At 42.5% G+C, this 60,948-nt stretch overlaps 1 protein-coding gene across 4 annotated transcripts; it reads left to right on the forward strand.

Annotated features, from left to right (window-relative positions):
- Positions 1 to 3,538: 3,538 nt before the first annotated feature.
- runx1t1 (RUNX1 partner transcriptional co-repressor 1) lies at positions 3,539 to 60,117 on the forward strand. Of its 4 annotated transcripts, none has more exons than XM_085261789.1 (11): positions 3,539 to 4,089; positions 37,544 to 37,681; positions 39,222 to 39,463; positions 42,187 to 42,276; positions 46,411 to 46,592; positions 49,804 to 50,066; positions 50,639 to 50,736; positions 51,016 to 51,211; positions 51,977 to 52,045; positions 54,762 to 54,994; positions 55,815 to 60,117. In XM_085261789.1, the coding sequence occupies exons 1-11, from the start codon at positions 4,062 to 4,064 to the stop codon at positions 56,136 to 56,138; spliced, it is 1,863 nt and encodes a 620-aa protein (XP_085117915.1). In that variant the 5' UTR covers positions 3,539 to 4,061; the 3' UTR covers positions 56,139 to 60,117. The 4 variants fall into 4 exon arrangements, with proteins under 4 accessions (XP_085117915.1, XP_085117917.1, XP_085117916.1 ...); XM_085261791.1 differs by having other exon boundaries at positions 54,804 to 54,994; XM_085261790.1 differs by having other exon boundaries at positions 50,639 to 50,727.
- The last annotated feature ends 831 nt before the right edge of the window (positions 60,118 to 60,948 follow it).

The following is a 60,948-nucleotide window of genomic DNA, read 5'->3' on the forward strand; positions in this document are numbered from 1 at the left end:
TCCATCTAGTACAGGTGCTACACCAATCCATTTGTCATTCTACTGCGCTGTAGTTCTCCCTCCATCAAGAAATAGCCCCAAAATACTTGAACTCCCTCAGTTGGAGCAGCAACTCATTCTCAACCTGCAGCGGGCACAACACCCTTTCCCAATTGAATGTGGCATGTTGTATAGAGCACTTTGAGTACTCCGGGAGAGTAGAGCACGCTACATAAGAATCTGTCCATTTGCCGTTCACCCCACCTGTCAGACTGAGTTCGTCCTGTTATTTAAATGGAAAATGAAGCTGAAAGATAACTGTTTCTGACTCAGTAGAGAATTGTGCAGGGTGCATCATAGAGGCAAAACATGACGCAACAGAATCAAATAAAACAGAGAATGCTGTGGAATAGCAGCTCCACTGGAAACTACCCAGACGTGCATGTGAAGATGCCCTTGATGGGGAGATTGTTGAATTTTAAAGGGCCCCTTTACCAGAGCCTTTGCTTACCTGGACCTGAGTGGATGTTTTGTGTTTTGTGCGTATTATTGATATTTACATATATGTGTGTGTGTGGGGGGGGGGGGGGGGGGTGCTTGCGATTTGTGTGTTTATTAAGCAAAGCCATGTTCTCAGGAGAATTCTTGCTTTTCACATAATTTAAGCACATCCTTAACAAGCAATCCCATTATATAACCTTATGGTATAAAAGGCCCTCACCCTGTTTATCTTAATGATCCAAATAAGTCTAAATAAGTCAGCTACTTTCTTTTAATTTGTTGTCTTCCTTTTATCCTCTTGCCTTTGTCAGCAGCTATGTTAATGATGTTGACGGTGGCCTGCTTGGCTTCAGGCGTTGTTGATCAAATGCCAGTTAATAAATGGGATTTGAATAGCACTTGTTTACTGTCAACTCTCAGCTTATATCTGCTTCATTCTGTCTTTGTCCCCACCTATATGTGTGTGAGTGTGTTTGTTTGTAAGAGTTTGTGGGTGTGTGTGTGACTGTGTTACAGGTGGCCGCCCAGTAGGTGGGAAAATGCAGGAAGTCTGCTTGTCTGTGTCCACATGTATCAGACGCAGCATGTTTTTCCCTTTCAAAGGCGAGGTATCCTGTGTGTGTATGTGTGTGCGTGCATGTGTGTTTATGTATGTCGCCGATCACGTTGGGCGGCTGACTTCCAGGAACCCCTGCAGCAAAAACAGGCACTGTGTGTTTCCTGCTCTCGCACACCATTATCACAGGACACACACACACACGCATACACGGATCATTGCCCTATTCTCTTTTCCCTTGCAGGTTTCCTCAACGCCTATCCTTGTGCCTCCGGCTGTCAAGATGTTTCACTGTGATTGTCATGAGAGAACTTGCTCTCTGGGAGCAAACTAGAGAACACAAATAGGCGAGGAGTGACAGCATCCTCACAGCTCTGCCACTTTTTCTGACCACATTAGGTTGCTCACCTCGAGTGGGCACCTTTCTTCTGCACCTATTCTGACCTTTGGTGTATCTTATTCAGCTATGCGCTCACAACAGAACCTCCTTCCGTCATCGTGACTTACGTCTCATTTTCTTTTCCTGTCTCATTATCATTCAATATCACTTCCTTACCTTTCCATTCCTCACCTTCAGCATATCTATTCGCACATCCTATCACTCGTCTTGGCCCATTGCCTTTGTCAGAAGCTTGCAAAAGGACCTAGATGCAAAAATGTAAGTACAGCACGAGTGCTAGTGACACTATCTGTCGATATTGCCTTTGAGAACACAACCCACTCCTGAGACGGTGCAGATGAGAAGTAAGAGATGAGAGTAAGAAGAGAGAAAAAAGTGAGAAAGAGAAAAACTCAAAGAAAAACTATTGCAAACGATTGCCGTAATGGCATCATTTTTACCACACAGTGATTGCATTGAGGAATTCACAAGCTTCACATTAACAATTCGCTAAATGCTTTACATTCAGCACACAACTGACAAATGTAGTAAGTTATGATGATGCTCCAAAATCCAGATGATCCAAAATGGCCAATGATTTCAACCTAAATCAGAATGTGACACAACACAACATTACACTGTCACGTCATAGCACACTGTCCTCCAATTAAGTGATGCATAGAAGAGGACTACAAGTGTACAAAAATTGCAGAATAAAATAAAACACAATGGAAATGATTACAACAGAATGCTTTATGAGATGTTGTGAACAGGCAATGGTGCATGACTTGTTCAACCGTGCAGTTCAAGTCGCCCGGTTGTTATCACCGAGTTGTAAACGTAGCTTCTGCTCTGTACTTTCGCTGGCTCTGCGGGTGAGATGATTTCCAGATGGTCCCGGGAAAGTGTTTGCCTTAGGTTACTGCAGGCCAGCCAGCTTGTGCCTTTTTCAGCTGAGAGAAAGATGGAGGTGCAGTGTGTGTGTGTGTGTGTGTGTGTGTGTGTGTGTGTGTGAAAGAGAGACAGAGAGAACGAGAGAGAGAGAGTGTACATAAAGTGGAGACATGGCTCACACAGCTCTACTTTTTTTTTTTTTTTTTTTGGCTTCAGACATCCACACAATAGTAAACCAGGTCCTCGAGCACCCAGCTGGCTGGATTCGGTCCATGACACTCAACTGTGTGTGTAAGTGGTTCAGTGGTCAAAGGGCTCCCCAGACTAAAAAACAAAAAACTAGATCATTTATTTAGAAGATAAGAAGAATGAATGCATGTTTCTATCCCCTACTGTTAATTGCATTTTGATACCTCGCTGTGTGCCCTTTCAGCAGAAGAGGGCTCAGTGATGACTCAGTTAAAGGAGCACCTGCCAAACCTCCAACAAGCAAAAACAATGCAGAAAAATATGGTATTTACTTTGTGCATAAATTCATGAGAGCTCTCCTCATTGGTCGAAACATAGCTAGAGTTTTAATGTGGAAGTTTCTGTCACTGTTTAAGTAAAAAATCCTTTTCCCTGTCAGACCTGTGGAACTATATTTAGTAGCATTAGAGAACATTTTCCACGTCAATATAACAAGATTTTTGGTTTTTTTGAGATTCTGACATTTTCACTTGGGTTACATTTTACATGCAAATTGAAAATACAAATTCAAAGTATTTTCAGCATGGTATCCTAACAAAAACTCGGAATTTTAAGCACTTGGATGACGCCTCAGGGATATATTTTTAAAAGAGTAGCCTACACTGGACCGACTTACCCTTTAACTGAACTATGAAAGCTAATCGTGACTGCAATGGCTAATGATGCTGTTGAATATACATGTACTGGCATGTAAATTACGGCAGACTTGGAAAATCACCTACCTATCCAGTAATGACTAAAGGACTTTAGAAAGGAGTTTTAGGGGCTACCTCGCTTCAAGTGAAAATCCTTTAATGCCACAGACACTAAAGAAAACACTTCTGACCGGAAACTGCGTTTTCCAACCTGTTTAGGGCACACAGATGCTGGCTGCTGCCCAGTCGCCCCCACCTCCTCCTCCTCCTGCTCCCCTCCTCAGCAGCGCTTCAGTCCCGCCCATCGCCACCTGGCTCTGCTGCGCACCGCCGACTGGAGGCAGAGTGTCGCTACTCCTCTTCCCCACGCCAACGGAGAAGCAGAACACAAGGAGCCCGAGTCCGAGGGTGTGTGGATGATTTTTTTTCTCACATATAAAAACTGATTTTTTTTCCGGAATCGAAACTGACGCTTAAGGGATTTCGGAGGAAAGTAAGAAGACGGGTTTAAAAAAAGAAGAAGAAGAAGAACTCAGACAGGGTGCCCCTGCGCAGTACAGCATCCTCCCTCTGCATCTGTTTCTCATCTCTCCTCCTTTGCCTCTGCGCTTTTTACAAGATTCCCGATTCTCCCACACTGCATATCCCCAGTGACTGATCACTTATTGCAAGCCGAGAGGTGCCCTTTTTCTTTCTTTTGTCGGAGTTTGAACCACATTTCTGAGCTGCTGGGAGTATACCACCAGAGCCCCTGAAAGCTGGCTGGACTGTAGTTTTCGTCTTCCCGATACAGGCGGATCATCGAGGGGACCTTGCGCGGAGTCAAAAGGACTGGAAATTATTTAGCCCTCTCACATCGACGTGCCGCATGGTGGGAATTTCTGCCTCTTTTCAGTGTAAGTGTTCTCTCTATTAATAATAATGTTAATATTTCCCAATTCACGCCTTATTGGAGTGTTTTGTGACTTCGTATGCACACGTGTGCGCCCGAATTACGAAATATATCACAAAATACTCAACACACCTAACTGAGATTTTGTTTTATTTCTACTTTGATATATATTTATATATTAATGTAAATTAAGCAGACTGCGCTGCAGTCCAAACCCCCCTAAAAATTATAATACAATAAATACATAATCGCCAGGGAGTGCATTTCTTTTTTGTTAGAGAAATGTTTTTATTGCCCGAGATTATGTGCAGATCTGTTTCACATAGAAACGGTGCGTTTGTTTTGTGCATAATCGTGTTTCATTCTAATGGGAGAAAAAGACCGAGCAATCAGCGCTGATGTGTCTCACATTACATTTATCGCTCAAAAAATTAGAGAAAGTGAAAATACTCCGGCTATTGCCTGCTAATTATCTAGAAATGTAATTAATGAAGACAGTTGGCTTTCTAGTTTGTTTAACCAGCATGCTGCTGTCTTAATAAAAAAAAAAAACAGCTCCCAGTTCAAGAGCTTGTGCCCAAGATGCGCAGCTGTTCTGGGGCAACAGGCAACTTAAGTTTACGGACCAAGTCTCGTCATCACCTTCGTTTCAGGTGGAGCAATCTTCACATTAAGTGTTGATCTTCGAAAGACATTACACAACGTCTTGGGAGTTTAAAAAAATAAAAAGTCACAATTTTTATTATTCTCACTGCAGAAACGGAGACAAATATTACAAATATTTCCTGCAAGTAGTCAACAATAATCCTACTACTGACTACTTTATGTTTTTTTGGGGGGAGGGGGGGGGTGTTTGTTTTACTTTTGCGTGAGGATTTTGAACTCAGCCTGAGCCTCTCAGTTCTGTTCAGTGTAGAGCTGCTTCTTCTAATCTTTGCCTGGGAGTCCTAGAAAGCATTTCTAGAGACTTTGCATTTCAGACTTTGAATTTGAAGTACAAAAAAAAAGAAAAAAGAAAAAAAAGGAAACATCATCCGGAGCGCTGACACAACTCTCAAACGCATCTTCTCAAACCCATGTGAAGTTTCCTTCTCCACCCGCTGCGACTTTGTCATCATCACATAACCGAAAATCTCCAAAAACGGAAAACGGATTCCTCCCCCCCCCCCCCCTTTTTTTTTTTTTTTTTTTTTTTTAATGGAGTGGCATAGGGTTGAAATTAAAGGCTTTGGGCTATATTTACTCCAGTGGGAATCTTTTCCCCCGACTGGGAAAAGAACAGACATGGTTAGGGAGGGAGGCTGCTATGGCACAACATGCTGTCGATGCCCGACTGTTCTCACGGCTCAGATTAGAGAGAGAGGAAAATATCTTCTGGAAAACCATAGGGCTTTGGACATTTTTTAGGCATACCAAATGCTCCCCACACAGCATCGTACACATTTGTAGACGTCCAAGAGAGCGCTTGTTAAGTCCTGTCAAAGGCATGAAACAGAGCAGAGGTGGCTTTAGATGAGCTAAATAAGGGCGACCGGGTACAGAATAAGCAAGAGACACTGATATATACTGATCAACAAGAAAACAAAGTATGGCAGCAGTTTAAAAATGCTCCTCTCAAAGAGATATTTTATTGGGATATCATGATGCAGGTGTATCCTGTGTCTGTGAGTCTTTTAAGTCATTGAAATGAAGATTCAGGATTATTTTTCATTCTGTCTTTCTTTCTTTTAAATCCCTGTTTAGTCTAATAATTTACTGCAGTGGCGATGCCAGGTGATGTGGTTGTTCTGGCTGTCATTTATTATGCCATCAGTTGTTTGTTTCCCATCCTTTTAACACTGGGACTTCCATTAAAGTAGTGACTTGACTGAAAAGACCATTACCTGGAGTGTGTGTGTTTACAGAGATAAAGAGGGGGGGGGGGGGGGTAAATGAAAGGTAAACAAAGCTGCTGATGAGGGGAGAGTAAATGATAAGTGCTGTTTGCAGGTTATCTCTGCGTTTGTGTGTGCGCGCACGTGATTGGACATGTGTGAGTGCGTGCTGCATGTGTGTGCACTGTATAAACAGGCTTGTATTAACGATAGCTGCTAAGTCTCTGCGGTCCATGCTCCCCAGCATTGCACTTCCAGGGGCCATCTGCCCAGCCACCAGCCTGCCTCACACCTGTTCTCCCTCCTCCTCCTTCCTTCCTTCCTCCTCCTCCTTCTCCTCCTCCCAGCTCTTGGGCTATAGGGTCAAATGCATCAGACCGCTGCTCACACACATGGACGGCCTTGCAAAAAATGATGGCAGCCATTTTATTCTCGCCTTCACACACAGCCAGAGAATCACACGTAGACGTACCTCTGGTTGGCAGATTGAACAAGTGATGCTGAGAAAGGCTGTGTGTGTCACATGCACACTTTCACAATGTGGCATAGATATCGTACACACACACACACATATGCACACACACTCTTTGGTTTCACTGTTTCCCCTGTTTTTTCATGTTAAGCGCTGGTAATAGCTTCCTAGCAATTTATACTGCATATTTAAATCACAGCAACAAACAATGAAGTACTGCTTTTAGAAAGAGAGAGAGAGATTTTTTTCATGTCTCGCACAGAGTTACACTGAGACTCCAGTGCTGCGATGTAGTTACAAAGCACTTCTTTTAAGTGTGTCACACAGACGTTTGGATGCAGTCCAGGTTTGCTATACGGTGAATAAGTGATGATGACTCAACACAGTTCATATGCTGACTGTCTCAGGTTTAATACAATCCACTTCAAAAGCAGCGCAACCCGGATCACCTGTAATTTTTTCGGCATTCTCAATTGGCTCTATCAGAGCCAGATTCTAGTATACAGAACTTAACACAAGCTCCCTCGTTTGTATACAGCCTACAGTATATGCTCTAAATTATGTATGCTCTCAAAGATTTTTGGTTGTTTGTTTATTGTATAATTCAGTGCTTAGAATAAGTGGGCTTTCCTGGCGCTACTACTACTTGGGATTTTCACATAACTGCTGTGTCAATCTAGAAGGTCTGTTCTTATCTAACTCCACGAACAACATAAAAACTTTACAGTATTCGTCATTCTTTTCACTGGGTTTTGGTGCACATTTACCACAGCTGCCATTACTGCAGAAATGTGTATAAAGATCGAGATGGTGGAGCCTTGGACACAGATTGGAACTGAAGCAATGCAGTCAGGGGGCAACTATCAGCTGCCGAACCAGATACTAAAATCAGTGTTGCATGCACTCCTTTAAGATGTATAGATCTCTTCTGATTATTCAGAGCTGTCTGTTATCAAGTCCCAGAGTGAATTATAGTGTGCGTGCACGTGCATGGGCATGCACATACGCATGAATGCTTTTGGAGATCGATAACCCCATTGATGGTTATAAGTGAGAGGGCAGTTCTCCTCACTGCTTATTGAATTTCATCGCCCATGAAAGAGCAGCGGTGGTATAAAAAGGACTTGCAGGTAGGTGTGTTTGTGTGTGTGTGCGTGTGTGTCCGTTTGCATTGTATACGCGGCGCTTGTGTGTCCACACTCTCTTGTGCTTACAGAAGCAAGAGGTCTTTGTTTTATTGTAGCTGTGAGATGGCCTTTACAGGGTCTGATTTAATGTCAAAGTGAACGGTGAGCGCCACAAACTGATTTTATTGGCCTTGTTCGTGTTTTTACTCTGGATAACATAAGACTTATAGGTCAAGTGAAGAAGAGGCCGACAGGGAAGGGCCTCACAGTTCATAATTTTTCATGGAGGATTTTTACCTTTCTAGCATTTTTTTTTATTATTATTTTAACTTACTTTTTCACTTAGCCAGAACTGATAATAGATTGGTTCCAGAGCAAATCTAAAAGCAGCCGTGTCATGGGAGATGTAGTTTTTTCATATGTTTAGGGTAAATGGTTAGCTGTATCTATTGCACTCAGGTTTCTGGGGCTTAAAGTACACACTCAAAATAGACACATCCAGGACAATATAAACCCACACACTGTCACACATGCAGAGCGCTTCCTCAGTCCTCTGTATACAGATGCGGATTGAGTTGCTAATTAACTCTACTTTCTCTAACTGTATCGCTCACAGACAGACCTCCACACAAACAAATGCACACATATAGAACCTCTCTCTTAGGCTTCTTGTCATGATGTCTGTCCCCTTGCTCTCGCTCCCTCTCCCTTGCTCTCTCTCTCTCTTTCTCTTCCACTGTTTATTTTCCTGCCTCCATCTGGAGTCGGCTGATATTGTAATCGCCCTAATGCACATTGCCTTCCCTTCTCTCTCTCGCTCTCTCTCTCTCAGTCACACACACACACACACACACACACACACACACACACACACACACACACACACACACACTTACTCAACACACATACATACAATGTGCCATCCTGACAAGCCCCTTTTCTTATTTCAAAAGATAAGCAACTGGATGTGATTGTGTGTGTGCGTGTGAGTGAGTGTGTGTGTGCAGGTGTCTATACAGTATGTCCAATGAATACAAAAGGACATACCCACGACTGTGTTTCCCCCTACACTCTGCAAAAGGTAATGATATTGAATAGGCGCTTCTTAGTGATGTGGAGCAGCGATAAAGTGACCAAGTGAAGATGTTACCCTTTATCTCTCACCTTCTCAATATTCACCTGTCGCCCAATTTACATTTAAAGATTAAACAGAGGACCTGGTGGGCTGGGGGTGGTTTATGTCTTCTGTAAAGATTCATCTGAAAAGGAACAGAGTGTACTGTATGTAAGAGAGTCTGAACTGCCATCTCTAAGCTTTTCTTCATGATTCAGCAGAGGTTTGAGATGCTATTCGGTGGGAATGTCTACAAGCACAAACAGACACACACACACACACACACAAACGCTCGCACAAATCCCGAGGACACACAGAGAGGTTTGATTGATGGGAAGTATGAGCTGTGAAGCTGTGCGATTAGGAGCCTTTTTTCTCCCCAGTTCACGAGAGGACAATTGCTGAAGAATGGACCAGTTTGCTTTGCTACCAGTCCATAAAACCTGACCATAAAAGTCGTTTTTTTGTGTATGTGTGCGTGTGTGTGTGTGTGTGTGTGTGTGTGTGTATTAGAGAAAAGAGAGAGAGAGGCGGTGGAGTGGGCCCAGACAGACAGCGCTTAAAACAAACAAACAGGCAGGCAGAAAATCAGACAAATTGACAAAGAGAGACACAAAGAAAGAGGAAGTAGATAACAAAGAGAGTGAGAAACATCATCTCACCCCTGTCATGCTTTAGCGGTTTTTATCACCTAAACTGAGGTTGCTTCCTCTGTAAAAACTTCACATTGTTAACGCTGACCTAAATGAACCCGTGAGAATAATTCTCTCTTTTTTCCTTTTCTTTTTTTGTTTTACGAAAAGGGACTTATGTAATTTACGATCACCACCTCGGCTTATCAGCTTGGATATTTGATTTACAGCTCGGTTCACTCTCATTAATTTTGATGTATGGATTTGGACAGTACATTTTATGAAAAGGGCAGCCGCTAGATTGGAGCCCTGGCTTGGTAAAAAGGAGTGTAATTAAGATCAGCAGACAGGGAGAGAGAGAGAAAGAGAGAAGTGTAGATCAATAGATGCAGACAGTGGACCCTCTGTTTTTTTCCCTCCGAGTATTGACGTGCTCAGTCAATTACATCTAGAGAGTAGAAGAGAGAAGAAGAGATGGGGATGTGGGAGGCTGTGTGTTCAAAAATGCATGTTAGCAGACAGGAGCGTGCGCGTTGTATATTGCGGTGGTCTACTCTGGTATTTGTATACAAGCGGAGGTTCAAACAGCTAGCACCAATCTACACTGTGTTTCTTTAATATTCATAATGAAATAGAATCGGCACTGGCAGAGCAATCACGTGCACGGCTGTTTTTTTGGACGTCCAGTCGCTGCCAGCCTTTTATGTCCCATGGGCAGACACAACTAAATCATTGTTTCCTCCCCTTGCTGGTTAAAATCACACCACTACAGCCAAATAATGAGGCCCTTTTCTTTTGTGCTTGAATTTGACTTGCATGATGGGTATTGTAGGAAGAGAGGGCTTCCAGCTGTTGTCAGTTAGTGTCACAGACAAACAGGGAGATGGGACAATGGGACGACGGCCGGTCGCTCCATCTGATTGTCTTGTTGTCAAACCAACAGCAGGTGCCTCAAATGATAAACGCAGAGTGTCAATTATTTCAAGGGAGGGCCATTTTAGAAATTGGTTCAAAGAGAAAGAGGGAGAGTGGCAGAAGGGACAGTGGGGGTAACATAAAAAAATGGAAGGAGCTGGTCCATTTTCTCCAAATGGGGCCAAGTAAAAAGCCCCATTTTGTTTAACTTCTAGTGCGTCCCGTCCATCCTGTCCATAAAATTTCAGTCCCTATACATGACCGCTCACTGCAGTCTAACCTTAAATGGCCCGAATCATTGCTTCATTGCTAGCTGCCGTGCTTGTTTGAACAGAAACAGAACAAAACCACAGTCGGTTTTATCTTTAAAAAAGAAAAGTATATTTAATGGCAGTTGTGTCCACCCAAAAATTGAGAATTACACTTACAGGCTTCAACCTCACTGCTGTTTCTCTCAAAAGGGATAAAAAGTCTCTGAAAATGGAGAAAGCTCTCGCAGTTCAGTCAGACTGGGAGATTAGTTGTGAGGCTGTAGCTGTGTATCGATGAACAGATAGAGATCTGTAGAGCTCCCTCTCCTCACAAGTGTCCATGTGAATGTGTGTGTGTTTTTATATCTGCCTACAGTATAAAAACATATATCTTTTTGTCTGGCTTGCTCGCTGTCTGTAGTGTCATCTGATATACATCCATGACCCCAGCTGCTCTTATGGATTTGCGATTGACAGCCCTTTAATCAAGGCATCTGTTCCTCCCCTCTGTCGTACTCTAACCATATGGACGTGCCATCCTCAGCTGCGCATTTCATACTAGCAATAGACGATGGGTCTCCATGGTAACCGAACTCCGCTTTTAGAAATGGGATATGAATGATATGTTTTTGGGCCTCACATGTGCAGGGATGTACACACATGCGTCTATATTGCAATGTACCTTGACATTTATAGTGTTTCATATCGAGTTAGTCTGCATGATTGTGGACCCCATCCCGCGGCACTCTCTGAAGTTTTATGACTCCAACAGTGTGCAGACGTGTTTGCCTTCTCTACATGATAGAGCCATTTGTGGAAGAATCCAAGCTTCTTTTTTTTTTTCCAAGACTTAAACAGCTCCAGATTGCGGCAAAACTTTTTAGTCCTGGTAACACTGAGAGCAGCACAGCACAGGAGGGAGAAAGGCTCTCACGGAGCAATGAAAATCCAAGATAGAGAGAGAGCATAAATCCATCTCCTTTTGTAAGGTACCTTTTTTTTTTTTTTTTTTTTTGCAGATGTTTCAAGATGTTTGGCTCAAGTGTTGGTAATTTTTTGCCCATCTGTCTTCTCTCCTCCCCCTATGTCTCTTTATCAACATCTGGTTTTCGGTGAGGCAGGGAAACAAGTATCCTTTATAAGCCAAGGGTTCCCAGTTCCCCCTCTGCTTGTGCTATTAACTTAACCTCAACTACTGCTCTCTCTCTCTGTGCACACATATTCACATATGCTAACCATTAGAAAGTCATACCATTCAGAAAATGTAATAACTTTCAGTTAGAGGCGGAGATAAAGTATTTTAGCTTTTTTTTTTTTTTTGTTCGCTCTTCACTTTTTCCATAGCTGCAAAGAATTCGAGGCTCTGGGTTTTTTTATGCCTCCCCTGAGGGAGGACAAATTACTGCCTAGATGTTAGTTTGAGGATGCTTTAGTGAGTGGAAAGCCCCTTCCCCTTAAGCATTTGGGTTGCACCCCTGGGTCTCCATCTGCACCTCTTCTACGCATTTATGAGTGACGAGCATAAAGCTGCTACTCAGGGTGATAGCATCAGAGATGCACTGCATCGTTTCACTTTGTAGGAATTTTATTTGAGCATGGATGCACACAAACATTTTGCCAGACACTTTAGCAGTGCAACAAAAGTACGATCTTAATTTCCTGTTTCCTCTTTGGCAGCATTAAATTGTCCACATAATAATTCACAGCTGTGCAGGGATCATGTACTGGAGTGCAGCTGCAACTTTATATTTGCTAATGTAGCTATCTCACACATAGGACTGAACTACACATATGTAAAAAAAAAAATTAAAAATACACAGGTGTGCACTTGCTAAATTGGTCTCTCATAAACTCAGACAGTGAGTGGCTGAATATGCAAACAAAGACAAAGCTCAGCACCATATGGCAGGGTTGTCAATCTAAAGTGAAGGCATGCAGAGCTCTCTTTGTGTTTGTTAGGTGGTCTACAAGTTTCTTGGTGTGCGTTTGATGTGATGAGTGATATTTTTAGCGTTATGTGGCATGCCATATTAACAGGCAGCCAGACACGCACACACACACAAACACATTCGTTCGCTGCCATTCCTCGTCAGAATGAACACAACATACACGCACCATCCTTTCCCACCACATACCCTTGTCCTATTTCTCGTCATTTAGTCACTTAACAAAAGCATGCTGAGCTCATTGTTACTGCCAATTATGTTCTATTAAATCAGTGTTGTTCTTGTAACACAACACCGTCTCATAAAATTTCATGAAGTGAACATTTATACTAAAATACGGCATCAAATGCATTTTAAGACCACAGCATGCAACATTTTTACCACTTCGTCAAAATGAAAGGCGTCTCAAACTGTTAAGAAAGTAGAGCTTTGGTTATTGCCAGCCATATGTAACAAAAGAGTGTAGACAATGAAGACAAGCAACCAAGTAGGGGAGTTAAAAACTACGCGCAGCAGAACCGGAGACAATCTGCATCTGTTTCTATATTTAGATAAAACACGACTCTTTGTATTTGCCACTTTGCCCCAGGCTACATGATGCAGCGACACAAAAGCATGTACACACACATGACAGATGCCCCGAACTGCTAAAGACGCTAATGCATTAGTCGTGCACCGCCCCGGGCTTTTGCCTGGCAGGGCAATGACAAGCCCAAGTCACCAGCTGATCAAGGGTAAGGGACACACGCAGCACACATGTACGTTCATCCTGATCCCATCATAAAAAAAGGATTACATTTCTACCTAAATGTAGCCAACATGTTTTAATAATTCAGTGCAACTCCTTAACACTTATTTCGTTGCTTTCTGTCTTTGACGATCTGTTCTGTATTTGATACTTGATATGGTGTTAATTTAAGTGGTTTTGATTCGAATGAACGAAGATGTTCACAGTCTGTCTGATCCAACCAACGTGTAACAAAACATAATAATAGTGTGTTGAAATGATTTTTGATCCTGGTTTTGGTTGCTTTTTATGTCTTGCAGACATCTGTTTGCTTGGCGCACTGAGTGTGTGTGTTTGTGTGTGTGTGTTTGCCTGTTTGTGTGTGTTATTTGGGTCGGGTAGTATCTTCATGGGGAATTGATTGCAAAGGATTAGAGTGTGATTACAAAAAGGGTGGGGAGCAGAGGCAGATACTGGGGTGCGAGAAAGGTGAACGGTGACAAGTGCAGCAAGGTGAAATGGGGAGAGGCAGTAGGGGAAAAATTAGATATCCATCATTTGAGGATGTAAGGTGCAGACAGTGGAAGTGTCTTTTCTAGAATAAAAATATCTACTATTTTGCTCTCTTTTGTCTAACATAGAGACAGATATATTCAAGAAATAATTATTTGAGATGAAATATTCAAAACACAGGGGCTTGGCTAATTATTGTAGACTAAATGCATTTGTTTAGGGCACGTTTCATCGGATTTGAGGCATCAGGGATAGAATAGCTGTGTTTTAGATTTTTAAAGAACACATTATTAGATGGTGAGAGTGAAGTTTTTGTGTTTGCAGATCTGATGTCACCTTGTTTGCCTGTGCCAGCTCGAGAACAAGAGTCTGAAAACAGAAAGTGGGAAACAGAGATGAGCTAGTAGGACATAGCCGTGAGTTACTTTAAACTGCTAAAGGGCCAAAGCCAGAAGCCACAGAGTCAAGCAACCGTGAGAGACGGAGGCAGTGACAGACAAAGGACAGAGAGAAATGACTCATATACAATGTTGAATAACATTTATGAGTTTCAAATTGCTTAGCTCGGATACAAGCTTCTGCTTTTAGACCTTGAGCTGCTGTCTCGTTTTTTTCTTCTTCCTCTTTTAGACAGCCAGTAATGCTAAACTGCATTTGGGGAAAAATAACACATGAAATCATTCAAGCTATATTTAACCAGCCCCTGTCAAGGAGTTCACACAGCAAGCGTTTACCACAACTGCATGTGAGCACCAGTATATACTACACACATATATATATCTGCCCTACTGTAATTGAGAATTATAGTACAAGGGGGGATTGTGAGGTTAGGCGAAAATACTGCATGGTATGTGGATGTGGATGGAAGCTTGTAAAATGTGACATTCCCTGCAGCTAAGAGTACTTAGCTGAGACTGCTTTATTTCACGATAAAGAATAGTTGGTTGTGTGTGCGTGTTTTTTTGTATATAACAAGAACAAAGACAAAACTGCTCTTGTGTGTGTGTGCGTGTATGCTTCGTGAGGAAAGCAATTTTGAATTTATTGCTTCGTCTCATTTGAAATGTGTGCTTTCATTCCCGCGCGGCAAATTAAATCAGAATCTGGAATATGAATATGACAGTGTAAGAAAATTCATGAATCCACCAATACCATAAAATAGCCCCTGTACTAAAGGAAAATTGATATGGTATTAATTTCCCCATGAAAGGATACACTGGTGTATACGTGACACACAGACCTGAAACAGAAGCGATCTATTTCCTTTCACCACATATCACACGGGTAATGCATGCGCGGCACAGACGGATTTAGAAGCAGAAATACGTGTAGGTTATACATTCGTGTAACGGCGTGTGGCGTCGACATCCCTCTACCCCCTAAAAACCATCAATTCAGATGACGCTGAGAGGTTTAGATTTAGGACAGTCTGTCTTTGTCTCTATCTCTCTCTAGTGTCTGAGAACAGAAGTTATGGCACACTTGTGCAAGAGGAAACAGCAAGGACACCGTGTTTTATTTTGCCAGCCAAGCCCAGTGACTCTAGTTCACAAGTTGCAAAGGAAAAAAAAAAAAAAGATTTCATACTTATTTAAAAAAAAAATTTCAATTCAGCTTTAGCAAAATTGCTTTTGGTGTCTGTAATCATCATTGGAAATAAAGCAGCCCCTCCTAAGCACGACTTCCAAAGCCAAAGTCGGCTTTCTGTGCAAAAATATATTCAGCATAATTTTTTTAAGTTCAGCAGCAGCTGTATCTATCCTGCATTCCTGGCCTGTTTCTTTTTTCTCTGTTTCCTTTTTGGTTCCTGCCATTGTCTCTTTATTCTTCAGTCTTCTTTCTTCTGTCACTCCGGTGATGACAGCCACCTATGAAATGCTAAAAAAACACTTTAGTACAATCTTTCTTTTTCTTTTCACTGCACATGTATATATGTGTGTGCGCGTGTCCTTTGACAGTTGAGAGAGCATATCTGCTCCACTTGTTGTCATGGAAACAGTGGGCGCCATGTGCATGTGTCTGTGTTTTATTGAAGAGCACCCCCACCACCTCTAGCCCCCCTCCCAAAACAGAACTGGGAGCAGGTACACATCACGACCTGCTTCTCACTCTTATGTAATTTACTTCTTCCAGTTTGTCCCCAGGGTTAATTCCCATCATTAGGTTCAGAGACCAATGCTCCTCTGCACTGACTCACTGTTTGGGGCTCCAGGCAGTTTAAGAAAGCCAGATAGGACACGTCACTTGCCAGGGTGGGTGCCAGGTCCAAAAGCCACTGATCCCATCGCCATTCTCCAATCCTGCTTCCCTCTTATATCAACCACTCCCCCATGCACCTTGCATCCCACTGTTGCTGTCCCAGCATTAATTACCTGTAAACAAGCTTTAACTTCCTTAGAGAGAAGAGTAGCAGTGTGTGTGTGTGTGTGTGTGTGTGTGTGTGTGTGTGTGTGTGTGTGCGCGCGCGCGCGCGCGTTTGTGTTATTTTTGTATGGGAGCAAGGCATTTATCTGAACAGCTCTACTTTCTTTCACACAGACACAAACATTGTCCCCTTTACACACATCCTGACCCCAACCAACCATCCCCACCCTTTCCCTTGCTGCTTGGGTTTGCATCCTTAAGGCTTACACACACACACACACACACACACACACACACACACACACACACACACACACACACACACACAACCACCTCCTCTTCTCCCTCCCAGGTTTCTTCTGGTTCCTGACCAGCAGGGCTATCTCTGGATGGCCGGAGGTTCCTCTCATTCTGCTGGCCCATTGTGTGGCGAGCTGGGCTGGGCTCTGGGCCCCAGAGGCCGGGAGGGGAGCCAGGAATGGCCTGGTTCCTGTTTCTGTACTAGTTAAAGGAACTGTGGCACCATTTCCATTAGTCCCACATAACGGCTATGAAGCTGATTTTAGGGCTATTTTTGTAGAAACAGTCACATCCATGCAAGTTGTTTTCCTCGTTTTGGGGGAACTGTGGCTTTGATAAGGGGAATTGGGTAGCTTAATTGGATGCCTTGGGTGTTAAAATGACTTAATAACACAATTTGTTCCACAGCTGTTGCAGGACAAATCTGTGTTTTACATGTGCAAAATGCAGCCCTCAAAATGGATGGTTTTCCTCTTGAGCAGGATTTAGTGGGAGAGACACAAATAGGCAGCGATGATATATAAATCTCGCGCTGGCAGATATTTTTTTTGTTTTTAAAAAGACACCACATTTGAAATATTTCTTTATGATTTATTTTGTTTGTTTTGCATAATTAAATCAGCAAACCTCTAAACCGATGCCTTAAAAATTTGAATTCCTTGCAACAATAACAGACACAGAGAGTTGTATTTTAAAGGATAATTTGTTACCTTTGGCCCGACGCTGATTTAATCAGCAATGTCTGACCAGAGGCAGTGATCCTCGAAGAAGCCTCAAAAAGTCCTTCTCCTTTCCCCACCTGTGTATGTGGCTTAGTTGACTGCACACTGTCACTACACACACTATTAATCACACACACACACAGAGGCGTGCACACACAAACATGACCATCATGCCTAGTGGCAGCTCTCACTATGAGCAGTCCTCTCTGTGCTTGGCTCACTGTGGTGTGTTGCATGGAGTGCTACACTAGCTAGTGCACTCGGTTAATTATGACTGCCAAGCCGGGCTGTCACAATGATTCACTATGGAAAGACGTAAAGGGGGAGGAAGAGGGGGAGGAGAGGGTTGGCAGGTGTACAGATGTATCGTTAGCGCCACCTAGTGATACAGGGCGAATGAAAAGCAGCTCTTGCTGAAGAAAGACTCGAAGGAGGCTCGGTTTTGACAAACTGTTTGTCATTCTGTCTGTATTGCTATGCATTTTTCTTTCCCCTTGTTTTCTCGCTATCATCTATTCTTTTCAAGCGTCCCCTTTTTCACTTTGCTCTCCTCTTCTCTTCCCTTCCCGTCTTCTGTATTGCTCCTCAATCTTTCAGCACCCTGGCACTCCCTTTTCTTGCCTGCTTGTTTCTTATTTTTTCTCCCTGTCACCACTCCTCTTGCCGATGTCAGTTGTGGTGTCTTGTGTTCTGTTGCGACAAATCAAGTGCTCCATTCATCTCCTGTCATCCGTGCTACAGAGAACTGTAAATGTGCACTCTCTCCCCTCCTCTGTCTCCTCTCCACTTTATCATCGCCGAGCAGATCAGATTGGAACTGGGCCAAGTCACTCAGTGGAGGATAAATAGAAGGTGGCTGGGTGTGAGGATATATAGGACTGGTGGAGGTTACCCTAGCTGGAATTAAATGCCATTGTGTTTATATGGTTTGTTTGCTATAGGTCCTTGAGACACAGTGGTAAATGCATTAAGACTGCGGATTCCTGAGCCTATGTTTGCGGTGCTCTAGAAATCAAGCATCGGTGCAAAGCAACATCAGATCAGGTGTCAGTAATCTGGAGCTATTTTGTGCCTTCAGGTGAGAAAACAAAATTGGTTTGTGCACAACCATTAACAACTCTTTCGACAGTTAAGCAAGTGGTTTGGAAACGAGCAGTCGAGATTGGAAGAATTCAGCAACCCATCCACCCACCCACCCACCCACACACACACACACAGGGCCGCACACATGCATGCACCCACTGAAAAAAAGTCATTTGTTCTACCTCATTAGCATGTATTGTGGTGAGCGGGCGTAACACACTGAAAGGTGAAATGGGTCCGCCATGAATAGCACACCAGTCGGCAGAGGAGAGGGGAGGAAAAGGAGGGTGGAGGAGAATGGTGGGTGTGGAGGGCGGGGTGGGTTGAGGAGGGGGGGGAGTGTCCAGATGGCTGGGGACCTGCCGCACACACAGGGAGCCTCTTGCTCGCTTTTTTTTTTCCGCCCCTCTGCTGATTGCACCTTTTCGACTACACTCACTTTCACTCGCTCTCTTTTTGCAGTTCGCTTGCCTTTTTCTCACTTCCATCAACACACAGGCACACAAAGGCCAAGCCCATATGTAACCTCCCTTCCTCCAGAGTTGCTGCTCAGATGCAGCCGTCGTGCTCGCGCGTGCACGCGGACGCACACATCAAATATTCTCAGAGGTAATGTGTGTCCAGGAGGCAGAGAGCAGTTGAGTGCAGCCCAGTGGAGCGCCTGTTGTGGCCAACTGCACCTCTATACAAGCTGGTCGCCTTCTTTCCTTTTCTCCGCCTTCTTGTCTCTTTTAACCACCTCCTCCTGCATCCTCTACATCAATTTTTCTGGCTTCCACCTTGTCATTCGACCTTTGTTTTTCTTCAGGCGTCTCTTTATTCCTGCTTTTCTCTTCTCCTCTCAAATGGGGTGACGCGTGTATGCCGATATACGCTTAATTAAAGATATACACTCGAGTTTGTTAGATAACACTAAGTGTTCACCTTAAAGTGTGACACATTTTGGAGAGATTTCACATATCCTCTCTCTTCAGTCTGATGACTGTGGTATGACTATGTTTGATGTGCAGCATTGAAACTGTTTCTGGCGAGTTACATCAGATTGCACTAAAGCTGAGGCCATCTTTGGTCGGTTTGCGAGAGGAAGAGAACTGACGTTTGCCCTGATGTTCCCTTTCCCTTTCTTTCTGTATTATGTAGCACTGCCAGAATATCTGTTCATTTATCTTCCCATCTGTGTGTGTCTGCGTATCAGTGTGCCAGTCTGTCACTGTCTCTTTCTCTCATCCTTCTCCTCTTGATTCTCCCCCCGCAGCCACCCCACCCTCTCTCTCCCCTTCTCTCCTCTACACTTTTGACTCTTTGCCTGTGTCTCTCTCAGACTATGTGTTCCCTCTGTGTCTGGTAGAGGATCACTAATAGTCTCCACTGGGGTGTAAACTGTGTGAGGTTCTGTGTATTCTGTAGCCTGTGCAGACACACACACACACAGGCACTCCTCACATGGAGACAGCACACAAGCAGGGGTTAGTGTGCAGGGAAGACAGAAAAGGGTGTAGCAGAATGGAGGCAGAACTGTCTAGCTTATTGGTGATGGTGTACAAACATAACCATGCATTGCTCTCTGCGACTAGCTAACTCTGTTCTCTCACGCACATATCACCCTGTGCCATTAAACATGCTGACGCTGAGTGGCCAGAAGCTGTCCCGTGGGACTTTGCTTTGTATGTGTCTGTGAGAGAAAGAGATTATTTTCTGTGTGTCTCACTCCATCAACTCCGCCATTCAAGTGCACCTCATTGACTTATCATTGAGTTGGCCCTCCAAAGCCCCATTGAGTTTACCAAGTCTTCCACAAAAAAAGTCACTTCAGTTCCTTCCAATAGAACCCCTCATCACACACACATACACACACCCTTCACCCACAAAATGATATACACAGGATGGCTCCACCCCACACAAAACAGCTTTGACGCTCCATTGAAATCTCCTTAGCAAAACGGTTTCTCCTCATCAGTATTGTGTGACTATTCAGTGCGTTAATGCGCCCGTATTAAGAAAGCCTTTTATTTGCCTGTTTTGAATTTAAGCACATATATTAACCCATATATAGAGAATGAGTCCTTATTAGCCTGCGTGGGGGAGGTGTCAGGAGGTTGCAGGAGGACACAGAAAGAAGGCTATACAGTACAGTATATGCAAGCTTACTTAAAGCCACAGTATTGACTTGTTTAATTCTTGAATGAAATAAGCCCCTGATGCTCATTCACAGACACACTCACACGCAGAGGGAGTAATTTAACTCAGCACGGTTTGTATCCCAGTTTGCGGTGCTGGTGCCACTGATGTATGTGTGTCTTTATTTTATTTGTATTTTTTTTTTTTTACAAAAGTGTTCAAATGGCAGGGGATGCCATTATAACAAACTGGTCAGATTATGGGTATTACAAACATAGACCAATGCAAACAACCATCAGTGTCTGTCTGCAGGGTTTTGCAAAGCTTTTGTTGCAGTCAGCTGGATTATGCGTTTTGGCAAGCCTCTCGACAAAGTAGTTGTTTGGTTGCCTACGTCGGCTGCTGTTGTTACCTGCTTTTGTTGCAGATGAGGCCGTGAAAGTGGGCCTGATTCCAGGCAGTTTTGAGCAGAGGAGAACAGATGATTTGAAAAGAGGCTTTAGCATCCTGCAACACATATGAGATGATTTCATTGATGCTTTAAGCCGGTAAAATCTCATCAGGTAAAAAATCTGATCATGTAGCCTGACTGGTATGGGCTGGTGATAGTTAGGATGAGATGTCTTCCTGTTACTACTGCCGAAGCTAATCAGTACGAGTTCTCTGGTTGCAGTAACTGGAAGTGGGATATGAAGTTAAGCTCCCAACAGTGTATTGAATAAACTCAAATGCATTCTATCAATTCCTGTCTCTGAAATGAAACTTGAGCTTAGAGAGAGAGACTGGGTTTGCTAGTGCTTTTAGGGGCCACGTGTCTCCGGAGAGCTGGAGCAGCTATTGCTTTTGTTTATACGCTCCCATACTCACATCTTCTCTCTTTCATCTCGTCTTTGTCTCTGTCCTAATATAATTCTTTTTCTCTCCTCCCTTACTGGCATTTTTAGCAGCTCACTGAGGGAACATTAGTGCTTGTTGTCTTGCACTAACATTAAGGCGCTTTGTCTCTGATCCTCCCTGTTGTGGGCACGCACACGTTCACGCTCAGGCGGCGTGGGACATAAATGTAGCTAAAAGGAGGATCGTGAAAATCTGCTGCCATTTTTGTCCTTTACACTCTTGAACCTGAGACACGGTTTACGAGGCTGCGTGAATGCGAGCGCCTCTGTTAGTTCGCATGTGTGCAGATGCCTGCAAGCTGACAGGGAGTGAAAGCCCAGACATATGTTAATCAGATGTTGCGATGATGGCAGAGCAGAAGGAGCGAGCGAGAGAGGGAGAAAGAGCACTGGAGGGAGGAATGAGGGGTAAAAAGAAAGGAAAGGCTCTTAAAGACAGAGTGAGAGAGGGGAGAGAAATGAGAGCCAGCTGAAGAAGAAGGATGCGGAGAGAAGATTTCAGGAGTAGTCTGGAGAAAATGACAGGAAGTGCTGCAGTGATTAATTTTCTTACTGCTAAACCACTGCTGAGAATCGATTAGTTTAACTGAAGGGGCCCACACAATAAGTTTCAGGTCACTAAACAAAAGTGATTAATGTTTCCTGTAGGCACATGAGATATACATACTAACACACACAGTGCACAAGGAGGTGTTTTTTGTTTCTTTAGATCTTTAGTATGACATTGCTGCCCAATTTAAACCCAGGAGCACCATTTAATTGTTTGCCTTAAGGATCAGACAAATGAAGCTTAATGAAGGGCTGAACATTCACTATTAAAGCTGCTGAAATCATTTCTTTGTATTAAAAACTATATCTTCAAGTGAGCCTCCAGATATGCAGCTTCCCTTTGCACCATGGAAAGACTGCTAACTGTTTGTTTCTACTCCCGTGAGCTGAAAACTTTATCAGTTTTAAATTTTATAAAATTCTGATAACTTCAGTTGCCAAAAGCAATAATTCAAAGCGATAAAATTAAAAGTAAAGGGGATAAGACAGAGTTTCAGTTTTATAGGTGGGATGAGTCTTATTTAACTGACAGCGCTGACACGAGTCAGTTGCTTTATTTTGTTTGAATTCAGAAGATTCTGCACACTACCCAGCTTGATGTCTGTTCTCAGATTTCATGAATCCAGTGTCCGCTGTTCATCCTAACAACAGGGCTCTAACACCTGGTTATGATTCAGCCGTAAGCACGAGCGTCGTCGGGAGCTCCGACAGCTGTTTTTGACATAGCTCGTGTATTCTGTGATGACTCTTGGGTCATGAAGGCAATTCATGAGTTGACTCATTGGACACATTTTCAACTTTGTTTGTCCTTTGTTATGTTCATGGCTATCTATTATCATATCATTTATTTGCTGGAGGTCCATCGTTCTCTTCAAATACTGTCAACTGTTGCTAATCACCAACTAACCCTGCTGATTTTGTCCTTTGTGTTTATAGCAGTTTTCAACCAATGTTTTGGTTGAAGTAATGCCACCATTTGAAATGTGTGTGCATGATCCAGGTATAAGGAATAATAGATAGATAGATAGATAGATAGATAGATAGATAGATAGATAGATAGATAGATAGATAGATAGATAGATAGATAGATAGATAGATAGATAGATAGATAGATAGATAGATAGATAGATAGATAGATAGATAGATAGATAGATAGATAGATAGATAGATAGATAGGATTTGGTGTCTAGATTGTGTGAATGGATTATTACTTTATCATGGCCTGTCCTAGTAACTGAAAATCAATTTAAAAACTGAATAACTTCATCTAATTTTTCATCTATTTTACACATGAATCGGTATTTAAATTCTACTCTGTATTGCAATGTCGACACCTTACCTGGTTGTGTGAGAACACAGGGACCATAGTGGCGAGAGAGTGAGTTGCTTAGGAAACAGAAAAGGCAGAGAAACAGGGATAAATAATTAGAGAGAAAGAGGGGGAATCCACGACGGAGAGGAGGCAAGAGCAGAGATGTGGGCCATTTTTACTCAAGAGAGTTCAGAGGGGGTCGGAGAAGCCTGCTCCAAATGGATTTTCCTTGTTTGTAATGAGGCTACTTCTTCCAGTGCATGTGGCGCTTTTGGAGGAGTTGGACGGAAAGAAGGACAGCAAGGCGAGCAGATAGAGGAGTAAGAGGGTGAAAATGGTTGGAAGTTGTAAAGAGAGGGCAGGGAGTAGGAAGCACAAGGAGGAGGGATTGCAACTGAAGGAGAAAGAGGCTGCAGAGAGAAAGAATAATAGGAGTGCAATAGTGTTCGGTCATAGATCTTTCTGATGATGTTATGCAGTTGCCAAAGGGTGGGGGGAGGGAGAGAATGGGGAGAAAGGGAGGTAGGAAAGGATAGATGGTGGGAGAAACAATCAGTTACTGCAGGTAGTGGTGACCAGTGAGAGGGAAAGAAATAAATGGAACATGGAATAGAAAGAGAGGGCAGATTTGTGACTGAAAATATTACAGCTGTTGTGCTGCAGAGGAGGAAAGGAATAGCTTGGTGGTATTCCAAATGTGAAGCTGTTAAACTGCGATGTAGAAATGTTAAGATGAATGGAACGGCATCTGGAAAATTACAGCTATTTTTCAACAAATGAGCTAATTGTCTAAATCCCTTGTGAATATACTCCGGCACAAAAAAAAGGACATGCGCTGCATGTAGAGCACTTGTGTCTTTCTTTGGCCTTCATTTTCAAACAGTGGTTCAGAGGCTTTAAATGAGAAACATATGAGAGAGGTTCACCCAAGGAAAACTCTGGTAAAGACAGCGACCTGCTTTAGCTTCTCTTTGAAGTGAATTCCACAGTCCTGTGCTCATATTACCTTCCTACTTCTGTTCTCCTCCTCCTCTTTATTTCCTCTCCTCTCCCTTTTACTCTTATCAATTTAAACTGCTCTTGTCATTTCATTTCTTTCTCTACATTGGTTTTCACACTTTTGCTCTCGTATTCATTCACTCTCCTCTGAAGAGGAACACTATGTAACAGACTGAGATTGATATTTTCTTTCTCTTGTTCTCACTTTTTTTAGTATCTTTCTTTGATTTTACATGACTTATGTGGTGTACTGAGAGATGGTTTGTGTCCTCAGTGAAAGACTAATCCTGATTTTACTGCATTCACACTTTATTCAGTATTAGTGAATCACTTAAGGATATCTTATAGTTCCTCATCTATATATCTGATTGGCCCAGACTGCCCAACTCAAGTAAAAAACAGAGAGACTCGGTAGACTCGCTGTCTTGCTCAGTTCAACCTGAAAACAACCTGCCAAATAATGACACTTCCTAATCCTATACGTGGGGAGAAATCCAAAGAAAATACATGTCAAGTGTCAGTGCACAGGTAGCAATGACATAACGTAGGGATCTCTGGCCTGAAGAACTCATCTGATAAGACGGGGAACGATGAGAGAAAGTGTGGAAAGGAGGAAAGGGACCGCGCGTTTATGAAAGCAAAAACAAGGGCAGAGAACGAAGCAGAGGGAGAAGTCAGAGGCAGCGCACAGATGGTGAGCTGTCAGCGGCCGGCTGTGCCTGTGTGTGTGCGTGTGTGTACCTTCATATGTGTGTGCGCTGTTCATACCATGCATATTTGTGGATTCTACATAAATGTGGAGTGCATGTCTGCCCTTGCTTTCTTGTGTGCATCCATGCATGTGTGTGTGTCTGTGCGTGTCTGTGCCCTCTGAGCTGAGGAGAGGTACTGTATGTGCGCAGAGCTGTTCTTCCCAGATGGCACTGGCAAACAGACACTGCAAGGCTGGCGGAGCTGGCACGCCCACCTAGTGCACAGTTGGCACTGCCCGCCACCATGCTTTCCCCTATGTACCGGGGGCGAGAGTACCTGCTGCCAGCCGCCTAAGCTCATTGACTGGCAGGCTGTCTAACTACTGACTTTTTTCCATTGGTAAAGTTTCTCTGGCTTTGTTGGATCCCAAGAGAGCGTTCCTTTGACCCTAAATGAATGTAAAACCTCCTGGTTTTTTAGAATCCGCCATTCAGGAACAGCATTTCATGAGTATGTTACAACAGAAGCTGCAGCCAATGCAGAAACACAAAGTCAAGACATGAGGCAATATCAGACAACCTGTCACAAGAGTTCACGTCACAATTTAGGCATTTTAAATGGTTTCAGTTGCACGCTGCTGCATTCTAGTAAAGTCAGCTGTGGCAGGCAGAGCTTTCATTCATTGCATGTCTTAACTTTATTGTGCCCTGACTAAACAGCGATGTGTCTTAACACACTGCTATGATCATGCTGATCTATAGGCCTCTGCTGGCAGGTTTCCAGTACTGGAGGCTTTCCAGCTGAACGCCTTGATGTTTTCGTTGTGCGCATGAAGAAAACACGCAGAAACATACAACACTGAATAGCTACCAACATAAAAGACCATGTTAGTGCGAATGCTCGTGTGTGTGTCTGTGTTGCAGATGCGTTTGAATACATTTATCTGTCTATGTGTGTGGGCTTGGGTGATGCGGGAGTGATGGTGGATTTTATATTTTGCATGCCATGAACAGGACGTGTAAAGTAAGTACAGATGTATGGTGTAACTGTGATCCTCTGCTGTGTGTACTCTGTGTGTGTGCACGCGTGTGTGTGAACGAGGAAGCAGCTGTGCGAGCGGCAAGTGTGCGCCAGGTCGACAACACTTAAAGCAGAACCAAGGCACGTGTGTGTGTGTGTGCTTGCGTCCGCATGTGTGTCTCTATTCTGGAGCATATGTGTGTGCGCGTGTCACAGTGCGCATGTGTTTGTATTCTTGTGTGTATGCGGGAGGGGTGGGGAATTTGGCCACCCATCTGTGCTAGGCTATTTCGCTACTGTTTCTGCAGGCATACACACACAGACACTGTCACACACACATACACACACACACACTGTGGAGCACTGTGCCAGGCAAGCTGTTCACTAGCTGGCGCTGGCAACGCTCCAGAGAGAGTGGTGGCATCCATCTGTAGCACTGGAGAGTGGTTAGGCTGTGTCTGAGTCTATGCGTGTGTGTGTGTGTGTGTTTGTGTTGCCACAGAAAAGCAAAACAATGGGACTGTCTTGATGATGCTATTAGTGGTATCAGTCGTGGGTGTGGGGACAGAGTTCAGAGATGTGCTGGTTGAAAAACTGAGGCTGTTTGATGGACACGGGGGATGGATGTGGCGAGGATAGCGATCTGAGGCGCCTCCTGCTGAACAAAGACGACAACATGTGATGCTAATACCCAGAAATGCTAGAAAACTAATGGACTGTCACAAATAATATCTCACATTTGTATATGGAAAATTAAAAATAAAGTATCAAACCTAAAATTTATGGCCAGTTTATGATTATTTTTTACTGAACTAAAGATTAAGATCTCACATTAACACATGATTATTTAAATAAAATGCAGATTGTAGACACTGGAACTGTACAGTCCTGTCAATGATGCTTCAATGGTATTGTGGGCCATGTTTAGCTCCTTTCTTCTCGCCTGTCAGTGGACTCAGATGGCTGCGTGCTGACAGGGATGCGAGACAGTGAAAGGTGAAAGAGCCCAGTAGAAAGGATGTAACAGTTAGATGAAAGGAGACAAAGACACATCGCTGACCTAAAATGGGCTGTGGTGACACTGGGCATGTGTGTGTTTGCGCGCAAGCAGAGGCCATCCCTCTGCCACCTTCGCCTCCAGCCATACTTTACTCACAGCCACTCAGAGCCATTAGCAAACCACAGTCACTGTGTCACCCACAAGAACACAGGTACACACACACACACATGCGATGTAAGCTTAGAAATGCCCCGATCCAAGGTCTCACCAACCACCGCTCCCTGCTCACCAGATGTGACTAAGACCCTGTTTTTAAACATCTTCCCCCGCAGGGCAGAGGAGGCAGCAGTGGGGGTAGAAGGGGAAGGAGAGTAAGAAGGCAAAGGAGTAGTGGTTTTCAGAGAAGAGGTGGTAAGGGCTAAAGGTTTTTTTCCCTCTGTTTTGCAAATCTGGTTCTATTTAGCACAGCCCTGGAACACATTTCATAAATTGCAGACATATTTTTTCAGAGTGGTTTTGGGGAAGATAGTTAACCGGCAGTAATTTCCAACACATGGCAGCCGTCATGTGATATTTTGAAAACACCAGGCAGACAAGCTTGTTCCCTCTCCCCCAGGAACCCCCACTCTCTTACTGTTAGCCTATGCCCTCTTTTTTCTGTTCTTGTCCTCTGCCTCCTGTATTTGATTTCCCATCTGTGTCTCATATGCCTTAAATGTTATCTCTTGTTTACAGGCTCTCCCTTCAGCATCCTTACCTCTCTTTTCTCAGCTCTTTCTTGATCTGTTTCCCACATCTGTTTTCAACCCTCACCCTTTCATCCATGTCTGTTTTCCTACATGTCACACTAAATAACTGTACTCTCACTTAGCGTCCATTGTATATCACTCGACTCATGCGCCCCCTTTATCCATCCTTCCTCTAACTGGGTGTCTCTGTCTCTCTCCACGTGGTAAGAGATAACTGTCATGTAAAACACGACGGCCTTTACTGTCTGTTGAAAATTGATCTTGCTGCTGAGGCCTGGAATATATTATATAATATTCCTTTCAGCATGGACACGCACACAGATACAAATTGGGTTCCATCTGGCTTACGGCTCCAACACACTGTAAGCTTTCAGCAATCTTATATATTTTATTGAAATCCGCACTGTGGATCTAATAAATCTGGGTAGGACATCAAGTTAGATATAGACTGTGTGATGATAATACCAACTGAATCGTGGGCTGCAGTGCCCAGCTGTGCTCCAGTATTGCTACTTCCTTCATGTTGCAGTCACGATAACAGCTGGGACACACATCATACAAACAAACGTAACGCCGCAACTGTTGGTTGGTTTGCTGGTTAGCAGACGTAGGTCATGGCAGCAGTCAAACTGTGAGATGTCAGTACCCTCTGGCCCAGGCCATGCAGTGACCAGCTTGGAACCTCTCTCTCTGTGCAACAACCTAAAACATCATCATGATTCCTTCACATTGGTAGCGAGGAACTCCACATATATTTATAATAAAGCCAGAGGCCAGAGGGTTTGATATAGGAAAGGCCTCATTCACTCTGATACCTTTAAAGGAGGTTGGCAAGCAGAGAAAAAAGGGGCGCAAGAGTGGCTCATGGAAACAAAAGCAAATATGCGTTATTTATAGTGTCCGAGGTGTGGTCCAGCTCCTGAAATTCAGATGTATTATCTCCAATTGAGCGAACATAAAATGGAAATAATGCATGCGAGCCTGTATCATTGTGAATTAGTGTGCTTGTGTTTAGAGATGGAGTGGCTATATGAGTGATTTTAAGCTGTACTTGAGCTACAGACCTGAACAGTTCTCATAAGGGGTTTGTGTATAAATGTGCAGCCTGTTCATAGCGGTTATTGTAGCGCTGACATATATGCATGTCAAAACGCACAACCTATATCGAGGTTCAAAAAGCAATTTCGCTGCTCTACACTGTAGACTAAAGAGGTTACAGACTGGCTGTGTGGGAAGCTTTAGAAAATAAAGCCATGTGTCATCGGCATTAGGATGTGTGCTGAGAGTTTTGTGTGAGTCCTTTGCTGGCGAAGAGTCTTGCCTGGGAAAACGCCCAGACCCATTTGGGCTCACTTTGCTCTGTGTCAGCATGGCATCAGAAATGAACCAAACTGTATACAGAAAGCAGTTTCCAATAGGCTGGCTTCCATCAAGTGACCAAACATGGCTCACCGAGGCTTACATGTGATTTACATCATTCTATTTTTTCCCCCCAAAACACACCATTTATATCATTATTTAGACATCATGTTGTTAATGAAAATGACAAGCCAGCTTTATATAAATAAACGATGTCTTTGATGGAGTATTCTAAATATGTTGAGCCCCGTTTGGCCCCACTGTGGAAAAATGTCAGATGGAATTAACATTTCTATTTCCATCAGCACTTTAATAATGGTAAACTCTGCTCATAATGGCGGTAAATCTCCCGAACTCGCTGTTTGTCACTCTGCAGCTTGTCTTTACTTTTACCTCTCGCCGACCCTAGTCTTCTGTCACACACATCCATTGCTCATCTTTACTTTTAAAAGAGCTCGTAGTTCAGCTTTGCCTGGCAACAAGATGTGGCAGGAGTACTTTCGATTTGAGAGGATGCATAACGGGCACTGTGAATCATTTTTATTGTTCCTTAACACTTGCTTCCCCTCTCTGTGCAAGTGAGACTTTTTCTTTTCAACAGATGGGTAAAACAGACATTACTATAAATCTGACTTAAAGAAAGAAAAAAAAAGAGCTTCTGATGCTATACACCACATATGTTTTATTGACCGCTGTGTGTGTATGTGTGCAAACGTGAGTGTAGGTCTGAAAGATCGACGTGTTTTTGTATGCATATATGCACGTATATGTGTGTGTTAAAGTTTGTGTGGTGGAACAGATGGCGCTCAGACCTCTGTGTGCAGTTGAGAAATCTCCGTATGTTGCACTGAGAGAAAAATAAAGATATGGTGGGAGATGAAAAAGACTGTCAGCATTGATCCAGAGCCAGTCTGTTTGCAAAGTTTTAGTGCTGTATTGTACCACATTTTCACTGTTACACTCATCAACGGGGAAAGATTAGGGATGGGAATCCATATTGTTCAATTTCCTGGGAAGATTATCTTTTCCTTTAAACAGTGTTTTTCTTTTTTAGACAGCTGTACAAATGTTGTCAATGTACTTCCTTCACATAGAAAGTTAACCAGAAATTGATAATACATGACCAAGCAATAATCTAATCGATATGGCATCGGTATCTATAAAATGATATCCAAACCAACCCCTCCAGGCAGCACAAGCACACAAGAAACTGATCATTAATATAATCACAAAGGGTGGGAATGATAAATATGATTCAGTTCAGGTCCCCTATTCTCATCATTCAAATCTATTGCAAGTAAACACAACCTTTAACCCCCAAACTTCCAGAATCACCAGTGAGCCATATTTCAGTGAAGCAAACACCCAGGTGTAACATACATCAATAGTAAGATGATGGACTCTTAAACTACTTCACCAGCTGGCCGGTCAGGACAACATTGGAAGTTATTAGTTCTTTTTTTTTCTTCACTGTGTTAAATGACTCAACTATCAGTCCATGTCTCAACCCCATCTCTGATTACACCGAAATATAAATGATGGATGTTTAACACGAGGGAAACCAACATCACCTTCTTCATTTGTGGTAAATGTTAAACGAACACGTAAAGCAATCGTTTAAAGCAATTAAACACATAATTGCTATTGACAGTTTGCTGACTTTAACAAGCAGAAACTACATTGTGTGCACTGGACATGCATAATTTAAGACAACGTTGCTGATATTAAGCGTTAAGCAAAAACCAACAGTGAACTTTCAGGAACAATATGTGATCACCAGTGAGTGTTTGCAAAGGGATTGACTGAAGACAGGAAGAAAAGTGGGGGGAGAAAAGCACGAAGGTAACGAAGGTAACGAAGGAAAGAGGGGGAAAAAAGGAGGCGAGGAGCGAGAACAAGGTGGTGAAAATAAAGTCAAAACTGATGCGCTGATGGTGGTGCTGCTTTCCTCTGCATTTGAATCCACTGCATCTGCTGTGGAGGAAAATAAATAAGACAATGGAGATCAGATGTGTGTGTGCGTGTGTGTGTCTGTGTGAGAAGGACTGAGAATTGTGTTGTTTTGCTATCAGTGTGTACATGCATCCCTGCAGCTGTGTGTCTGTGTATGTATTTGTGTTTTTGTGGGCTTGTGGTAGGGCGTTGCATCCATACATCTTCTTGACAAGCGGGTGGACTTTGATGGGACATCCTCTGCATACTGCTCCATCTGGCTGTGCGTGCATGTATGTGTGTGTGCATGTGTGTGTGTCTGTGTCTGCGTGATATTCCACTTGCATACAGACAAGATTCCTCTTGTTTCTCTGCGTACTCTGTCTGAATCTCAATCATCCTACCTGTCGCCCAGCGCTGTTCTTTAACACATCTGCCCTTTCATTCTCTCTCTCTCTTTTACCGGTCTTTGGTCCCTACTCCCCACATCTGTACCCAGCACACAGAGCAATCACCGCACACCACTATCACACCATCTCAGTATCGTTTCATCTGGCACGGTAAATTGTTTATGCCACAGCCGCCAACTCTCGAAAATTCACCCAGCATGATTGAAATCCATTGTCGTTTTGAAGAATGGGATTTGCCTGTGTGAAGTAGTCTCAAGTGGCATATTACTGCCACTGTTATCACATCATTTTCTGGGTCTCCACTGGTACTCTTGGCGCGCACACATACACATTCGCAGAACCACGCGTACACACGGAGGCAATTCTAGCTTATGAAGTGTGTAATGGAGATTGTTTGACTCTATCGCCCGATGATAGACTTTGAAGTCATTGTGGCCTCGATGAATAATCTAAAATATCAAGGTTAGGCAATGTTGCTCTCATTTCGCAAGGTGATTTGAATACGAAATGACCTCCCAGTTTTGCGTGCGATGATGAAATGTGCGAGGTTTTGATATCACATTGTTTTTTTTGCCTTGAGTTATGGGTTAGCAAAGTCCTCCCTGTAACATATTGAACTGTTTCTCAGGGACCACGTTCCTCCTAGATATCGTTCATTGCAACAATCCTGTTTTAAGCGAGTGATGTAACTTGCGTGTAACCTTAGAAAAGGCATGTATCACAAGTCAGCGGGGGGATAAAATCTCCTTTCTTTGAGCTCGGCTGTAAGAGGGTACGGGCGAGAGGGAGAGAAAGACGAAGAAAGGAAGAAAAAAAAAGCGAGAAAGAGGGAGCGATTTTTGCAAACACTGAGGATCACGTAATCACGGACGATGCGAACGGGTGATGTAAGTGTGAAGACATCCCTGTGAGTGGCAGGTAGTTGTCCAGGGCTCTGCCTCATTTCTAGGTTTGATTAAAGTTACAAACCAGAGCAGATCGAGCTTTGCTTTGTTATTTTAACGGGAGGGATGTTTGGCATGATTTGAAGAACACAGCATATTCAGTCACTGTTGTCTTAGTCTGCAGTTGTTGTTTTTTCAAATTTTTGTGTTCCTTTATGACAATGAACGACAATCCAAGTAAGCAGTGCTTAGATATAAAGAGCTACCAGCAGAATAATGGTGGCTTACACTCCAAACTGACTCAATACACAGCAGACCGTGCAAATATAAGGCTACTCCTTATGCAAAATCCTAATTCAGTCAGATATCAGTGAAATAACCTTCGACACTTTCAATATAATACCACAGTAGAAATATGCATTTGTGCGCACATTCCCATCAGTTTTTAACTTTCTTTTATTCAGGCCGCCTATATTCCAAATATTTCCGCTAAGAGCTCCTTTAGGGTGCTTTAGATAAAACTGCGCAGGAAGTGGCTGTTGTGCGAGACATTAATCCCTGTCATCTAGCGTGATCGATAAGCTCAGCACCTCGGCATGCATAAAGTGTGCTAGTGAAACAGCACACATTGGAGAGACTCTTGTGTGCCTTCATAGCTAATTGGTGCCTCTTCAACAACTGTTCTCATCCTCTTCAATCCATTAATTCCTAGACAACAGCACTTCTGAGAAGCCGTAAAGTGAGTTAGCCAAAGTCAAAGCACTCATCACCCCCCTTTCCATTAAAGCTCCGCACATCAATACCTGTCCACTCCTGGAGTACCGTCGTCTGGCCACAGATCTGATGTTATCCCTACATGATGTAACCGGCGGTTCACTAACAGGCCTAATAAATGGACAATGCATGTGCCTGTCCATTAACTTCTAACATGGTGTATTACACTTGAGAAGCCCAACTTTTTTCAAGGTTGTTTAAGGGTGCTTTTTGGATTGAATTATGCATGAGGGAGGGAGTACTTCCTATCGTTCAGCTATGTAATAAAATGAGCCTGTCTGATTGTCCTTCAGCTCTGATACATATTTTTTTTAATTTAACAGTATACGTGACATATTGGCTCATGAAAATGGATAGCACACAGGTGTAAGGTTTGCTTTGACTTGTTTTCAGGAATGTGCTAGAGTTTTAAGATGTATCTGTATTTTTTTCCCAAAACTGGGTAAATTACCTTGTGTAGGGAGAATTGCCATTGATTCAAGGGGCATAGCAATTGTAGAGTGAATAGCTGGATGCCGCCTTTGTTGGTTAGTATGAAGCCATTGATGTTATTCTGGTTATGTACTTTGCAATCAAACCAGAGACAGACGATGCTGTTTGTAAGTCACATACCTGTAACTTTGTGTGGGGGTTTGTGTGTGCAAGAAACTGTTATTGCCTGGATACACGTGTGTGTACGCATGTGTGTGTGTGTGTCTGTGTGTGCAAAGGTTTCACACTAATTCATTCTTCATCCTTCATCTTCTTTACCTGAGGGACAGCAGATGAGTTTTGAATGCTTTCAGGGTTTGTTTCCCTCATCTCTAGCTGATGACTACCATCCAATCACGACATTGACCCAGGTGTTATTCTCCAATTACAAGCCTGTAACCAAACTCATCTTTTCATACCACCGCAGGGCCCAGAGTTCCATGCAGGAGTCCGCGTGGATTTGAAGTTACGTATTACATATTGTGCATCAAATAGACATGTTATAGGCTTGTAATGTTGAAAATTGTATCTTTTTTTAAGTCATGGTGCTGCAGCTGTAAAAATGCTCCAATTCTAGTTGTTCTACTTGGTGGAAAAACTGCATCCTGTTATATCATAATATTATAATATGGATTTTGTTTAATAAGGCGTTACTAAAAGTCTATTTCAGATAGCGTTGTGCTGATGCGAGCCATTTTGTGTATCCATTTTCCTAACTAATCACAAAGTTTCCTGATTTGCAGCCTTTCTATACAGAACTTATAGATGAAGTGAACTGAGCCAGAAATTATCACACAATTATAGAAAAAAAAGCACCATACAGACCTTTGGAAAGCACGAGCCATTGAAACAGAATAAGCACAACCATGTGTGATATAGCGGCTTTATTTAATTTATGCTTGTTAAGTATATACATGCAGGGCCTTTTTGTTTGACTGGAAAATTATGAATTACCTTGGGTCCTGTCACCGAGCCATCTTTTTTAATGACCTTGTATTTTCGTAGATCATATTTTAGGAAAGTATAGAGGATATGATAGCTGGCAGCCAGAGGTAAGACTATACGTTTCCACTAGCTATGTCTTGAGTTTATAAAATAAATAGTCCAGATTTTTTCATATTATGGTGAAATTGGAGCAGTAAAGCTTTCACAGTCTGGGCAGGAAAGGTTGTTTGTGTGGGTGCGCAAGGAAAGAGGTAGAAAGAGAGTGGAAGCAGGAGAGTCAATGTAAAGGACAGTAAGTAGAAAGGGTTCAATAGTCTCTCTGCTCGCTATACTTTTCTTTTCATATTGACTTTTCTTTAACCTCCCTTCCTCTGTTCTCTGCTTAGCTAATCAAATTTTTCCCACTAATATGCACTTTGTATCCAATCATAGTGCTCTGCTGTGCAATGTGCAACCTTTTCCTCTAAATTCCAATCAAGCTCTCCATCACCAAGTTAAAGCTAAGTCAGTAGTAATCTTACATCTCTGTGTTCTGCATTGATGGTGTAACTGAATGTGACCCTAAAAGCATTTTAGGCTCAAGGTCATCTGGCTTTTAGTTGCCTTCCTGCATCCATAAGAGTCACACGGTCTCTAATATGTGCCAGTGTGGTGTGAGACAAATGTATTCAATCCTCCCAGGTACTCTTCAGTTGACAATGATAGGACAGTTAGAAGGCAGGAGTGCTGTCTTTATCCCTCCTTTCCTCTTTTTTGATCATCTGAGTGTAAGAATCTTAGGGATTACTGGAAAATCCTTTACAGTTTTGAATATCTTGGGCAAAAATGACTTATGATTATTTCTTTGTGATTACACACAATTACCCTAGCAGCTACAGCTTAATTAAATTAAAATAAACCTTTGTTTCTTTGTATGTGAAAGCCTGGAGAAGCTAATCGTTGTTCTTGAACAGGCTGCTGGTCATGATGATTCGCGCCGACATGTTGTATGTCTTGTTACAGCATTGATTCTTTTATCGAGCTACCTGAAATTCCTTCGGCTTACTTTCCAAACATGTTGAATAAATAAAGAAGCCCTAAACGTTCAATCGCAGGCAGAGATTTGGAGCACTTTTTAGAATTTTGGTGACATCTCCATCTCTCACTCGCCTGTCTTCTAAAGTCAAGCTGGCGTGACTAAAATACTTCACACATACTTCGTCACAGTGCACTTTGGCTGCAGTGCTTTTGAGATTTGGGCCTGGCTAACAGGCTTAGGCTCCTCTGTCTCTCTCACGGCAGTATTTCTCCTTCTTTTTACCTAAACGTAACATTATGGCACTGTGGATCCAAGCAATCAGAAAGCACCAAGGCCAACGTTTACTATTTGTGTTCTGTGGCGTATGTAGTATATGCTTTACTTAGTTGAATGCACAAATGCTTTAAAAATTTCCAGAGGAACAGAAGTGAAAATATAAGATGGTGTAACAACATACGCATTAAAAACGTACTCACAAACACATTTTGGGATTTTGGTCAAATGAATGATGGGAAACACCCGGGGGGGGGGGGGAACATGCACAATATCTTTGCACTTTTACCACACTGTGATGCATTTTGGAGTCAAATCAGATCTATTCACACTGGTTACAGCAAAGTTCCCAATGTCATAGATAATACTTTACTTTCTCTTGCAGCTCCTCCTTCCTCCTTTTCACACTGTGCCACAGATACATTTGATAAGAGTCTGTTCACTTTGTGATAGGCTTGTTACTGCTGTTGCAGAGAGAAGTTTGTGTTTTGTTTGACTGTTTTATTTAATGTCTAATTAGTTTATAGGCTATCTGGTTGTCTGCTGTGATGCTGTCTCAAACAGATGTGAATATACTATCCAGAGATTCAAGCATTAAGGCAGTGTGAGAGTGAGTATGTGTATTAGTTTGAGTGTAATGAGCACTGCAGTCATTAGCTGGGACGGGGAAGGGGTGTGGGCTGCAGGATGGCACAGATGGTGGTGGAATGAGACCCGGACTCACTGCAGATTTATGCTTCTCTCTCAGGTGTCTGTCTGTGTGTCTCTGCTTGCTCACTCTCATTTCTCATTTCAAAGTCAGACACTGTGTGCCAAATGCGTAAGATGAGGGGAGCCATCTCTTTCCACATCGAGTCTCTCTGGGGCTCCTCACAAACATTTTGTCATCAAAATAAATTCTGCTGCCCTTTGTACTGTACGTGCATTTGTGTCGTTTTTGTAGGCATACATTTGCACGATTTCCATTAATCAACGAGAATAATTCAGCTCTTTTTGAATAGCAACAGCTTATCAAGAGCATATGTTCTAACTGTGAAGATTTGGAAAAATAAATGCTCATTTTATATTTGATCTCAGACGCATATTAAAAAAAAATGATGGGCTCCTGTTTACGACCGTGTTGCATCACCTCTTCTTTTAACAACACGATAAGCGATCGGGAACTGCCATAGTTTGGAAATCAAAATATTTTCCCGTTCTCGCTTGGTGTGCGATTTCATCTGCTTGTAAGTTTGAGAGCTAATTTGTTGTATTTTTCCATATTGCGCCAAATCTTTTTATCTGGTGACACAACTGAACTGCAAGGCAAACCAATGCTGTTGTAATAAAGCTAGAATCTGGTTTATCATTGTCTTCCTGACATGTCATCACATCAGTGCCATCTGGATGGCAGCATAAATTGCTTCAAAAACCTGTTCAGCATTAATGGCGCCCTCAAAAATGTATTAAATGAGCTTGGCCAAAGAAAAGTTGGTGGCTTTTTTGGCTCTTCTCTTTATATCATTTATATATAAATACCTTTTATGATCCATCTATCTTCTGTCACGGGGAGAAGCAGCCAAAGCAGAGGCACACAGATCTCCATCCCTCCTGCCATCTTCACCAGCTGTTCATGGATTGAAGAGGTTGGACACTAAGTCGTTCACAAGCCAGCTGAGAGATTTAATCTCTCCAGTGTGTCCTTGATCTGCCCCAGGGACTGCTCGATAGCACACATCAGGAAAAGCAAATTTAGGAGGTGCTCAGGAGGCATCCTAGTTACATGCTCAAGCCACGTCAAGTGACTCTCTTCAATGTGTCAGAGTAGCAGTTCTACTCTGAGCCTCTCCCAAACAACTGAACTCATCATCCTATCTTTGAGAGAGAACCCAGATACCCAACTGAGGAAGCCACTTTTGCCGCTTGTATCCGTACTGTATCCCACCTGGCACAGAATGCGAGGCGACAAAAATGCTGCTCGTTTCTACTTCACGGTATTTTGCTTTAATATTTTCTGTCTTCTTTGTCTTTGCTCAGATCGCACTGGGAAGCGCTCCATCATGCCCGACTCACCTGCGGACGTCAAGACACAGTCCAGGTTGACCCCCCCTACCATGCCACCCCCACCCAGTACACAAGGAGCACCCCGTAACAGCTCCTACACACCAACTACATGTGAGTAAGCAAAGAGGACGTGTTTATTGCTGATTGCTGATATAAGAAAACCTACTTTTATTGCAGACCGTGACCATGCTGCAAATATGGTCCAGTGTTACAGTGAGAGAAATAATGTGACTACTTTTGCTATTAATGGCCAACCAGCAACAGCCTGCTGATGAGTAGGAAGGAGGTCAGAAAATTACCTTCCTATAAATGTTCCCAGCATTGCTCAAAGATCACAAAGAAAAAAACAAAGCAAATAATCTTAACACAGTTAATATTTTACACTAATGTCACAGCTCAGTCATGTCCCGGCTGGGTGTATGGTTGGAGGTATAACAATCATATAAAAATTGCACTCTAAAAATGGTGATTGACAGTAGATTTGCAGAAGCTCATACATATCAACGCAGTTCCAGCATGCGAGTTATCATGGTGGACGTGTGGGACTCGTGAGACCCTCTTATCAAGTTGCATTGAGCCTTTTCAATTCTTTCCCAACAAGTTCATTAACACCCATGCTTACAAACTGTTGGAGCAATGCCATGACACGCACATAGCTTGTGACGAGCAAATTACACCCTAGTATTCACTCAGAAGAGCATACTTAACCACTTGCATGAAGAGCACTAGAATCAAAGAATCAGAGGCCCTGTGTGCTCAGAGCACTTGAGTCTGCATTGGTACTGCTGGTACTTTGCAACGGCTGAATTATTTTGTTCATTTTTAATCACATACCCCTTTTTTCATTTATGTTATTTACTTTCTCTCTCTCCCTTTGCATCTGTCTGTCTGTTTCGCTCTCTCTCTCTGCTGCAAACGCTCACACACCACAATTAACATTGGGGCTTCCGTGCAATGAGGGAGGAAAGGCCCAACTCTCTCATTACACATGCCAAAGGTTTTAACAAAGCAGTATGCTTTGATTTCCATCCGACGTAATTGTTACCAGATGCAGTTTGAGCATCTCGTCTCTCTCCTCTCTTTACAGTGGTGGGTTTGGACGGCGGCCAGAGGGGGAGTGAGTGGATCGCTAGTCACAACCTAATCTCATTAGAGAGAGAGCTTTATGCTGCCTTGTATCTCTTTGTACAGCAACTCCCCCAACACACACACAGACACGTATAGCTTCCGCGCTGTGGAGCACAGGGGGGGGTCTCACTGTCACCGGCATGTTTAGAGCTTCGGGAAGAACAGAAAAGGGAGACGGAGGTAGAGAGAGGCAACGTGTCTCCAAATACAGAAATATGTTTTTATGGGAGGATGCCGTGAAGGTTCAAAGGAGGCGCACTAATTGGAAACAAATGCGGACGCTTGCGGATGATTTTAGGGGAATGCGCATCGTTTGAAATCACTGGAAATCACAAAGCTGTTGTTTCCTCCATGATTTGTACGTAGCGGGAGGAAATCCAGTGTTACTTTAACAGTAATGTGATTTTATCAGAAATAAAATTTACAAAAATAATAAGAAATGACGTCAAGAAAATGCAATTAGCAAATGCCGTGCTTTCCTGTCTGTTGCTCACATTATTCTCTATGTCCTTATCTCACACAGTAACCAACGGCAGTAGCCACTCCCCAACGGCGCTCAACGGCGCTCCATCTCCCCCAAATGGTTACAGCAATGGTCCTAGCTCATCCTCCTCATCGTCTCTGGCCAACCAACAGCTGCCTCCAGCCTGTGGTGCCCGACAGCTCAGCAAGCTCAAGCGCTTCCTCACTACTCTACAGCAGTTTGGGAACGACATCTCACCTGAAATTGGCGAAAGAGTCCGCACGTTGGTGCTGGGATTAGTGGTAAGAACCTTTGGTGTCTGTGAGCTGGATCAGTGTTCTTAGAGAGGAAGTAACTGCTTGGTGCTGTTAAAATGTGTTAATATGTGTAAATACAGTATTGTGCAACAATCTTGAGTGAATCTTTATTTCCTTATATTTTGATTCCAAGAAGTCAGACTTTCTTGTAATTTTTTAAAGTGGTCTTGGGCAGTAGTAAACAACTTAGTGAAGAACACATTTTAAATTATATCTTTAGGCACTTTGTTACTAGCATCCTTTCAAGAAAATCTTGAATTTCTGATGCCAATGATAACACAGTTTGACAGGTTTAAATAGCATGTTTTCAACAACAAGATGACTCTCAGAGGCATATTAGTGTATCTTGGAAGATTTTGAACAAGTAAAAGAACAAAAGAAGAAGTGGCAGGCCTTAAAAAAAATATCTCCAGCAGATGAGCGTTGGCTCAAAACCTTTGTAGAGTTTCTGCCTTCAAAACTGATATCGATCGGTGACGTTAAAACTCATTCTTGAGGATCACACAATGCCTGGCAAACAGAGAAAATACAGCAGTGACATGAGGCTGGCAGCATCCATCTTTATACAGCTGATCGACAATGAATTTAACTACACTGCTGTGATTTCAACTGAAATGTAACAACGTGGAAACGACGGCGATATGGATTAGACTTCCCATTCCAGCATCAAACTAATGTTGTCACTAAGGGTGTGCAGGTGTCTGACAACCTAACATAACTCACCCAGTTGCATATTAAAACTGTTATTTATGTAGCTAATGAATAGATGTAATTGCAATCAAGTGATGACTGTGGCTTTAAGAGGATGCTCAAATTAAAGCATTACTGCTAATCACACTTCTAACCCTAATTAAGATCCAGCAAATAGAGGGAATAAAACAGCATTTGATATTCAACATGTAAATCAGAATTTGTCTGAGTTCGTCAATTATGAGAAAAATGTAGGAAAAGATTGAAAAATATGAAGGTTTTAAGTACAGCACATTCTTTACTGGAAATTCACATTGGTACCACGAATGTTAATATTGGCATTTCTGCAAAATATACATCGAGTACATTTGATAAGACAGATGTGTTTCCCAGTTTAGTTGACACAGTTATGCTAAGGATATATCAGGGAAAGGATTTGGTGTAAAATACAATGTGCAAATCTGGAGATTTACCACACATCTTTGTGATCTGAGAAATTTTGAGCTTAATGAGCAGGGGAATACAGAAATAATGATTGAATGTTGTGCAGAAAAGAGGAGGAGGCGGAGGAGAAGGAGGGAGGAATTTTTTTAATTAGCCACATAGAGCATAACCTCCTTTTGGCTTCACTATGTTTATTTTTCTCACCGTCTGCATACGCACATGCCTCTCCTGTGTCCTTTTGGTTTGCATACCTCCCCGCCATACACCCCCCGTCTTCCTCTCCCGCTCACTGTCTCTCTGTCCCTCCCCCTGCCTCGCTGAAAAGAGTGACACCGTTAATTAGCTGGTTGTGTGCTTGGGAGAGGGAGAGAGGGAGACTCGGGAGGTTTCACTAGCTGTCAAGAACAGCCCCTACGCAATCTGGGCGAACAGATGTAAGACTGAATGTAACAAAATTCAGGTCTGGGAAATAACGCTGAGAGTGTTGGGAGGAAAAATAATATCTGCAGCTTTTTTTTATGCTCTCTGTGTTGCTTGATTTTTCTCTCCTCCCCCCATTTATTTTTTGGGTTTTTTTTTTATTGAAGATTCCTCTGCCATGTGCAAGCACACCTTTTTCCATCTCTGCTTTTTTTTACCTCTTCCTTTGTATTCTGGGAATACCTCATGCTGAAAATTAAAAATAGTGACACTGTCTTGTCAGACACTGATGTAGTTTTCAGCAACTAGACTTTATTTGGGTGCTAAAGTTGACAAGTTGCAATGCGTAACCCACTTTTTGACCGACCCCCCCACTGCTTCAGACACTTAAACCATCTCCACATTTGCACTATTACAGGAAAAAAAAGCACACATGCTCAATAAAAGTGCACACACATGCACACACTGTTTTTCTTCACAATCTCCTGCTGCTGAAATGTATTTTGGTTATTCTTCTCTGTGATCAGTAAAAAAAAAGAGAGAGAGTTGTACATAAATGATAAAACATTGATCCAGAAAAGAATGCTTGCCATGCACACATGTACAACAGAAAAGTTGTGTGAATACCCCATAATTAGTTTGATTAGCATAAATTATTAAATGCAGTGCATTATTATCCATGTCCCCGATGTCTTCCAGATATAGAAAATCCTCATTGTGTTTCAGCTTCTGATTATAATTCACGAGCGGACATGTGGTAATGTGAAAATAGAGTGGAAAGCCACAAGCAACTATACTTAAATGATTAAATAAATACAGAGATAACTGTTTTTAAATGAGCCTGTATCTCACGTATGATAAACTCCATCAGCGTTCGTACAAAAGCCTTTTTAATCAGACACATTTGTCCTTCGTGCAGGATGTGTTTGGATGATGTGACTCCTGTATGTGCGTTTGTTTCTGATGGAAGGAGATGTGTGCCTTTGTTTTCTGTGGCTCTTTTTCGCTGTGGCCTGCCCATATGCTTCCTATTACAAAACCCAAAATGCTCAGTCCAGGCCAGGATATAGCTTAGCTTCCAATAAGTAATATTATCACTTAATGCCTTCCACATGGATTCATGTGTTTGTTTTTTGTGTCTCTCTCTTCTCCAGAATTCCACTCTGACCATCGAAGAATTTCACTCCAAGCTGCAAGAAGCCACCAACTTCCCTCTGCGACCTTTTGTCATACCCTTTCTGAAGGTAGAGGCATTTCAGTACACGTTTACAACAAGAAGGTTGCCCGCCTGTTTGTTTGATCAATGAAATCTGGAAAGCATTTAGCCAGCACAGATTCCAGATGTGCATACTTATGTTCACGATATTTATCCCTGTTGTTGCTCTTTTTTTTTCTTTTCTTTCTTTTTTGAGTCTCTCTTCTTTTTTGCACTTTTATCCCGTCTTTCATCCATCCCTCACTTGTTTATTTCTTGCTTCTTACTCACTTTCTCTGCTGTTGACGAGAAGCTTTCAGGGTTTTCTTCTTTTCTTTTGCTCAGTCTGTCTATATAGTGCAAAACGCTGACACAAGGCAGAATTTTTTCTTATAAGAGTGTTTGGATGGAAAGAAGTTGTTGTTTTTTAAAGATAAACACAGTGAATATACTGAAACAGAATGACTGTGGTTTTATCCCCAAGGACAACGTATCTATTTATGTCCTCCTCATCTTCATATTGGTCTTTGGCTTGTTTTTGTCATTATTTCCCTTATTCCCACTAAGCTGCATTTCAACCATTAACATGGTATGTTACTAGAGGAAAGAACACTTTCTTAAGCATCTGTGCCCTTCCCTCAGTCACAACAGCATATCTCTCATATCTATCACAGTGTGGAAGATAAAAGTGAAGGAGATGAAATTATTTCTATTTGTATCCACAAAGGGAATAATGTTTATTTAATGTGTGGTTTGTGTGAGATAGGTGCATGTAGTGCTTTTTGGTGCATATTCTGAAGGCTAAACTAGGGGCTGAGACTGGGGGCAGTAGCGTGATTTGTTATGATAGTCACGGATGACAAATGAGACTGAGGTTTATACTGAGCAGCAGAAGGTTAGACCATGTAATGGGTCCAGGTGAAGTGGAGATCAATATCAGTGAGCTACTGAAAGATGGAGAGCAGCGACGGGTGTAATATTTAACGCATCACTCATTTTTTGTTCTTTTGCACACCTCTGTAAAGGTAAAAAGCTCCATTTTTTTCCTGTTTTCTTCTCCAGTCTTCTTCTTGATTTGCATCAGTCTTTCTTATGGACTCTCTGCTATTTGTAACTGAGCAATCTGGGAACCCATCCGCTATTGTCTCATGACTAATCTCTGGGGACAATGGTGAATATTTCAGTGCTTCCAATGTAGCCAGCGGATATCCGGATCAAAACTTCCCGTCTGGGCATTGTTTATGAATGCAAATCAGCTTTTTCTATTCAGTTTTTTTTTAAAAAGCAAATAAAAAACTAAATCATCATCAGACCATAGGTTGCGGTACCAAAAATCTGGTAATTTCTCTACAGATTCTGCCTTATAAAGGTTAGATATATCTAAAAAAAGAAAAAAAAAACTTGAATTAATAGAGATTCTGAGTGACAGATGGGTAAATGTTACTTTTGAAAACACAGGCGGCATCTTTTCCCAACACAATAGCCTCTCACTTTACATGGTGCACTCACATCTGCATTTGCAGATGTGTGCATGTGTCAACTGACATTCACAAGTTTATGTTATCCACCAAGGGTCAGCGTGGTTATGGGCAGCAGAAATTGGTCCCACTAGAACTGCCATTACTCTTTGTTAACGATACAAACAGGAGCTTTGTATCCACCCCCTCTCTTTCCTACATCACTCCCTTGCCCTTAAGTTTTCTTCATTTTCTTTCGCTTCTTGTGAAAGATTTTTTTTCTCCCTCTGCCTCCTTCTGTCCTTATCCCTTTCGTTTCTCTGTTTATCTACTGTTCTCCATCCATCCATCCTCCAGTCCCTCCTTCCCTTTTCCTCTCCTCGCCAGATGGTTATTGTATCACTGGGATGGCTGCGGAATCAAAGATGCAACTCTCTTTTTTTTTCCTCCATCGCTCCTTCTCAGCCCCTCTCTTTCTCCCCAGTCTAATTTTAGTGTCTTCCCACTGCGGGGCCTTTAATGCCAGCTACCATATGGTAGCAGAGAGCAACTGGAGGTGTGGGGGAGCTTTTATAGGTGCGTCGAAGCACAGCTGCAACAATGCATGTCAGGGCTCAAGGTTTTTCATTACGCTAATGTTATACCGAGTCAATCCCACCAACTACCCACCCCCTCTCGAATTCACTCAACTCTTTTTTCCTTTTCTCTTAATGCTAAACCGCAAATTGGTTGGGATTCTTTACTGGAAGGAGGCAATCATAAACCACACAATGGCTGTGACGTGATGTGCTGGCGAGATGCGGGCCACACGATTCTTAAAAGATATGAATGCGTCTCAGCCTTCCACTTAAAGTTGTGCCATTTTTTAAAGTTCGCTCTTTTTCTTGCGTCAGATTCAAGTGTAAGTAGTGCTGCGAGACGGGGGAATAAACACATACAGCTGTGTGTGTGTGTGTGTGTGTGTGTGTGTGTGTGTGTGTGTGTGTGTGTGTGTGTGTGTGTGTGTGTGTGTGTGTGTGTGTGTGTGTGTGTATGAGAGTGAAGGAGAAGGAGAGAGTCTGTTGCGATAGAAAATAATTGAAATAGGGCAAAATAGACATGCAAAAAACGAAGTCACCTTTCTCTTCCAACTGCAAATTATACAGAGAGAACAGAAAGTTGATGAAGTGCAGCACATCCTAAATGTGGCATATTCTGAATTGTTTTTTGGCACCGTTTGACAAAATGACAAAAGCAGTATTTGAACAATAAATCACCCCAAGTAGAATTTAGCTGTGGCTGCTGAACATTACTTGAAATGTGCCTTTTCCCCCCCTTTTTTTTGGTACAAGTGCAGATGTTGGTTAACATAAGTATGCGGAAGCAAATCGCCGCACTTTATCATATGAAAAATGATCCAGTCTCTTCAGTGGTCTGCATTTCTTGACTCAGTCTTTTTGTTAATGTATCCCACATCTCCTCTGGCAATTAGGATGACCTCTAATTAATATAAGATGAGTTCACCAGGGTCAAAGCAATTTATTTTATGCTCTCTCTCTCTTTTTTTTTTCCTTTTTCCAGAGGGTAATTATGATCATAAACTATTAACGGACCATTAACTCGGGCAGGTAAAGCGAAGGCCAGCGGCTGGCATTTCTCTTACTGCAGCCAATTACTAGAGAGAGATTTTCATGTGATTACAACATTAATACTACTAAACAAAACATGGCCCAGTTCAGGTAGTGTTACTTCTGTGTGCAGCTGCAGGAAACAGAAGAACAAAGGAGTGAAGACTGTGAGGAAGATTACAACAAAAAAAAACAAAAAGGAAAGGAACCACAAAAGAAGCAGGAGACTTGCGAGAGAGATTATGATAGTGAGGACAAAGCAAAGATTAACGGACCTAAAACTTGCAAAGATGGCCTCTCCAAAGGCTCTTGTGATGTGCCTCGCCAAAATAGCCCCCACTCTCATTCTAAGCCTGCTTGACGCAACACTTTCATCTTCTTGCCTCATAATGCACGCCATCAGATGTCTTTGAAGTCGATGTTCGCATACCTGCATGGCCCCGTAACTCCACACAAGAAAGTAGACCCCCTTGTTACAGTATGCCAAAGAGTTTGAAAATAGCTGCTGTGTTTTTTAAAATTTTATGCCACAGAGAGACTTTACGGCCGCTAATGCACTCTGGGTCTCAGAAAGCTGCGGTGGTTCAGGAATAATGAGCAAAGAGGGGTGAGATGGTATGGGAGAAATGGATCTCTTCTTACAATAAAGTGGTATTTGGAATAAAAATCTTATAAGACATTGGCTTTTATGTGTGATTCAGTTCTTTGTGTGGGATGGTAACATGTCGGGTGGTAGGACTGTGTGTTGTCTACATTTCCTGAGCATTAATATGATTACATTTACCTTTGTTACAACGTAAAGCACTCAGAGCAGAGCATAGTGTTTCTGTAAGTCATAAGTGCCACTTTTATTACTTTTAGTACATTTTTATCACTTTTTGCACCTCCAAAGTTTCAATATTGTGTTTCAGAGATAAGAAGTTTTAGTAAACAGTAACCAGCTCACAGTCTGAATGATTGTTCACCAAAGGAGACTTACCTGAAAATGTCTTTATAAATGTTGTGAGGCTGAAAGGCACGCATTCCTCACATTCTTGTACCTCCTTTGAGCTCTCAGGAAACAGTCATCAGCATTCTTGTGAATTTCCCGTAATAATCAAGTGTTGTTTCCTCCCGCAGGCCAACCTGCCGCTCCTTCAGAGGGAGCTGCTGCACTGTGCCAGGCTGGCCAAGCAGAACCCGGCTCAGTACCTGGCCCAGCATGAGCAGCTACTCCTGGACACCAGCACCACCTCCCCAGTAGACTCCTCAGAGCTCTTGCTGGATGTGAATGAGAACGGCAAAAGGAGGACACCAGACAGGTGGGTGACTCATAAAACCAGAACATCACTCTCAAATATTACTATTTCATCATTTTAAGTGTTTAATAAATCTTGATTTGGGTTGGAATTCTTAGAGGATAGCTGGAATTTGTGGGTAGAGCTTATACATTTACCAGCTCCTGGGATGAAACTTTTTTTTACCCTCTATTGTTTGAGCTCATGCATAAATCCCTTTGAGGATGCCTGCATCCCCATGCGCCCCTGCATTACTCCACAGACACAAGCTGAGCTAACGCAAGGCAATAGTGTCATGTGCAAATGTATGTACGGGAAGCGTCTGCCAGTGCGCCACCGGGTCTCATGATGTGCTCCGTTGGACAGCTCAGCTCCTGGCTTCTGCTCTTAATGGGCCAGAACTGAGGAGAACATGAGATGGGAAAAGTAGACCTGGCTACACCCAGGCACACATACGCAGGGAAAAAAGACGGAAGACAGCTGTGCCGTAATGAAAAGCATGAATAGATGTGTCACTGAATGTGTATGAAGCCCTCCGATTTGTGTGTTTTTGATTCCAAACTTATAAAGTTATTTCCACGCTTGCTCGGGTGTGTAAGTACAAAGTGTGTGCCTGTGTTTGTACGAGTCTCCACATCACTTCAACTCCCCCCACCCCAGCCAAATCATTACATCCGTTTGCTGTCACGGACTTTGGTAATGACTCAATGTTGCTTGCTCTAATGGACAAGCACTGAGACGTTCCATCCAGAAACACACAGCGCCGTAAAAAAAGGGGGGGAAAAGCTATCTTCCTCTCTGTCTGGCACAGAAAAAATCTATCCAGACCAATGGTGTGTGTAAGTGCATGTTCAAGAATGTAGCTCATTTGCTGCCCCAGTAAAACAAATTTGAGGTGATAGAGCTGCGATATGAACAAACCATAAGATCAGACTATAAATCTAGAGTTTGGCTTTACACTCTTCTCTAATCAGAATAACAGAGGCTAACAAGCCTGCAGCAAAGTCTATTAGACATGCACAGACCCATACAGAACTGGGTTTTTTTTGCACTGGAGTTTGTGAACATATATCTGATGTGGGAGCTGCAGACTACAATGTATGTATTGTTTTGTGAAATAAAATCCCCGGGGGTCAGAATTTTTAATGCAGGCAGGGGAGACGGAAATGTACATTTTATATTTGCTGAGGGACAAAAATGCTGAATGTGATATTAATAATTCTCACCTCTCTTTTCCCCAAACACTCGGCTATGCAGACTTTTTCTGTAATACCTGCACATTTGCAGGGCGTCTGGTGCATAGGGGAGTGAGCTTAGTAGAAAAGGTGCGCGTATAAATGTGAGAGGGAATATGCGGAAGGTGGGGGGGGAGTAGGCATCTGTATTCAGTGTGAAAACGCAGTCTTTGTGTGAATGCGTGTGTCTGTGTTTGTGCACGATTCTGGATCCAGTGTGAACGTGTGAGCGTGCTTTGTGTGTACGTGCGTGTGGTGTATGTGTGTGTGTGTGTGTGTCTCTGCGTGAACGTGTGTGTGCCTAGGGAGATGGGCTGATAACACATACAGATGAGGCTCCAGCACCAATATGGCTGGCTAAGCACCTCTGGTTTCTGCTTACCCTGCTCTGCACTTATTGGAGCCTGTGTCAGAATATTGGAATTTGAATGAGAATTCTTAATTACAGACAACAATGCACTATCAATGCATTCTGATTAATACCATCGCCTGCAGAAAACAGACCAGGAAAATTAGAATATAGCCTTAGATACTGTGTATGCTCAAAAAGCCAGTATTTAAATATCGTCTGAGAGTACAGTATTACTGATGATCGTACTCTAATAGCAATGCCTCTGTGCACATTACATTTTAGTGCATTTCCAGAATATTAATTCCATCTGTGGCATACAGCATAATCATACACAACAGGCTATTTCTTCCTTCCAAAAGAAATCTAGTCAGTAAATAATATTCCTGCATTGTTTCAAATTTAAAGTTAAATAAACATATTAAAAATATAAATTGGTGCCTTTTAATCGCATCACCGTAAAGAAAATTGTAACTGTATTCAAAAATAAGCGCGCAAATTACCACGTGTGTATCGTTTAACAGGGCGTGCACACTGGGGTATTGCACAGGTGACTGTAAATGTGTTCACAGGCGTATACTTTAGTGCCTGTAGATATAAATATTGTTGCAGTAGCAAGGCTGGGCAGAAAAGAGTGGGGGGGTGGGGGTGGATGGATGAGTCGAGGGAGACGGAGAGATGGACGGATGCAAGGGAAAGAGCATATGGAGAGCTGTGGATGAGCATTAGGAGCCCATAAAAACAGCTCATTAAGAAGTTCAATCTGTTCATCGGAGAGAGAGAGAGAGGGAGAGGGAGATGGGAACGGAGAGGAGAGAGGCAGACAGAGAGAGAGAGAGGAAACTGGTGGACTGCAGATAGCGGGGGAGGTTGGCAAGTTGTAACTGTGAAGTGACAAAAGTGAGAACACACACAAAAAGGCATACAGAGCACACGTGTGAGAGCGTGCTCACACAATAACACACCTGGCCACATTAATCTTTGGAAGCAGGCTAACAAAAATCCACCTGATCCCCTGAAAACTACTTGTGTGAGTATGTATGCAAGCATGCGAGCACACACATTCAGGCTTATTTGTGTGTGTGTCTGTGAATAGACATGTTTTCAATAAAAAAATTCCAAAAGGAATCCAGGAAAAGTAGCCTTTCATTGCAAGTGCTTTGTCTGGTAGGTTGGACTCAAATATTTCCAACAGCACAAGGGGGCGGACCAGTTGTTGTACTGATATGCTTCAGGTCTGGCTCTTGTATGAAATAACTGTAACAAACACATTTTGTATCACTTATTTTTACAAAATAGGTGTGATGTAAATATCACACTGATTTGTTCCCGTGTCGTCCGCTCTCCTCTCTTTTATTTCCTTTTTTCCCAATCCAATGCACCTCAGGAAGCCTTTTGTTATCTGCAGAGCTGTCACTAGAAATTGTTCGAGCTTGGTAATAACAGCAAAGATTTATGCCAGCTTTGGCCCTGTATTCTGTCTAAAATATTAAAACAAGTGAAAAATGCTGCCGGTACTTAAAAAAAAAAAAAAGAAACTAAGAAAAAAATTACGACCTTATTAAATAAGGAAATTATCCCACGTCACTGTTTGAAAGAGTCTAAGCAACAACGACAGCCACATTACTCATTTGTCTGCATCTCCACTCAGAACCAAAGAGAACGGCTTTGAACGAGACAGCGCTCTGCATCCGGACGTTCACCCCAGCAAACGGCCCTGCACTATAAGTCCTGCCCAGCGTTTCAGCCCATCCAATGGACTCTCCTACCAACCCAATGGTCTGCCTCACCCAGGCCCACTCCCTCCACAGCACTACAGGCTAGACGACATGGCCATTGCCCATCACTACCGCGACACCTACAGACACCCGGCGTCTAATCACCGAGAGATCCGGGAGAGAGCAAGGCCCATTGGTGAGGATACTGAGGATTACATTTGTGTACACGACTGTATATCTCAGAGCACAAGATCACTTTACATACATTTCACCGGTTTCTCATATCTTTATAGTCCACTGAGATGAATAACTATTACAATAATCAATCAGATTATCATTATAATCAGTGAGACTCAGAAGCCACAGACGTCATAAAAAGTGAGATACATTAACACTCCGCAGACGCACATTTAGATGTGAGATCATCATATTAGATCCTTTTTTCTTTTTGCATAAAGCTGGCCTTGATGAAGCTGTGATAATGACTTGGGCTCTATTTTAAAAATAGGAGACACATTTAGCATGTCTCACCTTGTGATGGATGTTTACTGGAGGAGAAGCTCAGTCATCTGAGTCCTGCCCTCGGGGTGGGAGAGCGAAATGGAGATAGCAGAGAAAAGGGGAAGTGTGGGAGCAGGGAAAAGAAATGAATAGAGAAAGAGTGCCAAACTGAATTCAAATGAAAAGGGGAGCAAAGGCTTGATGGAGTAATTGATTGTGTCATGCTGAGTTGCTGTTTGCTTATCTGTCTATCTTTCATTCTTGCAGGTATGCATGCAGGTACCAGGCAGGAGGAAGTGATTGACCACAGGCTGACAGACAGAGAATGGGCTGAGGAGTGGAAGCACCTTGACCATGTAAGAAAAGTAATAACAATTTTATTACTATACTCTACAGTTTTGTCTTTGTAAGTTCTCTGAGTATCAGTTCGTATGAAATTGTTATCTAGCAGATCTTGTGGCGAGTCTTTATTAAAGTTTGGATGCTTTTAAGTTTCTTTATGAGCTCAGTCAAAACGATGTTTGAAATTACATGTATGTGACGAACCCTACCCTTGACAAAGACACCTTCTTTGAATTCAAACCAGCCCATTCATCCTGTCTATGTGTAAACTCAGCGCTGTGTCTGCTCCCTGTCACCTCCAGCTGCTCAACTGCATCATGGACATGGTGGAAAAAACAAGGCGCTCACTGACGGTACTGCGGCGGTGCCAGGAGGCTGACCGTGAGGAGCTCAACTACTGGATCCGACGATACAGCGATGCCGAGGAGCAGAAGAAAGGCGCTGTTAGCGGGCAGTCAAGGCAGCAGAGCCCTGCAGCACAAGAAAACACAACTTCAGGTATGGATTCACTTACATGCCCGAAGTATTATTGTTAAATTATAATTAATATGCATGTCTGCCGGTTTTAAGCTTGTTGTTCATCTTTTAAGACTACTGATTTTCAGTTTTTTGGTGTAATCTGTGCAACTTTAATTGTTCTTTAAAGGTATCTATATTAAATACAGACTCTAAAGGTGTCAGCTGATGTGCATTACCTTGCAGTCTGTTAGGTCTCTTAAAGCAAGGATTATACTCTGCAACCTTCTGAGAGGGTTTGTGCAGACCTCCATGTGCCTGCCTGTTTTTGTGACCACACAGACTTATCTGTGGAGAATTTATATGACAATGTGCCAACTAGGCATGTGCCCAGCCAGGAGACTTCAAAGAAGTAAAACAGAAATGACTGTTGGGTCTCCAGCTGTCCCTGTCTGCAATGGAATATATCCGAGGCTTAAGGCTCGGAAGTTTTTAAACCACTATTAAAGAAGCTCAAATCTAAAATGAGTCCAAAATTAATTATTATTAGCTGTAAGATCTTTGTTGTATTTTATGAATTAATAATATTGCGTGTGGAGTCCCCCAGAGTTCAAATCTAGGCCCCCTATTTTTACATTAAATATGTGTACACTGGCTGATAATAAGTCAGTTTCATTGCACTGGTCTCAAAAAGTCCTTTGGAACATAGAAAAAAAGCCAAAATGTTAACACACACACACACAGTTTTGTGTACTATGCCATTGATGGATCTCTGGTTACCACGTCTGTATGTTTGTGTCTTTCCAGAAATTCACCGGGAGCTCCTGCACCGGCCTGTCTCTGGCTACGTCCCTGAAGAGATCTGGAAAAAAGCTGGTGAGCAGCACTCCCATGCCTCTGATCAGTGCACGTAAACACAGTTCCTCTATTTTTCCCCTAATCTGTCTGAAGGCTTTATGCTTTATGGAACTCGAGGCCATGTTTAGGTAGATGAACGAGAAAGGCTCCTTTAAACCTGCTCTCTCCCCTTTTCATCCCAGTGTAGTCTATTGTCTGCAACACAAAACCTTGCTAGATTTGCATTAAAGTCAGGTTATCTATATCTGATTCTGTAGGAAGTTTCATCACTACGCACTGCACACTCAGAATATGATGTCAGGCCTTACAAGGATTTTATTGCAGTCAAATAAGGGACATAAGGAGCTTTTACAGCTGGCCCAGTGGTCTCCTGTCAAAAGTGGCAAGATTTGGTTTCAATTTGCTTTTGGCACTTTTTTTATCCCCTTAATGAGAGACACTGCAGCTATCCTACTTAACAGTTTAGAAACTCCTTAATGTTTTAATAACCCGAGTAAAATCAGCACTTGCATTCATTTTTTATAGCTTATACAAACAGCATTGTGTCACTGTTATCACTCTGAAAACCTGAGGGTTCACTCTTTGAGATTTTGTATTCTCCACCAGTGATACAGTATATCTGCCTTTTAAACCCCCTGGAGAAAAGAAATTGTCCCCTTGCTTGACCAAGCATGATGTGTGAGATACTCAGAACAAGTAATATGCATTTAAATTGAATTGAGTATCACCATCGGGACTCTGCCTCCTCTCCAGTACTCTCTTTCCCCTCACCAGCTCGATCTTCCATCTAAGGCATTTGGTGTGTAATCACAATTCCATGCACAAGGCATATATCACAAGGCACCGGGGCAATTTCCATGACTTCAAGCAGCATAGTAGGTTAAAGACAAAAGCACCCTGGTTTAAAAACTCGCCTCAATCACAGTGGAGAGAAAATGTTTCTGTCTTTATAAAAGCATGCAGTCGGTCTGATATCGAAAACAGATTTTACATTTTTAACGCCGGTGTAATATGTACTAAGAAAGTGAAGCATATTTGTCAGGCATAAAGCTGTATTTTATCTTTTGTCTGTCAGATAAAAGGGGCCTCTTACTTTTCACTCTATTTGCCTTATCCTCAGTATTTTCCGTTATCCATTTCATTCATATTCTGGCTTAGGAGAGACTGATTTAAATGTGACCCGGGGAGGATTGCAAAATAGGATTTTTAACACAATGGAGTGCAGCGGCGAATACGTCTGTTTGAAATGGGCAAAATGTTTACAGTTGGTGATAAATATTCAAGCACCTTGCACGGTGTCCTACCGGTTTCCCACTTCCCCTCACCACATGGGCCTCTGGGATCACAATGGAAATGCATAATTTAAATATAAATTGCCTGATTTGCATACATAATTAGTCAAGTTACAGGCTTGATGGGAGCAAACAAAAAAGCCCTCCTTTTGCTTTGACGTTCTGTAGGAATTCCACCGCTTAACACCCACGCGGAAGGTTATTCATTCCTCAAAACAAGGATAAAATAACATATTGCTCCGGCTGAAAAGCACGTTTTGTGAGTGATTACCTGCGATTAATCAGCTCGTGTTCTCGTGAGAATATCCTCGGGATATTCTTTTCCAAATTATAATATATAAGATCAAGATCTTCCAGGAACATTGAACTTTACATTAATATGTCACACACTGATGTAAATATGCCTATTTAGACATTTAAAAGGTTCTTAAAAAGAAATTAATCAGTGTTTGAACGAAATCGTAATAGTTTAATTAAATCAGCTGACGAGTGTCCCCGTTATCCTGTCAGCCTACAACATTTAGACTTGATGTGCTCTTAAATCTTGTCAGATATTAAATAAATGATAAAATACTAATATTAAATATTCTAAGCTGAAAGTTGGCCTTGAAATATAAAATAAACATGAATAGTTAAAGTAGTTTTCTTTGCCGTGTGAAATAATCCATTGCAGATTTTGTTTTCTAGTTTGCATCTTCTAGATGTGTTAAAACAGTGATGCAAGTTTAGACATAGTGTGCATTTAAAACATGCATGTTTGGACTGATGGAGTAATTGAATTCATCTGTAGTTGGAGAAATATTTTTTTTTTGTTGTAATTTGTTGCTTTGTTTGATTCTCCCATGAATAAATACAGACAGCAGGAGAGCTGAGTAGCGAAAACATTTGTGTGCAGTTGAGTTTAGCACGCGCTGCGGACTTAAACACACATCAAGACGAGCTCAGCCTGCAGCTCATTGAACGCGCTTTAGCTAGGAGAGAGCGCAAGAGAGCTTTTCTACTGAGATGTTTTGCAGACTCCCATTGGTTGTTAAAGTGGGAGTGAGTTGCAGTCTCTGCTGTTGCCACATTTTGAGATATTGCTGTGGAGTCAGCCCTTATGGGTCTCTTGCAGTTGCCTGTCTTGCTGCCTCAGAAGCTGAGCATCTGACTGAAAGCATAACAGGAAAAAAAAAAAGCTTCTAGCCAGAAGCAGACAGCAACTTCAGACTCAGCACTGCTCTCTCCTGAAGTAGATGGGATGAACGACTGGAGAGCAGAACGAAAACCTGACAGAGACACAAACAAGCACAATGAGACTGTGAATATGCTAAAGGGTTGTTTAGAATGGCATATAGCAATTTGGAATCAGCAGCAGCGAGTATGTTATTCCTGTTTAAAAAACGATGGTGTACTCGTACTGAAAATACAGTCCAGTGAAAAATGCACGCGCTACATTGCAGGTACGGGAGGCTTGACTTCCTCTGTCTCCACACTCTTTCCAGAAGAGGCTGTGAATGAGGTGAAGCGGCAGGCCATGTCAGAGCTGCAGAAAGCCGTGTCAGAGGCCGAGCGCAAGGCTCACGAAATGATCAGCAGCGAGCGGGCCAAGATGGAGCGAACAGTGGCCGAAGCCAAGCGCCAGGCAGCCGAAGAGGCGCTCTCCATAATCAACCAGCAGGAGGATTCCAGCGAGGTAGAAGCGAATGTACACATTCTCAGTCTTTCATCATCAGTGTCATTATCGTCTTTTTGTGTCTGGCTTTTGATGCAAGCTGTGGTGGATTATACAGATGCTGTGGGTTTTTTATTACTATTTTAGAAAAAATATTACATAGTGCACATTTTTGTAAAACCTGATTATCCACCCCTTATGTGTTAGTGCATATGGAAGAGCAAAATGAAGTAAGGCAAGGATAATCAAGCACCTATTACCCCCCGAGTAGCTACTTTACAGTGCTTGGAAGGGTGCTACCATTTGAGCTGAGAGGAAATAAGTAAAAGCATTTGGTAATCTCCATTAGAGACCTGAAAGTTTAATCATTTAACTGAGAGGGAACTCTGCCGTTCATCTGACATTAATTGCAGGAGCGATGTTTGTAACAGAGAAGCGCCCCAGAGGAGAACTTTCAGAGGTTGTTTATAACTTTGTTCTCCTCTTTCCTCTGGCTATGCAGGCGCCCTGACATGCTCTCCTTGCGGTTTCCAAGATATATAAGTGGCCCTAAGTGTAACAAGAGATTTTTTTTTTATCTGTCTGTGGTTTGGGTCAGGCTTAAGCGCCAAGCATAGAAGTAGAGGCTTCTTTCATGGTATCCTGTGTGGTGTACCACTTTCTGCTGCTAATCTTCATGTTGTATTTGCCAGTTCCCAGTTTAATGTGGAATTTTCTTTACTTTTGGTTACAATGTGTGACTAGATTTTCATGTGAAAAGAGCATTAAACCATTACAAATTGGTTTTTGTCTGACTGCTACTTTTTGGAGTTATTTGACTTTGTCTCTTTCTGTCCGTCAGAGCTGCTGGAACTGCGGACGCAAGGCCAGTGAGACATGCAGCGGCTGCAACACGGCACGCTACTGCGGCTCCTTCTGCCAGCATAAAGACTGGGAGAAGCATCACCATGTGTGCGGTCAGACCCTGCAGGCTCAGCAGCAGCAGCAGGCCAGCCAGCAGCAGGGAGGGGTTCCGGGTTCAGAGACCCCCGCTCCCATCAGCTCCTCCGCTTGCACCCCAAGCAGCGGGACCGGGAGTCCGGCTGCTACCCCCCCTGCTGCCACCCCTCGCTCATCCACCCCTAGCACCCCGTCCTCCTCTGCCCTTGACGGCACACCACGCTAAGAAACTCACACAGAGGTAGGAGGCAAAGGCTTCCCAGGTGTAACAGCCAGCCCACAACCCGACAACTACCGTGGCTGTCTACATTGCCCTGCAAAGATGCTTAGATACTAGAATGAGACGGCAATACTTCTATCTTGCAGCGTAGTCATAGAAGGAGGAAGTCCATAATCAGGTCATATTGACTTGCCATGACTTTAAAGAAACACAAAGATATTCTTTGTTTTGAATGAATGAATTTAAAAGTTGACATTCTTTTACTGTTACACTTGCTATTCTTGTTGACTGTTTGTCCTTGTACCTGTTGTTGTTAAAGTTGTCGTCATTGTAGCTTATCTTATTTTCCCCTGTAAATATGAAGAGACTGATCAGAGATAGCCGTGAACTCAAGACAAGTATATCTGACCTGCCCTTTTCAAACGTTTTTATTTTTCATCCTGGAGTCAGTGGTTATTTCCTTCCTGTACACGAGACTAGTCAACCTCAGACATTTATCAAACAGCATATCACGGGGAATGTAACTGTCTCAGAGAAAACTTTGGGATAAGAGAGATATTAGATTTAAAAATCCTGAAAGACACACAAAAGGATGAATAAGCATGTTCGCTGCCTGGAGAGGGGAGAGGGGATGGACTGAATCTCCGGCCCACAGACCGCCACGAAACGGGCAGATGTGCAGCAGATTGCCAGCTGTTCAACTGATGTTATTTCCCTCTCACTTGTAATAATATCCAGGTCAGTGGTCTGGGAAATACAAATCCATTTCTCTGATGTAAAAGGAAGAATTCTTGGATAAGATACAAAAACCTTGCACACTTGGAGGACGGACCAAATACAACTCGATCGCTCGGTGGGTCACAGACGCTCTCAAACAGGAAGTGAAGTCATCAACCCACTGGCAAGACTGTCAAATGACCTCGACAGCAGGCTCGGGAAACATAGACTCGCCCCAGACAACCTCCCCTCCTATCTCGACTCTGACAACATTTTTCATCTTTCTTCACATTCTTACTCGTTTTCTGTAGATGTCATGGTGTTTAAGACTTCTGTCCTGTGGTGTCACCAATGGTTATTTATTGTATATGTGTTGGACAATTGTGACAATGCATAGTACTTCAACCAGTCACAACTCTAAGTCCTTCATAACTCTTTCTCTCTAGCTGGTGCAAAAAGAGATAAAAAAAAAAAAAAGAAGTGTTATCTTTTCTTTTTTTTCTTCCCCAAGCTGCTTCTTTTCTATTCTGTGTATAAGTGGTAGATTCCTTGTAGTTCTATAAGTTTTCCTTCCCTACGTCCTCAAGAAAAGACACAAGCTATATCTCAGAGCTGCTACTTGAGTCCGACCCAGATCTTTTCTGAGAACTAGCATGTTGCGCGGAATGCTAACCTAAATGTTTTGTAAAAGGGACATACATAAATGTATTTGCACTGTCACAGAGGTTATCTCGGCATGCTTCTTTTCAGCATACTTGTGTTGTCGGTATAGAGCCATAACTCATCAAGTCATTTTGTATGTAGTATTAGCATCTTCTATTCTCACTTTCTCTGGATGGGAGGAGATGGAAAAACGTAAACCACCAAACCCATTCCGTTTTTCTTTTTCTCTTTTTTTCAGTTTTGTTTTTTTTTACTCTGCGTGCTAAGAAGAGCAGCCATTACGTCTTTTTTTTCCGTTGTTGTTGTTTAAATAGTTACAACAGTGCATGCACATTACTGAACGTTTGTTAAATATTTGTTATTTTTTAGAAAAAACTGAAAAAACAACCAAAAAAATTATAATAATAATTTTTAAAAAACAATACAAAAAAAATATTCTAACAAACTAACTTTCCAAATGCAGAGGTGTAGACTCCGATTGACAGCTTTAACACTGCAAAGCACCAGGTAACACGCAGTATTAACACAAGAGTTAAACATAAAAACACCAAAAACAGCCAAAGACTGACACCAAGGACCAAAATCCTGATTTAAACGATTTTTGAAAAGAGGTTTGTCCACTCAGACATTCAGGCATTCGTTTCTCCAGCTTTTGTTCATATTTCCATGAACAAAAAGAAAAAGGATTCATTTATCTTTACCGTATTCTGGAAACCACGAGCACTCGTCTCACATTGTGGAATAAGAAGGTGTGAATTGACCCCGATGAGCGTGCAGAGCGGAGATACACTTTAACTGCAGCAATAATAGCTAATGTGACACAAACGCAACTTCTGAAACCATTTTTGAAGCGATTCTCGAGATTTCTTTCCTTTTTTCTTTTTTTTTTTACACATTTTTTCATTACACAACTGTCAGATTCAGTGCCCATTTCAGCTTTAAGCAGTTAAGTTTTTGATTCGCAGAGGTAAATGTGAGACTGGGCTTTCACACCAACGCCATTGTACTGTATTTATTTATTTATATCATTTGGGTTAATCCATCGCAATTTTGTCGAAAACCTTTAGCGTAAATCAGACAAACCTCTCAATCGCAGTAAGAGAGCACTTACCCCGACACTCACCCCAAACACCTTGGTGCTACACAGAAGCGCGTTACAAATTCTGACCTCAAGGAACAAGTGGAGGCCCACAAAGGTTTCGGGGCAGTTTGCTCCCTCTGTACTTCCTCATCTCTCCCTCCTTGTCTAACTACAACATACACTTGCATTCTTGACTTTAAAGGGTTAAACAATCCAAAAAGGTGTCTGACACCCTACTAGCGAATTCTCAGAAGCTGTGAAGAAACAGCCAAGCTGTTTTAACACTAGTGTATTTAAAGGTATACAACAAATAATGTATGTGTTCATAATTTTCAGGGCAAAATCTGGGTTTAAAAAGAAAAAAAAGAGAAAAAAAAGTTAGGAAACACGATCATTCAATGATGCTTTGAGAAGCGTTATTGTTATTTTATTTTATTTTTTTTCCCTCCTCTATGTGTGTTTTGCTACAAATTCCTCGGTGGCAAACAAGTCTCACTCTACCTCTTACAGCACGATAAGAGCATCAGTCACGGCGCTGATACTGGTCTAGTCGAAACCAAATGGGCACAAGAGAACAGGAAAATATAAAACCCAAAGTCGAAGCTCATACAGCTGCAAAACCATATCACTACTTGGTAACAATGCAGACCTCATAAATAAATGAAACCTAAATAGAAATGAGAAAAAAAAAACAGAAAAAAAAACTTTTGTTATGTTCCTTTATGCCTGTGGCATTTCTAGAGTACATCAAGAGTTTGAATTGTTTGAACAGATTTGAGAAAATTGTGCTAATTTTAAAGAAAAGTGTTGTCGATTCCCATCTCGACGGCACAAGCTAAGGTCACAGATAAGAAATGTTTCTCTTGCTCTTTTTTCTTCCCTGTTTCCCCACCGCCTTTTCTCCTCTTTTTATATTGTTTTTTTTCTCTGTTGTTAAGACATGCAGAAGTGCTTGTCGATTTGTCAGCTGGGGGATATACAAAAGGTCAATCTTGGAAAAGAAAAAAAAATTGAGGCTATGAGTTTAGGCATGCCTGTTTTTCACAATGGGGGGAAACGTTATTTAAATTTCCTACTTAACATGAAACAATAGGGAAATGGAGGGGCCGACAGCAAACAGCAAGGCCGTAGCATTAATTTGGGGGGGAAGGAGTTGAACTTCAGGGGTGGGAGGGTTTTTCCATTCTCTTGAGAAAATTTATTGTGAAAAAAAACAGAGCTCAAATAATTTGAAGTTGTTGTGCAATACTTAATTAAGACATGAAAACCACAGGTTAGTGGTAGGCTGACGCTAAGCGGTCTTTCCATCGCTTACTGTCAGTGTCCTCTAGAGAGCTTTCCAGTCTACTATGTCAGAACTGTGGTTTCTTGTTGATTTTATTTCTTTTTTTTGTTTCTTAATTTTAATTCTTTTCTTTTTTTGGGCTGTAAACTATGGTCTGTCAGTCTGTGAAACTTTGCAGTATAATTCTGGTATTGTTGTTCTTTACGGTGTAATAAATATGTTAATTCCTGCCCAGAGAATTCAGAGTTGTGTTATTTCATTACAGCGGCAAGCCTAAAGGGGCGTCCACGCAGGAAGCAATATTTTCAGTGGCGTGGCGGCCACAGACAAAAAGTCAACGACATTAGGCGACTTTAACGGGTGAAATCACAGCTGCCGGTGTGAAGTTAAACTTTTCTCTGAAGCAGCTGCCAGTGAGCGTGAAATGCCACTGCTTGACACATTGCACGGTGATAACTCCATCAGAGGGTTACCTAGACGATCAGAGCCTGGAGTATCCATTAGTGACTGATTGTCAGCATCACAAAGAGAAAATCGTTTCAAATTCAAATTTTTTTTTGTCACGTACACAGTCATACACAGTACGATATGTAGTGAAATGCTTAGACAACTGCTCGTGACCTAAAGAAAAAAAAAAAGGAAAGGGCTATGAATAAGATAGGAAATAAATATGAAAAATTAAAAAGTTGAATCCTTGAATCGCTACCTTATCGTGGTGGAGGGGTTTGTGTGTCACAGGGATCCCAGGGGCTATGTTGTCTGGGGGCTTTTGCCCCCTGGTAGGGTCTTCCATGGCAAATTGGCCCTGGGTGAGGGACCAGACAAAGAGCGATTCATAAGACCCTTATGAAAAGGACACCGAGGGAACAGTTTACCCTGCCCGGGATAGGGTTACCGGGGCCCCGCCCTGGAGCCAGGCCCGGGGAGGGTGCCCGAGGGCGAGCGTCTGGTGGCCGGGCCTTAGTCCATGGGGCCCGGCCGGGCACAGCCCGAAGAGGAGACATGGGCCCATCCTCCCGCAGGCCCACCACCCGCAGGAGGCGCCATAGGGGTCGGGTGCATTGTGTGCC

Source organism: Mchenga conophoros, linkage group LG22 (genome assembly GCF_057382185.1).
Source record: "Mchenga conophoros isolate Kocher_MC1m ecotype Shallow Benthic linkage group LG22, M_conophoros_male_GT1.1, whole genome shotgun sequence".
NCBI classification, from domain to species: Eukaryota; Metazoa; Chordata; class Actinopteri; order Cichliformes; family Cichlidae; genus Mchenga; species Mchenga conophoros.

What these genes read in the sequence shown, in the direction of transcription:
- runx1t1 (XM_085261789.1), top strand. Translation starts at nt 4,062, where the DNA reads ATGGTGGGAATTTCTGCCTCTTTTCAGT. An exon ending in CTCCTACACACCAACTACAT is followed by an intron (nt 37,682 to 39,221) that starts GTGAGTAAGCAA and finishes TATCTCACACAG; the next exon opens with TAACCAACGGCAGTAGCCAC. An exon ending in ACAAGAAAACACAACTTCAG is followed by an intron (nt 51,212 to 51,976) that starts GTATGGATTCAC and finishes GTGTCTTTCCAG; the next exon opens with AAATTCACCGGGAGCTCCTG.